This window comes from Schistocerca piceifrons, chromosome 3, assembly GCF_021461385.2.
Source record: "Schistocerca piceifrons isolate TAMUIC-IGC-003096 chromosome 3, iqSchPice1.1, whole genome shotgun sequence".
Lineage (NCBI taxonomy): Eukaryota > Metazoa > Arthropoda > Insecta > Orthoptera > Acrididae > Schistocerca > Schistocerca piceifrons.
The window spans coordinates 40,301,471-40,373,559 of NC_060140.1; the positions used below are offsets into that span (position 1 = coordinate 40,301,471).

At 45.5% G+C, this 72,089-nt stretch overlaps 1 protein-coding gene across 1 annotated transcript; it reads right to left on the minus strand.

Moving 5' to 3' along the window:
• Positions 1–4,944: 4,944 nt before the first annotated feature.
• LOC124788375 (ribosome-binding protein 1-like) lies at positions 4,945–53,550 on the minus strand. The gene is made up of 2 exons (XM_047255640.1): positions 53,375–53,550; positions 4,945–6,220 (listed from the first exon to the last, which is right to left on the minus strand). The coding sequence occupies exons 1-2, from the start codon at positions 53,548–53,550 to the stop codon at positions 4,945–4,947; spliced, it is 1,452 nt and encodes a 483-aa protein (XP_047111596.1).
• Positions 53,551–72,089: the final 18,539 nt, after the last annotated feature.

Genomic DNA, 72,089 nt, shown 5'->3' on the forward strand with positions numbered 1-72,089 from the left:
ACAGATCAATGGAGAAAACAGGAAGTAGTTGTGTGGAACTAGGAAAAAATAGGCATAATATACAAACTGAGTAGTCCGTGTGTAACATAGGCAGCATCACGGATAGTGTGAGCTCAGGAGCGCCGTGGTCTCGTGGTTAGCGTGAGCAGCTGCGAAACGACAGGGCCTTGGTTGAAGACTTGCCTAGAGTGAATATTTTAATTTTTTATTTTCAGTTCAGGCACTCACACAAAATCAACTTCGATCTACAAAATTCCAGGACATGTTCAGATTTGCTTGGACATATGCAGGATTTGACTGTCTACACACGGAAAAATTTGAAAACGTTAAAAACATATGTTTTGACAGAGCACAGGGAAAACTGAGCGACTGTGAAACTGTTGCATTCATTTGTTGCAGTTTGTGACAAACTCTTATGTTTTCATCACTTTTTTTGGGAGTGATTATCACATCCACAAGAAAACCTAAATCGGGCAAGGTAGAAGAATCTTTTTACCCATTCGCCAAGTGTAAAAGTTAGGTGGGTCGACAACATATTCCTGTCATGTGACGCACATGCCGTCACCAGTGTCGTATAGAATATATCAGACGTGTTTTCCTGTGGAGGAATCGGTTGACCTATGACCTTGCGATCAAATGTTTTCAGTTCCCATTGGAGGGGCACACTAAACTTATTGCAGTGAACAGAAACGTCAATGAACGAACGGACAGATCATAACTTTGTGAAAATAAAGTAAAATTTTCCCTCAAGGGAAGACTTGAACCAAGAACCTTTTGTGCCGCAGCAGCACATGCTAACAACTGGAACACAACGATCCTGAGCGTACACTATCATTTATGTTGCCTATTTTGCGGATGGACTAGTCAGTTTGTATATTTCGCTTATTTTTTTCATAGTTCCATACAACTTCTTCCTGTTTCTCGAGTGATCTGTGTTGAGTGTTTCAAGGCCTATCCACTGTGCCAACTTATAACTAAATCTGAGGGGGGTGCGATGGGGAGGTTCCCTTCTAAGCGGTATCGCGTAGAACAGAACGTCATAACCAGCTCTAGGAGCAGGGCGGCGCTGAAATCATGAAGTGGGTCGGGACGTGCGTTGTGTAGACTGTTACGAAATTTGTCGGTCGGTCAATAAACTGTGTAGAAGAGCAGTTGATGTTCGGGCGGGCTAGTTTTGCATGACGGAGTAATCGAGCACAGACTGCCTGGACAGACTGCCCGAACCAGTCAACAGTGACCGAGCGTAGAGGCCATGGCCAAGTCATACGTAATGTTAGTTCCAAAAACGTTAAACGTACCTTCATCCCTGCGCAACTACATCCAGCACAGGATTCTCATTCGTGGTGTATTTGTAATCATGCAGAGTGAGGAAGTATTTGCAGTAACAAGTAAAACTGAAACCAATGCGTAAACGTAGAGGAAACGGGAGTGTCCAAAAAGAGAAGTAAGGAATAAATATTTGTTGTAAACTAAAGAAATTCTACAGCATATGTGTCACGCGTAAGCTGACCAACGTTTCTGTTTTTCCAGTCGCGAGCAACTCATTTAAAGAAATACAGTTGTATGAAATTCCACACTGACATCTTCAGGAATGTAGGTTGTAATAAAAAAAACAACGAAGTTTGTTGCAATGTGTGCTAAAGAGGTGACACGTTTTAGAGGTGAGGTGTTTCTGATGACAGTTCCAAAGAAATAGGCTAAGAATTAATTCATCAAGTTGCAAATTATCGAGAACTCAGCGTTTCAGATGTTACGTCAAATATTTCTACTGTAAGTGTGCATGTCAAAGAAGAGGCTTCTTGCAGTGTGAAACCGTACAAGATCTGTTATTAAGTTATTAATAAAAAATTGTCTACGACAGTTGATATGCGTGGACTGATTGGTATAAAACAGGGCCGGCCATAAATTCTGCACGCGTGCGGTGCTCCTGCACATGTGCAACTTCCGGGTCACAGCGTGCACGCCGCAGCAGTCAGCGTTCATGTAGTGCATGTTTCTACGCACAGATGTCGCTTTATCCACTTGCTGGGATACTCTGTACCGGCGCATTCTAGTGCTCTTTCCACAGCTATCAGGCCAACGATGGGAAGGTATTTAGCGTATTAAACATTTAAAATACTGTCACAATCTACTCATTGAGACGTCTACTTTTGTTAAGTCTAACTCAGTAAGACAAGTAATACAGTTAACAACCGTGGATTTTTATTAAGGCACCTTGACTGACGGCACGTAAATACGCGTAATGCTTTTGATCTAGTATTTAAGAAAGAGAGTAATTAGACTCCCAAGAACCTTATTCATGATTTAAAATAACATTAAACTAATGCAAGGTTTCCTATAACTAATTCTCGGTGCCCTCAGTTACACCCACATAATTTGTCTCACTGACCTCTGAACAGAATAACAGCAGACCTCTCGATGATCACCTGTTATTTCAATACCATTATTGCTATATCTTTCATCAGTCACGTCTGAAATCTGCATAATAACCGACAATTAGATGAATGTTATGTTTTATCGACTTCAGCTGAGCGTAGCCCTTCACGCATTAAAAAAAACCTAAATGTAAGTATACATTGGAAGAATCGCTTTAATGACCAACTTTCCTGACAAGAATGTAACATGGAGCAGAAAGAGGCAATGATGCACAGTTAGTAAACAATAATTTTTAATTATGAAAGGAATAAATCCAAACACGTTTATCACTGGTCATGAGAAATGATAACCGAGTTGTGTGTCTCATCCATTTTCTTAAGCACATTTAATTTTGCTTGCCGTTCTTCACTGTTGAGTACACTACACTCGTCTTTGTGATATGTATTGTAGTGTCTTTCAATTGAAAACTTACACTAGCCGCTTATTATTCGGCGGCACAGCATACACTGTGAATTTTCACCAACGGCTACAAAAAAGAATTGCAGTTCCCAGTCATTTTTAAACGACTGAGAACATAGATCTCCCGTCATTTAATTTTTCACAGTATTTGCCATTTCTCAGTACTTCTCTGTTAAGGTTAAGGTTACGGTTACCAGGGGTAAACGAGACTGGGAATGTTGCGCTCTTGCTTGTACCACATAAACAGGGAAGTGGAGCCCCCTCCGTTCATTTAGGACACATGTCTAATAACAGATGCCGCTGTCGCACATGTGCAGCACTTCCGCACGTCTGCACACTGTGCAGCGTTTGGCCGGCCCTGGTATAAAAAGTGCATTATTTGACACAGCACATTACGTAAGCACAGATTGGTCTCTTGTGAATAACGTTCTATTTATAACCGAATTCCCGGACGTTAAGCTGACAGGAGTAAATACAGGGTGTATAAGAGGACAAGAAAAAAATTCCCGGATTTCTTAGTTAAAATTACACTTTCTCCCGGGTGAAAATACACTTTTTCCTTGTTAAGTGACAGGGTACTTTTCCTCGAAACTGTAAAATTTATCAATCCCTTGAATGGTTCTGGTTTTATACATCAGTGTAGTACTTCTCGGCTCTTTAGAAAACCACATTCAGTAAAAAAAAAAAAATTGGAAACGTGTATGCTGCATATTTTCGTGTTACGAAAGTGTAAACTTAAATTCCGCATGTCACTTTCTGAAGCATTGAAATCAAGCTTGCAATGCGCTTTTGTAGCCAGTCATAGCTCATGTCACGTGATCTCGCCAGCCGATGACATCGAATATTCGAGCATAGGACACGTGATAGCAATACCACCGTTAAGTAGTGCGTGCACACAGATAGGAAACGTTAATGGTTTAAATTAATATACATATTGTTACTACAAGAAAAGCAGAGTTTTCACATATAATCTTTGTCTCTATGATTAATAAGCTGCAAGAGAAGCTAAGCTTTCACATATCATGTTGATTTTTTTTGCGCACATTACACTTAGACACATCCCACAAATGTGCCAGTAAATTTTTTTAACAAGGACATGACTGATCTTCTGAGCTCGAAATTTTTCTAAATGTTCGTACCAGACTTGATTTTTAAATGAGTCAAACGCTCTGTGATTTAAGGAATTCATCGTAAATTCTCGCACATAGTTCATCTTACATAAAAGAAAATTTACTTTGAAACTAACGCTTTTCAAATAACCATTCGCAATATTTTCCCGCGACCTGTTAGAAATAGGTTAGTCTCAGTAGCCAGCGCCAGATAACAGGCGCCAGATAACAGGCGTCACCGCGCTTGCGCAGCTACTAGGATTCTGGAAGCTCGTATGTTCGTAGGTGTAAGACATTAAAAGATCTTACATTGTCATAAAAGAAAGAAATCAGAGGATACGCAAAGAGCATCGGAATTTCGTGAACCACACTAAAACGCGGAATTCGCCTTGAAGTGCACATTCGTATGTCCAGATTCGAATGTAAATTTTCTTGGCGTACCAGTAATGTATTATTTCATCTTTGGTTCTTCATTATAACATAATTTCATACGTGCTAGAAGGTGAAAACATGCACTTTTGAAATGCAGCAAACAGTTGAAACCAGCCAGTAGTGTGGAATTAAACAGTTCGTTTCAAATAAATTGACTGCCTCAGCGGAAAAGATTAATAAAAGCCAAATCTCCTTAAAAAAACGACAAGAATAACTTGATTGTTCTGTAAGGCTATTGATGCTTGACTGTCTGAAAGGTGGAAATAAAATAAAATCTGAAACTAATAACATATTTTAGCCTTCCGTACTCATGTCAATGTATTTTAATTTAATTCGCTTGATAGCTCCCAACCACGGAAATCCTACCCCTGTGGGTCCGGGGGTTAGAATAGGCCCGAGGTGTTCCTGCCTGTCGTACGAGGCGACTAAAAGGAGTCCAGTTAGCGCCTCCGTCCGGAGACGGACGGTTCCACGACCTATAATTGTGGTCTTTTTGGATTTTCACTTCTCGTTTCTCCCTTCCTTTTGTTGGTTCCTTTCTTTGCTCTTCTCCACCTCACTGTCTTCCTTACTCTTTCCCTTGCCTTCTCCTTGCCTTCTTCTCCTTGCCTCCTTCTCCTTGCCTCCTTCTCCTTGCCTCCTTCTCCTTGCCTCCTTCTCCTTGCCTCCTTCTCCTTGCCTCCTTCTCCTTGCCTCCTTCTCCTTGCCTCCTTCTCCTTGCCTCCTTCTCCTTGCCTCCTTCTCCTTGCCTCCTTCTCCTTGCCTCCTTCTCCTTGCCTCCTTCTCCTTGCCTCCTTCTCCTTGCCTCCTTCTCCTTGCCTCCTTCTCCTTGCCTCCTTCTCCTTGCCTCCTTCTCCTTGCCTCCTTCTCCTTGCCTCCTTCTCCTTGCCTCCTTCTCCTTGCCTCCTTCTCCTTGCCTCCTTCTCCTTGCCTCCTTCTCCTTGCCTCCTTCTCCTTGCCTCCTTCTCCTTGCCTCCTTCTCCTTGCCTCCTTCTCCTTGCCTCCTTCTCCTTGCCTCCTTCTCCTTGCCTCCTTCTCCTTGCCTCCTTCTCCTTGCCTCCTTCTCCTTGCCTCCTTCTCCTTGCCTCCTTCTCCTTGCCTCCTTCTCCTTGCCTCCTTCTCCTTGCCTCCTTCTCCTTGCCTCCTTCTCCTTGCCTCCTTCTCCTTGCCTCCTTCTCCTTGCCTCCTTCTCCTTGCCTCCTTCTCCTTGCCTCCTTCTCCTTGCCTCCTTCTCCTTGCCTCCTTCTCCTTGCCTCCTTCTCCTTGCCTCCTTCTCCTTGCCTCCTTCTCCTTGCCTCCTTCTCCTTGCCTCCTTCTCCTTGCCTCCTTCTCCTTGCCTCCTTCTCCTTGCCTCCTTCTCCTTGCCTCCTTCTCCTTGCCTCCTTCTCCTTGCCTCCTTCTCCTTGCCTCCTTCTCCTTGCCTCCTTCTCCTTGCCTCCTTCTCCTTGCCTCCTCCTCCTTGCCTCCTCCTCCTTGCCTCCTCCTCCTTGCCTCCTCCTCCTTGCCTCCTCCTCCTTGCCTCCTCCTCCTTGCCTCCTCCTCCTTGCCTCCTCCTCCTTGCCTCCTCCTCCTTGCCTCCTCCTCCTTGCCTCCTCCTCCTTGCCTCCTCCTCCTTGCCTCCTCCTCCTTGCCTCCTCCTCCTTGCCTCCTCCTCCTTGCCTCCTCCTCCTTGCCTCCTCCTCCTTGCCTCCTCCTCCTTGCCTCCTCCTCCTTGCCTCCTCCTCCTTGCCTCCTCCTCCTTGCCTCCTCCTCCTTGCCTCCTCCTCCTTGCCTCCTCCTCCTTGCCTCCTCCTCCTTGCCTCCTCCTCCTTGCCTCCTCCTCCTTGCCTCCTCCTCCTTGCCTCCTCCTCCTTGCCTCCTCCTCCTTGCCTCCTCCTCCTTGCCTCCTTCCCCTCGCCTCCTTCCCCTCGCCTCCTTATCCATGCCTCCTCTGGTCTGCGCCTCGGCGTTTGAGACAGTCGGTCCTCTTTCTCCCTCTCTTTCTTTTTCCTCTTCTTCCTTCCTCCCTGTGCGTGCCTGAAGGCCGACCCACGCGTTCGCACGCGTAGCCAGTGACGGGGTAACGCGTAATTCCCCGCCCTGGGTAGACATGTAAGGCACGCGCGTACCCCCTGGTAAAGGCCAGGCCCGGGGAGGGGTGATTGCCTGAGCTGATACCTTCTGACCATGCCGATTGGTCCCTCCGTCTGTTTCTCGGGAGGTGTGACCTGAGGTGTAAACATTCACCTAAGGCGGGAGTGCCCTCTGAGAGGGTCCCCACAAGGAAGGAGCGCGCCATCGGAGATGCTGGCAATCATGGGGGATTCCTCTGCAATGGATTCTACTCCATCGCTTTCGACTTCTGCCCAAAAACGGAAACGTGACCAGCCACCAGTGACAATAGTACTACCGCCTGCCCCACAGTTCCTCGTCATTTCTCGATCTGAGGACGGAAAGGATTTTTCTTCTATCAACCCTTTCGTTATCCAGAAGGGCGTAGATGCCATAGCCGGATCTGTCAAATCTTGTACCAGGTTGCGTAACGGTACCTTATTACTAGAAACTGAGAGTGCCTTTCAGGCACGAAAACTGCTTCGGGCCACACTCCTGTACACGTTCCCTGTCCGGGTGGAGGCCCACCGAACTTTGAATTCGTCTCGTGGTGTAGTCTATACTAGCTCCCTCGACGGATTGACTGACGAGGAGATTCAATCTTTCCTCGCTGAGCAGGGCGTGACGGCTGTCCATAGGGTCATGAACAAGGTCAACAATGACCTTGTACCGACCCGAACACTTTTCTTGAACTTCGATAGTGTTAAGCTGCCATCGCGCATCAAGGCGGGCTACGAGGTTACTTCTGTTTGCCCCTATGTCCCGACACCTACGCGCTGCTACCAGTGTCAGCGTTTCAATCACACTCGACAGTCTTGTTCCAATGCGGCTAAATGTGTCACTTGTGGCAGGGATGCCCATGAGGGTGACTGTCCACCTCCGTCTCCTCGTTCTGTGAACTGTCATGGTGACCATGCCGCATCCTCCCGCGACTGTCCTGTCTATAAGGAAGAACGCTGTATCCAAGAAATTCGGGTCAAATAGAAAGTGTCCACCTTGGCTGCTCGCAAGCTATTGGCTAGTAGGAAGCCCACGCTGCTCCCAGCAGGGAAATACAGTACTGTCCTCGCCTCTCCTCGGACTACCAGGGAGGTAACAACCCAGATATGCGATCTGACCTTCAGCACCGCGGTCGTCCGTTCGGCCGGTGCTAAGATCGCGCGGTCGACGTCTCCTCTTCCTCCCATCACCCCACAGACACCAGCCCCTTCATCAGCTTCTGCTAAGACGAAGACCCCAAAGTCAGATGCACGGGCCTTCAAGAAGGAACCATCCCGGGCAGACTTCCTACGTACCTCGACCTCCCAGCCTTCGACCGGTACTTCCACCAAACGTCCTTCCAAAAAGGCTCATAGGAAGCACAGTTCTCCTTCTCCGCCACGGCGCATTTCTTCTCCTGCGCCACTCAGCGGTTGCCGCCCCAGGCCGTCATCTGTTTCGCCTGGCCGCACCGCTGGTAGCCCTACATCTGGCCGTTCACCGGCGGAGGAAGCTTCCCCTCCCGGCCATCCTCCCGAGATGGCCGATGAACCTATAGACCCAATGGACGATGACTGTCCGCCTATTGATAGCGGCGGCAGTGCTCGCTCGAAGCCAGGCCCTCAGCGGCCTTCGAGGTGACCCCTTCTTTCATCTTCCTTTTCTTACAATGGCACTTATTCACTGGAATATTCGCAGCATTCGCTCCAACCGAGAGGACTTGAAGTTGCTGCTCCGCTTGCACCATCCGCTCGTCGTAGCCCTCCAGGAAACGAAGCTACGCCCATGCGATCAAATTGCCTTGGCACACTACACCTCTGTGCGTTTTGACCTACCCCCTGCGGTAGGTATCCCAGCTCATGGAGGGGTTATGTTGCTGGTCCAGGATATTTACTACGATCCCATCACGTTGCACACCGGCCTGCAGGCAGTTGCCATCCGCATTATTCTCCCCACTTTTACGTTTTCCTTTTGTACCGTCTACACTCCATCGTCATCTGCCGTTACCAGGGCAGACATGATGCAACTTACTGCTCAGCTACCTGCACCATTTTTGTTAACTGGAGACTTCAATGCCCACCATCCCCTTTGGGGCTCTCCAGCATCCTGCCCGAGGGGCTCCTTGTTAGCAGACCTTTTCAACCAGCTCAATCTTGTCTGCCTCAATACTGGCGCCCCTACTTTTCTTTCAGACACATCTCACACATATTCCCATTTAGACCTCTCTATATGTACTCCCCAACTTGCACGCCGGTTTGAGTGGTATGCACTTTCTGATACATAGTCGAGCGACCACTTCCCGTGTGTTATCCATCTCCTGCAGCATACCCCCTCTCCGTGCTCCTCTAGTTGGACCATCTCCAAGGCAGACTGGGGGCTCTTCTCTTCCAGGGCGACCTTTCAGGATCAAACCTTCACAAGCTGCGATCGTCAGGTCGCACACCTCACGGAAGTCATTCTCGCTGCTGCTGAATATTCCATCCCTCGCCCTACTTCTTCTCCACGTCGCGTACCAGTCCCCTGGTGGACCGCAGCATGTAGAGACGCTTTACGTGCTCGTCGACGTGCTTTACGCACATTTAAACGCCACCCTACAGTGGCGAATTGTATCAATTATAAACGATTACGTGCTCAGTGTAGTCGTATTATCAAAGAAAGCAAGAAAGCCAGCTGGGCTGCTTTCACAAGCACCTTCAACAGGTTTACTCCTTCTTCTGTTGTCTGGGGTAGCCTGCGCCGGCTATCTGGCACTAAGGTCCACTCACCAGTTTCTGGCTTGAAGGTCGCAAATGACGTCCTTGCGGCCCCTCAGGCTGTCTCCAATGCCTTCGGCCGCTTTTTCGCAGAGGTTTCGAGCTCCGCTCATTACCACCCTGCCTTCCTCCCCCGCAAACAGGCAGAGGAGACTAGGCCACCTAACTTCCGCTCCTCGAATTGTGCAAGTTATAATGCCCCATTCACCATGCAGGAACTCGAAAACGCACTTGGCCGATCACGGTCCTCCGCTCCAAGGCCTGATTCTATTCATATTCAGATGCTGAAGAACCTTTCTCCTGCGGGTAAAAGTTTTCATCTTCGTACATACAATCGCATCTGGATTGAGGGACATGTTCCCGCATGCTGGCGCGAGTCTATTGTTGTCCCGATTCCTAAGCCAGGGAAGGACAAGCACTTGCCTTCCAGTTATCGACCTATCTCGCTTACCAGCTGTGTCTGTAAAGTGATGGAGCGAATGGTTAACTCTCGATTGGTTTGGCTGCTCGAGTTTCGACACCTACTTACCAATGTACAATGTGGATTTCGTAGGCGCCGCTCTGCTGTTGACCATCTGGTTACCTTGTCGACCTTCATTATGAATAACTTCTTGCGGAAGCGCCCGACCGCGGCTGTGTTCTTTGATTTGGAGAAGGCTTACGACACCTGTTGGAGGGCGGGCATTCTCCGCACCATGCATACATGGGGCCTTCGCGGACGCCTCCCTCTATTTATTCATTCCTTTTTTAATGGATCGACAGTTCAGGGTACGTGTGGGTCCTGTCCTGTCTGACACATTTCGCCAGGAGAATGTGGTGCCACAGGGCTCAGTTTTGAGCGTCGCTCTCTTCGCCATCGCGATCAATCCAATAATGGATTGCCTCCCAGCAGATGTATCAGGCTCCCTTTTCGTGGACGATTTTACCATCTATTGCAGCGCGCAGTGTCCATGTGTCCTGGAGCGCTGTCTTCAGCGTTCTCTTGACCGCCTTTACTCCTGGAGTGTCGCCAATGGCTTCCGTTTTTCTGCCGAGAAGACGGTCTGTATTAACTTCTGGCGCTACAAAGTTTCTCCCACCGTCCTTACGACTCGGTCCCGTTGCTCTCCCAATCGTGGAGACAACAAAATTTTTAGGCCTTACATTTGACAGGAAACTTAGCTGGTCTCCACATGTGTCATATTTGGCCGCCCGTTGTATCCGTTCTTTAAATGTCCTCCGTGTTCTCAGTGGTATGTCGTGGGGAGCGGATCGAATCGTCCTACTTCATCTATATCGGTCGATCGTCCGCTCCAAGCTGGATTATGGGAGCTTCGTATACTCCTCTGCACGGCCATCCATCTTACGCCGCCTCAACTCCATACAACATCGGGGCTTACGACTTGCGATCGGAGCATTTTATACTAGTCGCGTAGAGAGTCTTCATGCTGACGCTGGCGAATTGCCACTCACCTACCGGAGCGATATACTGCTTTGTCGGTATGCCTGTCGGCTACTGTCAATGCCCGACCATCCGTCTTATCGTTCCTTTTTTGACGACTCTCTTGACCGTCAATACGGGTTGTATGTCTCTGCCCTCCTACCCCCTGGAGTTCGCTTTCGTCGCCTCCTTCAACACCTTAATTTTTCACTCCCTGCAATCTTTCGAGTGGGCGAGAGCCACACGCCACCTTGGCTCCAGGCTCAGGTCCGCATTCACCTTGACCTCAGCTCGCTCCCAATAGAGGTTACCCCCGGTTCGGTCTAACACTCCCGTTTTTTGGAACTTCGTTCGAAGTTCATCGACATGACTTTCATTTATACAGATGGCTCTAAGACCAATGATGGGGTCGGGTGTTCCTTTATTGTCGGTGCACAAAGTTTCGAATACCGGCTCCATGGCCATTGTTAGGTCTTCACAGCTGAGCTCTTTGCCCTCTACCAGGCAGTTCTTTACATCTGACGCCACCGACATTCTGCTTATGTCATCTGCTCCGATTCCCTGAGCCCCATCCAGAGCCTCAGTGATCCGTACCCGCTTCACCCTTTCGTACACCGGATCCAACGATCTCTTCAGCAGCTGGTGGACGTCGGTTCTCCGGTTAGCTTTATGTGGGTTCCTGGCCATGTCGGTATCCCTGGGAACGAAGCTGCAGATGCCGTGGCCAAGGCTGCGGTCCTCCAGCCTCAGACAGCTTCTTGTTGTGTCCCTTCGTCCGATTTTAGCAGGGTCATTTGTCAGCGCATTTTATCGCTGTGGCATGCCGATTGGGCTGCACTTACAGACAACAAGCTTCGGGCCTTAAAACCTCTTCCCGTGGCTTGGACGTCCTCCTCACGCCCTTCTCGGCGGGAGGAGGTAGTTTTGGCCTGGTTAAGAATTGGACACTGCCGGTTCAGCCATCGCCATCTGCTGACGGCTGCGCCGGCGCCGTTCTGCCCGTGTGGGCACTTGCTGACGGTTAGACACATTTTAATGTCCTGTCCAGATTTTAATACACTGCGCCTAGATCTTAATCTGCCAAGTACTTTCGATGCCATTTTAGCAGATGACACACGAGCAGCTGCTCGTGTTCTTCGTTTTATCAATTTGACAAACCTCACTAAGGACATTTGATGATGCTGTTTTTTAATCCTATGCCTGTCAATCTGTCTTTTATCATGTTTTCCATTTTAGTTGCTGTTTTAAACTTGTGCCTCGCGGTGCATTCCTAACATAGTCTGGGCGCTAATGACCATTGAAGTTGTGCGCCCTAAAACCACAAAAAAAAAACAAAAAAAGAGCCGTCTACCCCATCTAACATTATCTGCAGTAACTGGTACTTGGGTTTAAGCAGTGTTTCAGAGTAGACGAAAAGGTGCTTGAAGCGGACTCAGTCTGTGTGTGTTAACAGAGCCATCAAGACATTTGTCTAACCACAGTTGGAAGGACCTACAATTATAGCTCGTATGCTGTTGTGAAGGAGTGCTCCATTCTTCTTCTTCTTCTTCTACTACTACTACTACTACTACTACTACTACTTGGTCTTCTGGTCTTGATCATCACAGGACCAGTCACCAACAACAAAGTCTATGCAGCAAGTGTGCATCACCCAGCCTGCCATGATACCTATTGTGCTATGTACTGGCGTGCAATAGGCTTTTATATGATAGTGTGTGTGTGTGTGTGTGTGTGTGTGTGTGTGTGTGTGTGTGTGTGTGTAGCCACTATAGTGCAATCACCTTACCAACTGAACTAAAACGGCTACACGACAGAATGAATTCCACACGGTGTATTTAAAGGGAAGTGTGTCACATACATTAACGTACATAAAGGTGTACTAACGTGCATTAACAATTGTGACATTTTTGTCTAGAGAAATGAAAAAGACAAAGAGAAATTTAATATTATAAATATATTTATTTACTCGAGACATAAAATTATGATCAGCATGGAAAACAATAAGTTCATTCTTTTTCAAATGGTGCAACAGAAGTACAGTATTTCGAAAAGAGTTGTTTCTTATATCCCTCAAATTCAGCAAATGTATCTCATAATGTTATAGACCCATTGAAATAGTTGGGTATGCCATCAGTAAATTTGAGTTCAACATTCACAACACTTATTTGAGGAATAGCACAAGACTTCGGCGCTGCCTTATACAGGTGCTAAGACAATGGTCTATATCTTCTATGTGAATGCTACATGTCTGAAGCCAGTTAATGATGTTACTGTATACACCTTGAACACATGGGGGCCATCTATTTAGTACTAGTTACTGCCATGTCTAGATTGAATAAGTTATCAACAGTCGAGTGCTGCATGAAAATACTATGACCCCCAGCACATTTGATATCCTCTCTACTTCGACGATCATCAGTTATTTTGCTCCCCAAATAGCAAAACTCCTTTACTACTTTAAATGTCTCATTTCCTAATCTAATTCCCTCAGCATCACCTGACTTAATTCGACTACATTCCGTTATCCTCGTTTTGCTTTTGTTGATGTTCATCTTGTACCCTCCTTTCATGACACTGTCCATTCCGTTCAACTGACCTTCCAAGTCCTTTGCTGTCTCTGACAGAATTACAATGTCATCGGCAAACCTCAAAGTTTTTTTTCTTCTCCATGGATTTTAATACCTACTCCGAAATTTTCTTTTGTTTCCTTCACAGCTTGCTCAATATACAGATTGAATAACATCGGGGATAGGCTACAACCCTGTCTTACTCCCTTCCCAACCACTGCTTCCCTTTCATGCCCCTCGATTCTTATAACTGCCATCTGCATTATCATACTCTTCTATAAATGATGTAGTGAAATGTGGCTAGTCCTCCCTCAAATGTCTACATCCTTCACATTCATCTCGATGATCGAACATGTGACGATGCTTTGACGATGACAACACAGCAAAGACTGAATGTGCACCGCCAATCAGGTCATCTGAGTGGTGAAACAAAATAAGTAGCCGTCCTTGATGACAGTAGTTGAGTGGACGTGACGCAGTTGGCCTTCTTTCCAACAAAATTCAAACTTCCCGCCAAAATCCGACATCTTGAATGACGCCCTCTGCTGGTGGCTATGTGACTTAGCCAGTTGGACCTCGTGGCGAACACACCTGCATGATATTGTTGAAGTAATAATAAAGACAAGTCAAGTTTTACTGCCATTATTGTGCTGGAATTTGAGCTTGCCGCCATTTTCTACGGGGTTGTGGTTTAGGTTAGTGGACATACCCCAAGTGGTCTATTTTCCCGCCATTTTCGTGGTGTGATGCATTATCCTGCTGGAATTTGATTTTCCAACCAATTTTTTTCTGGAGGGTTAGGTTAGTGGAGGTAGCGCAATTGAGCTATCTTCCAGCCAAAATTCAAACTTCTCACCAAATTCCGCCAACTTGGATGACGTCAGGCGCTGTTGCTAAGTCTAGAGCCGCCATCTTGGATGACGTCATCGCCGTCACTTTGAACAAATTTGCAACAATGGAATGTCGGATAGAACATACCTTGTCCCCCTACTGTTGGTATCCATGTAAATGAGGCAGCCGACATAGCAGGCAATGCTACAGTCTCCCTTCCTCGGCCCACTGTTCGCGTGGTGCCCTTCACCGATCTGCATTGTCTTATTTCGTCGTGTTGCTCTTTTATGGCACGCTCATTGGTCTACACTTCCCGCTAATAAATTGCGGGATGTGAAACCTCTTCTCAGTGCTCAGACATCTTCCTCCCGAACTTGTCATCTGGAGGATGTAATTTTAACTAGACGCTGGATAGGGCACTGACTTTTTCGCCATTGACATCTTTTAAGTGGCGATGCTCCCCCACTTTATCCCCACTGCTCTCAACTGTGGATAGTGAGACATCTTTTTCTTGAGTGCCCCTATTTTACTCCACTACGAGCCCATCTACAGCTGTCGCCTGATATGCCTTCCATTTCAGATGATGACACGCGCTCAGCTGATCGTGCCTTCGAGTTTATCAGTGTCAATGAGATCACGTCTGTTATTTGAAGCTCTTTTTGGGAAAAACAACCCCCTCTCCTACAGTGGTTTCCTAAGTTTCCCTTTGGTTTTTTAGTTTCCCCTCTTGTTGAGTTTAGCTTTCATTGCTGCAGATTTCCCATTTGGTTTTTGTACCCTTCCCTAAGTCGCAGAATGGGCGCTAATGACCGTAGCAATTTTGCGCCCTAAAACTGTAACAAGATAAACTGTGAAATGAAAAAAACTACTTCCTTAAGACATCGATTCCCTGTGATACATGCACAATATAGTTTCGCAGAGGTGTATGGCATCCTCTGTTCATATCCGATCACGGTTTAGAAATTATACTATGCCTGCATCAGTCCCATACAAAATGATCTTTAGTAACGGAGAATACCTCTCACAAGGAAACTGACCAACGCATAGCAACGATGTTCGACATGTGAAATTACAAGACATGCCGTCACTAAATCTGTAAACAGAACATCTGTCAAGCAGATGTATCCATGGGAATTCAGTATCTCACAAACTGTCACTAACATAGAATCAATGTAATTATGAAACTGAAGACTCGATTTTATGCCAAAGATGCGGCAGGTTGATGGAGTACCTTGCAAATATCTTCGTTCATCTAGAGGAAAGTGCCGAAACAAGATGGGCGTGTTTCGTCGTCGTCGTCGTCATAACCACACACATGAGATGTAACTCCTCTGATGGCAGATCTGCTGTTGAAGATCGCGAGTAGATACTTCTCTAAGCCTCAGACATAACATACAGTTGAATACGAGTCGAACACAGGTTATGCCACACAACTGATGCACTCCAACAGAAGGGAAAATTTTATAAAATGATCTGACGCAACATCTTCCTCTCTCTAGAATGCATCTACCATTCAATCATCTACCATTAGAGCATACTTCGTTACAAACTCATCTCAACCGGTCATTCCATCCACTTTCTGTCATCCTGCACAGATGCAAGTAAGTTTAGGCGCAGATAGAAAACTACCAACACAAACAAATCTTCACAAGCATCCCATACTTAGGCATAGTATCACAAAAAGTAGCTAACTTATTAAAAAAAATATTAAAATATTTTTCTCCATAAACGGCAAACTTGGATACCACTTACCTCACGCAGGGAACACAAACAAGCCAATAACATAACACAGTGGAATATATAAATTACAATGTAACAGTTGCCCTGCATTTTACATAGGAAAAACTGGAAGAACCTTCCACACACGGTATAAAGAACACACCGACACCTTTCGACTACACCATTTTGAAAAATCTACAATAACTAACAACATGTATATTAATAAACAGACTTGACGACATCCACAACAGCCTAACTGTACTTCACACAGAACCCAACAGTAAAAAATTTAATCTACTAGAACAGTTAGAAATAATGCTACACAAAGAAAAATGTTCCGAAAACTTGTTGAATGAACAGAGTTTAACAGTCACAATTTTTTTTACACCTTCAAAAGTATTTTTCCTGAGAAATCAAATCCATAATAGTACGAACAGCTGACAACCTACAACATGGTGCCAAATAATTATTTTAATAATACCTGTGTACTAATACTATCACGTTATCTTCTGTGAAACAAGAAAATCGATTATATTTATAAGTAGAACATCTGTATGAACGAGAATCTGTGGCAGGTTTACGTTCTGCTACTACAATGTGCGAGAAAGTGTGTGACTATGTATATATCTCAGTATGTACTGCAAAATTAAAGACGTATATTGTGTATACCAACTGCACAACAGAAGCAGACATCATACAATGTTAAACTGTAAGTTATTTTCATATTATTAACGCTGTTAAACTTACATCTAGAATATACCATGTTGTAACAGAAAAATGTAATATCAACAGGCAAACAACTAAAAAACCTTATGTAAATCACTAAAAAGCACCTGAAGATAGCCTCCAGTGCTCGAAATGCATAGTGCAGTAAATAAACGCAACTTGTGACTGAAGGCGGTTTGTTCTTCATTTTATTAAAGAATTCTTCCAATATGAGATGGCACCCTTGTCATCGATGGATTTCTTCTCCAGTGCGTTGTATGGAAGAATGGTGAAACACTTAAGTTAATGCTAACCAAATACGTTGAATACTTAAGAAGACACTACAGCGGAAGTGCGACAAGTGTGGTGGTCGATGGCTACCCAGAAGACTTGCCCACCAAGAGAATCAAATATGCTAAGCACCTCTGCCGAAGCAAAAGACACACTACTGCTGAGGTCATATTTGCCGAGCTAATGATGGTGACTATGACTCAGGAGCAGTTCCTTTCCAGAAATAAAGTACATCTCATCAGCTTGCTTATTTCGAGGCTCAAAGATGAAGGCTTCTCAGTAAGGCAAGCTACTGAAGATGCAGACCACCTAATTGTTGCCACAGTGCTTGAGGTTTCACAGGAGCATGAGAAGGTTGTGGTTGTTGGTGAGGATATGGACCTTCTCATCATGCTCAATGCCCTAGCCACACCATCAGCAAATATATATTTCTTGAAACCTGGAAGAGGAAAGACCTCATCAAAAGTATTTGATTCTAACAGTTTCAAACTGGCAAAGATCAGGTCACTCATATTTCTTTACCCCATAAGTGGATGTGACACAACTTCAGCACCCTTCGGTCAGGGCAAGAAGAAGGTGGTCAATCTACTGGTCAAAAATGTCTTCTGGAAGATATCAAACCTTTCTTAGAGCATGACACTCAAGCTGAAGCTATTGTCGAAGCTGACCTCTGATTTACGGAGGTATGGCAGGAGAGACTTCAGACAACTTGCGATTCGACCTGTTTTCCAAAGCGATTATGAAATTCAGATTCACCCTAGCATCCCTACCACCAACGTCGGAAGCAGATCGCCAGCATTACTTGTGGACCTACTTACAAGTACAAATGTGGATAGGACACCAGATGGATCCGCTCCTCTGGGGATGGCAGGCTTCAGAGTTTGTCTTGGCCTCATTCCTACCTCCAAAGAACCAGCTCCAAAGAACCAGCTCCACATTCTCTTCTCTCAACAAGACAGTCAAACGTTGACGTATGTGAAATTTGTGTACATACCTACTTTTACCTTCTCATCTCATACATTCACGTAAAATTCTGTAATTACGAAATATAATAATCACTACTTAATTTCAAGGAGTGTCTCTCTCTTCCTGTGTCCTTCATATCAGTTGAATGGGTATCACTATATTATATTGAGGGTTATGAACGGATACCACGTACCTGACAAGACAAATTTCACAGGGGAGCTAAAAAAATAACCTTTAATAAAAATTTTGATTGTTTTGATTTTTTATTTAGAGATAATCACTTATTACTCACAGGTTGTGCATTGTATTTTTTGCATCATTTTGTTCTAACATGTATTTTTTCCACTTGCAAGTTTTTTTGAGTCAGAACTTTCTCTGACATCTGTCAGATACGAGGTCTCAGTTCTTAACCCTCGACATATGAAAAACTTTAATATTTTTCAAATTTTACAAAATTTTAGTATTTTATTCTATTACTATATTACATAAGTACAAGAAAATTGGTTGCTATAGTTCTGTGTTTAAAAGACTGTACATAAGAATTACTGGAGAACTACATTTGAAATTGATGAGAAACGGTCCAAATTTAATGAGGAGCAGTACACAAATGGGTGGTTCAATAAATTCACTTTTGGTTTCATCGAATGCCAAATTTCTCTCTCCATATCTTTTTTCTGAACGACACTATTGATAGGTGGGTTAGTTTCTACGATAATACCAAAAAACAGATGTTAAAACGAAAAATTTTTATGAATATGTGAAATTGGTCCAATTTTGAAGAACACTAGTATGGAAACGGGTGGTCCAAGAAATATACGGATGGTCTCGTTCAATGCAGAATTTCATGCCCTACAATTTTTAATTGCACTATGTTTTCGATTTGTGAGTCATTTACGATATATAATCACGAAACCGAAAAATACCACTTTCTCGGGTACATTTTTGCCCCCCCCCCCCCCCCCCCCCCACCCCGCACTTTTCCACAACTCGGCTGTGGGGGAAAACCTAGGATAGTCATACTGGGACACAAACGAAGCCATTAAAACAATAAAATTTTTGTAGCAATTATTTCCGATTGGAATGCTAATTCTACTGGACTAATTGTAAATACTGTTTGTTACAGTGTGTGTGGCAACGGCGCAGTGCCGTATCACGCGAATGAACGCCACAATAGATAATAACATATGCACTAACCGTCGCATGCAGACGGCCGACATAGTAACCAAAATATTGGACATTGATTTACTCCAGGGTATAACTGCTCTCGGAACACAATTCATAGGTTGCAATCACATTCTAGGAAACTGTCGATGAATAACAATGACAGAAATAATGGACGCAGTATATCGGGACAAAACACGGGGCCTGCGCCTAACTGGACGCCACCCACGCAAAATCATACCGTGAGCACTTTAGAGGTGTCCCAGGAATGGTCCTCAAGCAACGCTGGTGGGTCATACTAAAACCGCCCCCATCGTACTCACTACGACCGTCAGAAAACCGCCCCCATCGTACTCACTACGACCGTCAGAAAGGGGGGCGAGTGGTAGACGGCATGAAGAGCAGTGGCAGCTGTTGGGTAAGAGCACAAGAGCACATGAACACCGTACCATTTGGCACCTTGCTGATTTATTGGTTATTTTTCTTTGAACGCTTTAAACATAATGTAGATGGGGTAACCCGAAATAAATGACACCTACCGCGCTACGCTACATTGTTCCCCTGACTCAGTGAAACTGAAACTTTGTATCACGATAACGGGCGCACATTCACGGGCCAAATACATACGGATTTGATAAGCAATGTGCACGGTTCACAGCACTCATCTACAAGTTTACATCAGTGCCACCAGGTGACAGCGCACTGCAGCAGTCGTTTGCTTGGCATAAATCCCACTAGGCAGTTGGCACACTGCACAGATACGCCAATTCACCCGCTATATGGTAACATTAGATCGGACATTGGTGTATTTTATAGATATACTGGCAAAAAACACCTACTTTGTGAGATTCTGAATGAGATACAGTACATTAAGTTCTGGATTTTATCCTACAGTAATCCATTTGAGGCACTCAGAACCATAAAGCACATCATTGACAATTGTGAGTGTAGAGCATTTATTCAATGCTTCTGAAATCTGTTGACCTTTCGGTGGGTCAGGTTTATCGGCACTGTAGGCCCACATTACATGTATATCAGAACATTCAAGAAAAGCTGTCTCACTGGTTTCTCTGATATTCACTTAAATTTGGGGGTCAAGGACAGTGTGCTTTTGGCCCTCGTGGCTCTCAGCTCCTTATTCGTGTTCTGGTCAAGTGACCTCATTGGTAGATGGCACTAGTTGAATTTAATAATTTCCGTTAAAGGCAGTGTGTGTTTGGAGTTGGCTGTTTACTGCGCAGGAATCGGCTTTCTTGTGCAGTGTCAACATCAGTTCTGTTGAACCTGTCGTAATGAGCGTACAGCATTGTGAGCCAGGAGTCCCCCATTTGGGGAAGTTCGGCAGCCGAGGGCAAGTACTTACTGCATTCGACGCCCACATTGGGCTAAATGATGGTGACACAAAACCCAGTCCCCAAATGGAGAAAAATCTTCTGCTCCAGCTGGGAATCCAACCTGGGCCCCTTGAACCTGTATTAAACGCTAACAGAAAACAGAATCACCAGGAAAAGGAAGCAGGGCCTCTTAGACGACATTCGTTGTTTGAGAAAGTGAGGAAATCAAATAAGCGTGACTAGAAGCGAACATTCAACAAAGAAGTGTATAATACGCGTAAGCTGTGTGCGTGCATCGTAATAATTCCCGATTATCGGCCTGGAAATCTATTCATTAACTAATACATGAATTGTACATACGTGAATTGTACATACGTGAATTGTACATACGTGAATTGTACATACGTGAATTGTACATACGTGAATTGTACATACGTGAATTGTACATACGTGAATTGTACATACGTGAATTGTACATACGTGAATTGTACATACGTGAATTGTACATACGTGAATTGTACATACGTGAATTGTACATACGTGAATTGTACATACGTGAATTGTACATACGTGAATTGTACATACGTGAATTGTACATACGTGAATTGTACATACGTGAATTGTACATACGTGAATTGTACATACGTGAATTGTACATACGTGAATTGTACATACGTGAATTGTACATACGTGAATTGTACATACGTGAATTGTACATACGTGAATTGTACATACGTGAATTGTACATACGTGAATTGTACATACGTGAATTGTACATGCGTGAATTGTACATTTTTCAGAAAAACTAAAAAAGGCGCGAAAACTGCCACTTACACAAATATATGAAATGGAGAGTAGTGAAAGACTAAACATTGTTTCATTCTTGCCATTAACTGCACTAAATAATATACAAAATAACAAAATTCCATATACATAAATTTTTTCAGACAAGTTGAAAATTATTATTATTATAGACAGCGGCGGAAGTTGTACAAATATCTTGATAAACGTAACTGTTTGACAGTAGATGCTATTAATTTCACACTTACGTATTTAACTGACTTTAAAAATTTGTGAACACCCAGAACATACACCTACGAGGAAACCTGATGAAAAGTTTCGTATGCTACGATATAAAGAGGATACAGATATTCGAGAAGAACTGTGAGGAGATTTTAAATCGTGCATGAAACTTAAAGAACTAGTTCAGGCAGCCGTGAATGCTGTAGTGGAGAGCATACCCACGACAGTTGTACTGGACAGAGGAGCAGATATTAACGTCCGTGACGTGAAATTTTCAAAAGTGTAACTAGTAAAACTAGTGTACGGATAATGCCATTCCAAAACTGTGTAGTCTCCGGTGCTAATGGTGCCAAGGGACAATTAGTTAGGTGACTGTGGAACGTGAGGTCCGAACAGTAGTATCATCTACATGATAATGTGTGCACATAATTTCCTTAATAGTCATAGTTGAATATTTGCATGGAAGTAAGGCGCTGCACGAATTTCAAAAAAGTTTGCATTCAAAAACAAGAGTCGCTATGATCTTAACGTTCGGTGCATACTACATTATATTATAGCGGTGTATTAAATTTAGCTAACATACTGAATTTTTGTTTAGACTTGGGACTTGGTGTCTGTCATCGATCTCGAAAAAACTGCTCTGACGTATCAATGAAGCCACAGTGTAATATCAACATCATCTCTTATATTTCCTCAACTGTTTGAGATATCGAAATGAGATTTTGGCAAATGATAAAACGCAAAGAGACTATTTTTCCTTATGCAGAACTTCATTTACCGTGTTATTCCACGAACTAGACTTTCTCGAAGAAAGCACATGCTATAGGTTTCGGAACAATATTAGACAGTACACGTTTATATTTATACCGCGGGTGTGGTTTTTCATAAGCTACCGATCTTACTTTTTCTCAGTTCCTTACTTAAACTTCATGAGCCACTGTTTCGGAATTCTCTCTGCACAACATGTATGTGAGGTGAAACTGTAAACTCTGCTGTGCTCTGGCAAAAGAAGCAAGTTTTAACAGGGCAACAAGTTAAAAGTACAGGTATTATTAAAATTCGGCACTCATGATGCTTCTCTGAAAATTACAAATGGTTAATAAACCAGGCGAAAACCAATTCAGCGGAATTCTTTTTTGATATTAACGAAAGCAGAGGTGGCAGAGCTTTTCGAATGGTCACCATACAAGTGAGGGCTCCACTTAATACTAAACGAAAATTTTGAGCGTACGCTTCAGTTTAGAACGCACTCCCTCTCCAGCGCTCTGAAGTTCCTCTACAGGGCGTGCCCGTAACCCCCACCACCACCACCACCCCCACCACCACCACCACCACCACCACTCTCCACAAACGTGCCCAGCCGTTCGCGCAGCGTTATTCGGCGCGGGCTCAACGTTTATCATTGTCAAGAATTTGTCTGTTTCCTGTCTGGTAGGCATGGGATTTCTGCGAAGAGGGGACGCAAAGATCGACCATCTGAACGGAACAAGTTGTAAGTTTCTTAAGGAAAACATCATGTCATGGTAGGTATTGCGAAAAAGTGAAGGCCAAAGTCTCAAACTGATAAAAACTAAGGCTTTGTCCACTAGTGGTGGGCAGTACTGTGTTCATAATGCACTAGAATGTCAGAATACAGGAGATGCCATGGATATTTTATCCCATATTCAAACGAAAATAGGCGAATCAGGGTATTTAACAGAACAACAAAAGGCTGAACTAGCTGATTTGCTGAATAAATATTCAAATGTCTTACCGCATAAGCCTGGTATCAAGGGGTACGAATATCATGCGCAGGTAGTCCCTTATCAGATGTATCATAGGCGCAAACTAAGTTGACACTGCGCGCAGTGGCAACTGTAATTGCGAAATGCCTTCAGGTCATTCACATCAGTCATGCGCCGACTACCAACTTCGTCTGCACATACAGTACTGTCATGTGACGTATTGCTTTCCCTGGGCCTAAGGAAAGGTGGTGCAATTTCTATTGAATTTAGCTTCATATATAGTATTAATAGTTAGGATGGTATTTTGTAGTCATTCCGGCGAATTTCTCTTCTAAAAATGAAAAAAAAACTTTTCTAATTTTAAAGCATGATTCTTCAAAGTTAAGTGAACCTCTTGTAATTATAGATAGTAAATATTTCTGTTTAATTCATGACAGTCTCGGACAGATGATCGGCTGTACTAATCTCATGGACTAATGTATATATGCAAATATATTTGTATAACAACTGATCAAGATTTGGACACAAGCTTTGAAGCAGTAGAAGTACGCTTTGTTTCATGGACTAACCACAGTGGCGTGTAAAGCTAGGAATTTTAAATATGTTCTGAACAGTACAATAGTTAAGTCAAAATAATTTGGGAAAGTACTAATTTATGACAGATACATGGTATGGGAGTGAATATTAAAATGTACACCATAAAATCACACTTTTACTGTAAGCACAACCAGTATGGGTAGGATATACCAGCAAGCAAGAGAAATAAAAATCTTTAGCTATGCAAGCAAGGCACAAATCTGTAATTGTGTATGGCTTATGTTTAGCTTATTTTTACAAACGTAGTTGCTAAGTTTTGGCAGGAGCCAGTAATTATTTTTCTTGTGAATTTTTCTACATAAATAAAGCAAGCACATAGTACTAATAGAAAAATCTAGGAAATGAGTTGCTTATTGAATCTTGTCAATCTCGTAGTTACACAAAATTTCTCTTTGTGTGTGTCTGGATGCCCATGTTTGATTCGCGCACGCGGCGGACGGTTTATTTACCCATTTTTTCCTGTGGTAATTTTCGCTTATTGCATAGACACCGTAATTTCTATGGAAGTAAAGGTCGTATGGCGATGCCATGTACGAAAAGAAAAAAGTTTTTCTTTTATGAAATATATTTCACATGTAAACATCAGGCCACTAAACCAAGTAACTAAGTACATGAGCGAATACTATGAGAACATATAAATCTTGTTACATAGCTCCACCGCTAAAATCACAAAAGGGAGATATTAATATACAAATAATTCTAGTGTTGTATTAAGCTTCACCTTGCACGAGAACAAAATACTTGCACAGCAACTATTTGTCAACGTACACAGAAGCTCCTGAGAAAAGAGACACAATGATTCTGTAGATAGTGCAGTTTAAAACCCACTGTGGAACTCAGCACATACTGAAAGGCTACGCAAGCATAAGCAAATACAACATGTGAAAGCCCATAGTAGTACGTGAATCTGTACTCACCTCTGCTGCGTCGGATTATGGAGGTAATCGGATGAAGTATGCACGAACGCTTTTAACCAAGTGTATCTTCATAAGTGTTCTCGCACCGAACCACAAATAAACGCGTCTGATAAACGTGGTACTAACAAAGCGAACTGATGTCAGCCGTTGTGGTATTCAGTAACAGTGCTTAACAAGTCCACAATTGTCACGTATGGTTGCGCGCGTTTAAAGTACAAAAACTTTAAGGACTGAATAAATAACCTGTGCCCTACAAGAACGCTAAACTACCGTTTGTCGTAGACAGTTTTATAATATGATTCGCTGAGAGCTGAACTATGTGCAACAGGCTAACAGTAATTCTGTAGTGTAGTGGATGTCATGCAGCGCTCTGACCGCTGACAGTGTTGCCAACAAGGAAACGTGTTCTTACTTTGAAATGAACGAACAGTAGTAACTGCGTATAAACTACATTAAACAACTGACTAGACAAATATGCTGAGCAAAACTCTTTTCAGTGCCGTATAGTGGATAACAAATGTTTTGTCTCTGTGATGCTGCACTTAATTTGTTTCGTATAAACGATGCTGAGGTGAAAAGCAGAAGTGCAGCCCGCGACACATCGTGCTAACCTTGGTACCAGCAGCAGGCATTTGTTCCTATGAAGCAGTTGGTGTAGCGGCAGAGCTGCAACAGAACAGATGATTGGAGCCGCCGATCGTGTGATGTGAGCTCCGTATCAATTACATAGAGAGTCGTATCAAATGAAATTTACAATTAAGACTTCAACGCTGACTTGTATCACACTTAAGTTTAAGAACTTTACTGCAGTTTGTAAACTGTTGAGCCAAAAATAGCTCGGACTTGAAAACAAACAGTACAATAATATTGATAACATAATTAAAGCAAAACAATTTTGTGTGTAATTCTATTACGTAGCGGTTGTAAATATGAAGCAAACTTTATGTTAAACAAAACTGGATGGAAATTTTATCCCTCGCTGAGTTTTTTCCCGTTGGGAGGAATGGAAACAAAGTGTAATGCCACGTAAACACAACTATTCACTTTTGCCTCAGTCAAATGTAAATATTGAAAAAAAGTTCTCATCCAATCCTGAAAACTAAGCCTTATAATAATGACAGTTTATTGATCAGTGCGCAAGTAAACTTTATTTGGTTATTATACAACTCAAGCAAATGAGAATATTTCTGAAAATAATTTGCCAGCAGAAAATCATACATAACCAATACATTAAAAAAAGAGTAAAATTATTTTGAAAAATATTTAAACGAACAATTAAGTACTAGCTGGTAACTGATTGAATGCATAAAGTATGTTCTGTTCATCATATAACTTCATTCATTCATTTATTGGGCTTACAACACATAATATATCCTCATTATCTGTGAAAGACGTTTATGCCTTGCCCCCAAAGTGATTTCAAAAACGTATTTATAGAAGTCTATTAATACTGTAATTTATAGAACCGAAAAATGTCTTCTGTTTTTTTTATACAAAGAAATGTTTTGTAATTAAAATCGTTTGGATAGACACTTGGTAAGTGAGCGAAGCGGCAAATGCAAAATACATAGTGACGGTGAAGAAATAAGCGATCGTTACGTACTTCATCTATCCTCGCCTGATGGTGGCGTTTTCTCTGTCGGATTCTACAGAGGGTAAGCATCTGCTCCTGTGGTCCTTTGTATTTAGTTAAACATACGATATTAAGGGAAATGTATGAATAGCGTTTATTTAGAAAAAGCACACCTCTTGAGTCCTGTGATAACAACTAGGATTATGTACGAATATTTCTGTCACAGTTCACAGCCAGTAAATAAAATATAACTGAAGAATTGTTCGAGGGTAGAACCACCGGATATATTAGGTGTCTTTCGTTACTTACTTGAATATCTCCAGGTCGAACCACTCAGAGATCAAATTGCCGATCATTTCTTTTCATTTGTTGCGTATATCCTTACATAAGAATAGTATTAAGCTGATCGGTCCATTAATGTGGGACAATGACACAGGTTGTCGTTTCAGTGGACTGGTGGTGTTCTGCTTCATGATGTTATTGGACGGTGATGTAAACAGATGCTTAATTTGCATCGGTTATCAGAAATACACTACTGGCCATTAAAATTGCTACACCAAGAAGAAATGCAGATGATAAACGGGTATTCATTGGACAAATATATTATACTAGATCTGACATGTGATTACATTTTCACGCAATTTGGGTGCATAGATCCTGAGAAATCAGTACCCAGAACAACCACCTCTGGCCGTAACAACGGCCTTGATACGCCTGGGCATTGACTCAAACAGAGCTTGGATGGCGTGTACAGGTACAGCTGCCCATGTAGCTTCAACACGATACCACAGTTCATCAAGAGCAGTGACTGGCGTATTGTGGGGAGCCTGTTGCTCGGCCACCATTGACCAGACGTTTTCAATCGGTGAGAGATCTGGAGAATGTTCTGGCCAGGCAGCAGTCGAACATTTTCTGTACCCAGAAACGCCCGTACAGGACCTGCAACAAGCTGTCGTGCATTATAATGCTGAAATGTAGGGTTTCGTAGGGATCGAATGAAGGGTAGAGCCACGGGTGGTAACACATCTGAAATCTAACGTCCACTGTTCAAAGTGCCATCAATGCGAACAATAGGTGATCGAGGCGTGTAACCAATGGCACCCCATACCATCATGCCGGGTGATACACCAGTATGGCGACGACGAATACACGCTTGCAATGTGCGTTCACTGCGATGTCGCCAAACACGGATGCGGCCATCATGATGCTGTAAACAGAACCTGGATCCACCCGAAAAATGACTTTCTGCCATTCGTGCACCCAGGTTCGTCGTTGAGCACACCATCGCAGGCGCTTCTGTCTGTGATGATGCAGGGTCAGGGATAACGGCAGCCATGGTCTCCGAGCTGATAGTCCATGCTGCTGCAAACGTCGTCGAACTGTTCGTGCAGATGGTTGTTGTCTTGCAAACGTCCCCATCTATTGACTCAGGGATCGAGACGTGGCTGCACCATCCGTTACAGTCATGTGGGTAAGCTGCCTGTCATCTCGACTGCTAGTGATGCGAGGCCGTAGGGATCCAGCACGGCGTTCTATATTACCCTCCTGAACCCACCGATTCCATATTCTGCTAACAGCCATTGAATCTCGACCAAAGCGAGCAGCAATGTCGCGATACGATAAACCGCAATCGCTACAGGCTACAGTCTGATCTTTATCAAAGTCGGAAATGTGATGGTACGCATTTCTCCTCCTGAGACGAGGCATCACAACGTCTGACCAGGCAACGCTGGTTGACTGTTGTTTGTGTATGAGAAATCGGTTGGAAACTTTCCTCATGTCAGCTCGTTGTAGGTATCGCCACCGGCGCCAGCTTTGTGTGAATGCTCTGAAAAGCTAATCATTTGCATATCACAGCATCTGTCGGTTAAATTTCGCGTCTGTAGCACGTCATTTTTGTGGTGTAGCAATTTTAATGGCCAGTAGTGTAATTAATTTCATTTTCTCATATTTTTTGCTTACGTTTGTCGTCTATGGTTTCCTCGCGCCCGACGCGGACGAGTACAACAGCCAATAAGTTTCTTACCGTGACATACTGGGAAAACTATGCTTACCAGTTTTCTCCCAGGATATTCTCATTCACTAAAAATTCAGAGAGAGGTGTGGGCTTCGTCACTACTCGGAGGTCGCAAAAGTCAAGGGATACCTCCTAAAATAGTGGATCTCCTTCCGCCTGACGTAATGCAGCTATTGGATGTGACATGGACTGAACACGATGTTCGAAGTCCCGTGCAGAAATAATTAGCCATGCTGCCTCTATAGACGCCCATAATTGCGGGAGTGTTGCCAGTGCAGGATTTCGTGCACGAACTGATCTGTCTATATGTCCCCTAAATGGGATTCGTGTCAGGCGATCTGGGCAATCGAATCATTCGATCGAATTGTCCAGAATGTTCTTCAAACGAGTCACGAATAGTTGTGGCCCAATAACGTGGCGCATTGTAATCCATAGAAATTTGACCGTTATTTGGGACCTCGAAGTCCGTCAGTGGCTGCTGATGATATGCAAGTAGCCAAACATGTCCATTTCCAGCCACTGATAGGTTCAATTGGTCCTGAGGACCCAGTCCGTCCCATGTAAACATAGCCTGCACCGTTACACCAGCTTGCACAACGCGTTGTTGACAACTCGGGTCTGTGGGGCCCGTGCCTTAGTCGAATCCCACCATCGGCTCTTATCAACTGAAACTGGGACTCATCCGACCACGACACAGTTGTCCAGTCATTTAGAATCCAACTCAAATGGTCACTAGTCCAGGAGAGGCGCTGCAGGCGATGTTGTGCTGTCAGAAAAGGCACCCGCATCGGTCGTCTGCTGCTGTAAACAATTAACTACAAATTTCTCCGCTCTGTGTCTAGCGGATACATTCGTCGTACGTCCCACATTGATTTCTGCGCTTATTTCACGCAATGTTGGTTGTCTGTTAGCACTGACAACTGTAAGCAAATAGTGCTGCTCTCTGTCGTTATGTGAAGGCTGTCGCCCATTGCATTGTGCGTGATAAGAGGTAATGCCTGAAATGTGGTATTCTCGGCACACTCTTGACACTGTGGATCGCGGAATATTGAATTTCCTAACGCTTTCCGGAATGGATTTCCCAAGCGCCTAGCTCAAATTACGCTTCAGTGTCAGTTAATTCCCGTCGTGTGAGCATTATGATATTGGAAACATTTTCACATGAATCACATGGCTACAAGTGACAGCTCCATCGATGCACTGTCTTTTTATACTTCATGTACGCGGTACTACATCCACCTCTATATGTTCGTATTGCTATCCATGACTTTTTTTACCTCAATGTACCTTATCAATGGAAATGCATTACTATGCTTTTCACAGTAGTGTACCCGCATTCCTATTTTCTTATTCGTTACCCCACAGGGGGTCCACAACTCTTTTGTGGATACGTACGTGGCGAGCACGGGGCCCCGAGCCATTGCAGCCTTCTTTCTCTCCAGGGCTGCATTTCCCATCCCTTCCCCCATCCCTTCCCCCATCCCTTCCCCCATCCCTTCCCCCATCCCTTCCCCCATCCCTTCCCCCATCCCTTCCCCCATCCCTTCCCCCATCCCTTCCCCCATCCCTTCCCCCATCCCTTCCCCCACCCCCCCCATCCCTTCCCCCATCCCTTCCCCCATCCCTTCCCCCATCCCTTCCCCCATCCCTTCCCCCATCCCTTCCCCCATCCCTTCCCCCATCCCTTCCCCCATCCCTTCCCCCATCCCTTCCCCCATCCCTACCCTCATCGCTTCCCCTCCCCTCCCTCCCTCCCTTCCCCTCCCCTCCCTCCCTTCCCCTACCATCACCTCCCTGACCCTCCCTGACCCTCATTTCCCCCTTCCCCTCGCCCTCTCTTCTCCCTCTGTTGGTGTCCTTGCTTATGTTGGCCCCCGCTATCCTCCTGGTTCTTTTGGTTTTCCAATTCGGCTTTGTTGCATAATCATCTCCTCCTTTTGGCATTCCTAGGTCTCCTCTGGGGTTTGACCTCCATTACAAAATTTCTCCTCCATAGTGTGAGCCATTTGGGAAGAGCACCTTACCTAGTGTCTCCGACGTGCGCCCTCCTAGTACATTCCACCTTTTCTTTCACGTCGTTGTCTGATACTAGGGTGCATAGCCAGCACGGTAGCCAGCCCGTGTGGTGGGGTCGCTATGTACCCTTTTGGTTGAGCCCCCTGAACACACAGGGATCACACTTCTGATACCTGAGCTGTGACCTCCTCATGCATGCCTTGGAGTGGTTGCTCGTCATCCTGGTGCATCGGAACCCCCAGCAATGGCCGGTGTGCCAGACGGCCCTTGCTGTGGCTGGGTGCTCCCCGTGAGGAGAGCCCCTGATCAGAGTGGGTGGTATCAGGGCGGACGCTATGCAGATGAAACGCATACGGGTCCAAAACTCTGGCCGCTCTTCTGCGGCCGTCTCTCTGCGTGGTACTGATTCCTCAAGTGCTGCTTCTCTTGCCCCTTCGGCCTTCTCTTCCATGGCTACCCCCTGGGAAGAGGGTCAGTCCCGTCGGCTAGGGGCAAAACCTTTCCCCCGTTATCTAGTTTGCACCAGGACTGATGGAGATACTTTCACCAGTGTCAAACCTTTATTCTTTGTGGAACACATTGAAGACAAGTTCGGCGAAGTGGACTCCCTGAGCAAGATGCGGTCGGGTTCGTTGCCGATAAAAACTGCTTCAGCTGCCGAATCTGCGGCCCTTCGTGCCTGTACCCATCTTGGCACAATTACTGTGTCCATTACCCCCCACCAGTCTCTGTATATGGTACAAGGTGTGTTTTTTCACAGGGACCTCATCCTTCAAACTGATGAACTTCGGGACAATCTCGGACGGCGTGGTGTTCACTTTGTTTGGCGTGTTCAGAAGGGTCCTAAAGACAATCGTATTGATACTGGTGCCTTTATCCTGGCTTTTGAAGGGGAGAAAGTTAAGATTATGGTCTATCGCTGTGATATGAAGCTGTGCATCCCACCTCCTATGAGGTGTTTTAAGTGCTTGCGTTTTGGACACATGTCTTCCCACTGTTCACAGGCCCCTCTGTGGTGACTGTGGACGTTCACTCCATGAGGTGAGTCCCTGTGTTCCCCCTCCTATGTGTGTAAATGGTCATGGTAGTCATTCTCCACGTTCACCAGATTGCCCAGTATATAAGAAGGAAAAGAAGATACAGGAGTATAAGTCCCTCGATCGTTTAACCTACACAGAGGCCTGAAAGAAATATACACGACTTCACCTTGTGTCCATGACATCTAGTTACGCCTTGGTTACATCTACAACCCTTCCTCCCCCTTCCTTACCCCCATCGCGGACCCCTCTCCTCCCCCCCTCCCCTGCGGCTCCCACACCTCCTCCTATGGGCGCTGCTCCCCCTCCCCAGCCGGAGAAGTGTCCCACTCCTTCGGCGTCTGCCGGTCAAGGGCGCCTCTCCCGGGATGCCCCTTCCCGGCACCTTCCAAGCCAAAGGTCTGCTGCCGCGCGACGACCGCGAGAGCCGCGGTCTGTCGGCCCCCAGGTCGCCCGGTCTCTTTCTGTTCCTGATCTTGCTGCAGCTGGCTCCTTTATGCCACACAGCCCTCCTCGATTTCAGCCTGAAAAGAAGAAGAAACCTAAGTCCCGGGACAAAGAGCCTCTGGTGTCACCGGAGGTCCCTTCCCCGACTTCACAACCGGATTCTGACCTGTCGTTCATGGATGTCACCCCCTCCTTGTCGGTGACGGGTGGGGACCCGGCGGTATGACTAGATTTAGCGTGTTCAGCCCCCATTTAAACCATCGTTCTGTGGTTCTCCAATGGAATTGTAATGGATACTATCGTCACCTTCTGGAATTGAAATCCCTTCTTTCGTCCTACTCTGCAGCTTGTGTGGTTCTCCAGGAATCTCATTTTACTGATGCTCGCTCACCAACCCTCCGTGTGTTCTGTGTTTTCTGTCGAAATCGGGTTGGACCCCTGTGGGCTTCTGGTGGCGTTTGTACGTTGGTCTGCACAGACATTGCTAGCACGTGGATTCCTCTTCAAACTATATTGGAAGCGGTTGCTGTTACGGTCCACTTAGACTCTGCGGTCACAGTTTGCAATCTTTATCTCCCTCCTGACAGCACTCTTACACCTGCTGCCTTAACTGCCCTTCTTCAGCAACTTCCTCCTCCCTTCCTCCTCCTTGGGGATTTTAATGCTCATCATCCCTTGTGGGGCAGTACCTTTCCATCTAGACGAGGTCATCTTATAGACCAATTTATTGCAGACCACGAACTGTGCCTTCTTAATGATGGCTCCCCTACTCACTTCAGTGCCGGTCATGGTACCTTTTCTGCCACTGATCTTTGTCTTTCTTCTCCCTCTCTCCTCCCTTCATTACGCTGGTCGCCACACGACGACCTTTGGATAGTGACCATTTCCCGTTGATTATCCCTTCCCGCTCCCCGATGGACAGGTTACCTCGTTGGTCTTTCCGACGCGCCGATTGGCCTCTATACACTGCAAAGGTCGTGTTTTCTCCCTCTCTTTCGGGTCGTATTGATGACGTCCAACGTGACGTGTCTGAGGCGATTGTTCGCGTTGCTAGCCTTGCTGTCCCGCGCTCATCTGGACCATTTCGTCGCTGGCAAGTCCCATGGTGGAGTACGGCCATTGCCATTGCCATCCATGATAGCCGTCGAGCTTTGCAACACCTTACGAGGCACCCATCCATAGCCAGCCTTACTAACTTTAAACGCCTCCGCGCTAAAGCCTGTTATTTAATCAAACAGAGCAAGCGCATATGTTGGAAACGATTCGTTTCTTCCCTTGGTTCTACTGTTCCTCTGTCATGGGTATGGGCTACACTTCGCTCTCTCCAAGGTTGCCATCGGCCGTCCACCCTCCCAGGCCTTCACCTCCCAGATGGCATTTGTACGGACCCATTAGTTCTTGCAGAACATCTTGCGACCCATTTTGCTGTGGCATCAGCGTCAGCCTCCTATCCAGCTGCTTTCCTTCACCAAAACAGCGAGCTGAAGCTTCCACCTTACGTTTCACCCCTTGTGAGTCAGAATCTTCTTCTAATGATACGGCCACTGGCCCAGATTCCATTTATAACCAACTGCTTCAACATCTCTGTGCTCCACAACGGCAACATCTTCTTCGGGTGTTTAACCATATCTGGCTCCAGGATGACTTCCTTCTCAGTGGAGGGATAGCATTGTGGTTCCTGTCCTTAAGCCTGGTAAGAACCCCCTATCTGTTGACAGCTATCGGCCAATTAGTTTGACCAGTGTTGTTTGTAAGTTACTTGAACGGATGGTAGCCTGTCGGCTCAATTGGGTCCTCGAATCTCGGGATCTCTTGTCCCATTACCAGTGTGGCTTTCGAGAGGGACGGCCTCCAATCCATCATTTACTTCGCTCGGAATCCGCAGTTCGGCAGGCTTTTTCCCAGCGCCGCCATTTGGTTGCAGTGTTTTTGACCTTCGCAAGGCCTATGACACGGCTTGACGCCATCACATCTTACTTCCCTTCATCAGTGGGGTCTTTGGGGCCCACTCCCGATTTTTATCCGCCAGTTCCTGATCCATTGGTCATTCAGAGTTCCGGTTGGTACTGCTTTCAGTTCTCCACGGACCCAGGGGATGGGCATCCCACAGGGTTCTGTCTTGAGTGTCCTTCTTTTCCTCATTGCTATCGATGGACTTGTGGCCTCTGTCGGTCCCTTGGTCGCCCCTGCCCTGAATGTGGATGATTTCTGCGTTTGGGTTAGTTCCTTCTCGATGGCATCTGCAGAACGGCAGCTCCAGGTGAATATACGGCGTGTCTCTGCATGGACCCTCTCACACGGGTTTCAATTCTCTCCTTTAAAATCGCGGGTGTGCCACTTCTGTCGCCGTACTACGGTCCACCCTGATCCAGAGCTCTATGTCGCTGCACAGCGATTGCCTGTGGTCCCACAGTTTCGTTTCCTGGGTCTTCTTTTCGACAACAAGCTCACTTGGCTGCCCCATATGAGACTCCTGAAGGTAGGATGTTTTCGTAAACTCACTGTCCTTCGCTCCCTTGCCCACTCCTCTTGGGGTGCGGCCTGTTCCCTCCTTCTCAGTCTTTATCATGCTCTAGTTCTGTCTCGCTTGGACTGTGGTTGTCAAGTTTATGGTTCAGCTGCTCCTTCCACACTGCACGTGCTGGATCCAGTCCACCATCGTGGTATCCGTTTGGCCACCGGTGCCTTCCCTACTAGCCCTGTTGATAGTCTCCTGGTTGAAGCTGGGATCTCCCCCCCCCCCCCCCCCCCCCCCCACACCTTTCTGTTCGGCGGTCCCAGTTTTTGGTGTCTTATGCACTCACTATCCGTTCCTCTCCAATCATCCTCCCTATTCTATCCTGTCCCCAGACCATGGACGTCGCACACCCGACTCCCGCCCTTGGGCGGGTTTACCGGTTGGACTCCGCCTTGCGTCTCTTTGCCGTGATTTTCAGCTTCCTTCTTTTTCCTGTCTTCCTCGCTCCCTCCCCTCCGCCCCTCCTTGGTTAGTTCCTCGGCCTCGAATTCGGATGGATCTCCACGGAGGTGCGAAGGATTCCATCCCCCCGGTGGTGTTGCGTTCCTTTTTCCGCCAAATTTTATGGGAGTTTCGTGATCCTGTTGTTCTTTACACTGATGGCTCTAAATCTGCTGATCATGTTGGGTATGCCTTAAAGTCCTCTGTTGGAACGGAAAATCATCTGCTGCCACCCACATGTGGGGTGTTTACTGCGGAATTGATGGCAATTTCCCAGGCCCTTAGCTTTGTTGAACAGTCCCAACACAACCGCGTTTTGTTATGTATGGACTCGATGAGTGGCCTTCTTGCTATTGACCGGTGTTTTTCGCGCCATCCCTTGGTCTCTGCCATCCATGAACATCTCGCTGATATTCACCATGTTGCTTGTTCTATTGACTTCCTTTGGGTCCCTGGCCATGTGGGTATCCCGGGTAATGAGCTCGCTGATCGTTTGGCTGGGGGAGCAGTTACTTACCCCCGTTTTCTGTAGCCCCTCCTGCAGCGGATTTATGGCTTCACGTAAAATCCCACTTCGCACAGTCATGGGCCAATTCTTGGGAGGCTACTCCCCTGTCTAATAAACTTCGTGCGATTAAGGTGACACCAGGCCCGTGGCGTTCTTCCTTTCGCCTCTCCCGAAAGGACTCAACCATACTGTGTCGTCTCCGCATTGGCCATACCAGGCTGATCCATGGTTTTCTTTTGCGTGATGAGCCACCCCCAGTTTGTGGTTGTGGAGCCCTCCAGTCAGTAGCCCACATTTTGGTTGAATGCCCCCTTCTTTTGGCTCTGCGTGCTAAGTACAGACTCCCCCGCACTTTACCTTTGATGTTGGCTGACGATTCCCGGATGGTCTCTCTGGTTCTCGGTTTCCTCCGGGAAAGTGGTTCTTATTCTCAGTTTTAAGGTTTTTAATCTCTCTCTGGTGTTGGGGCAGGGCGGTGAGTGAGTGTTTGGGTGTCTCCCACTGTAAGCCGTGTTGGGAGATTCCCGATTCACCTCCCTGACCGAGATCCTCTTTTCTTCCCCTTTTACTGTGTTTTTACCTCTTTGTTTTTTAAGGATTGGTTAGTCTCCTTTTCCCATACGGATTTCTACATTCTAGCGGTTGCACCTTTTAAGTCACAGGTGGTCTTGCCTATGCTGCTTCAGCATAGCGTTGGGTTCGTTCTCTTGCCGACTTCCCTCATTTTGTTTTTACCAATGACAACATGTCTGCCCTATTACGTATTTACCTTTTTCCGTTTTATTGTTCTGACTTTCCTGAGATGTCGCATTAGCGGAATGGAGCATATTTGAAACAAGGGACTGATGACCTTGCTGTTTGGTCCCTTAAACCTCAAACAACCACCCATCTTATTCGTTATTAAACCATTCCTGCATTACCCATATTTGACTTTGTATTTATAACCCTTTTATTCGCCGGACCAGAAGCCCTCATCCTCCTGCCGCCAAACCTCTCTAATTTCTGCTATATCTTCATCCTGTCCATTTCCTTTTTTAAATTTTCTAACCTACCTGCCAGATGAAGGGATCTGTTTCCACACTCCGATCCACAAAGAGCTATACAAACCGAAATATACATCATGGACATTTAATTGAAACTATCTGAACAGCATTACCCGCAATTACCTTAATTTTTATTGCACTCCCATCACTACGACTATTATATTTACTTGATGAGTCAGCAGACGCAATAATCACAATCAAAACAATTGGACGACAATGATACTGAAGATATGAATATTCTTGTTTCTCTTGATGACGTGAAGTAACAGCTTCGCTAATGTGATGCTCGAGCAACAATAGCTGGCTGCTAAGCGGTAACTGATCAGGATCATAGCCTGGCATCTTGTAACAGCGATAGTGGCGCCTCGTTTTCTTATTGTGTTCACTGGCGCCGCTACGTTTGCTCGCGTTATCTGTCCGTGAGTGGCAGCAGCAGCAGCGCTTATAGATAGCGCTTACTGTGGTACCATCTTTGGAGCAGCCTGTAGTATTTCCGGGCCGTCGTGTGTCGAACAAGAGGATTTGGGAGAGAGCAGCAGTGAGGTCCGGACAGCCAGTGCTCGCCCGACTGCTGGCGACACACATCCACTGTCCGGCGGAAGGGTGTGGTCGCGAGAGTGCACGACCACGTCAAGGACCGGATTCAGCGAGTTTTAGTTGAATGGGTCGTGATATTTGAGTGTAGTGCAACTTTCACGTGTGTGTGTGTGTGTGTGTGTGTGTGTGTGTGTGTGTGTGTGTGGCCGTCGAAGTGATCTCATGGAAATAAGTTGTCAGTCGAAGATTTATACTGGAATCTTTCCTGTGCCTGACTTGAGTGGAGACGACTGTTGGTTGGTCGTTCGGTCGGTCGTCGCAGCGGACGACGTACATTTGGTCTTCCGATCGCTTCTGGCTTCTCTGTGTTCGTGCCGACTTCTAATTCGTCCATGTTGTTTCATAGTGACTCGTTTTAGTATTGTGAATTGTTGTCGTAATTGTTTTCCGGGCTCCGTGCGTATCTCGTGGTTTTGAATGAGCAGTTATTTTAATGCTGTCTGCGTACTGGATTTGGTGTGAGTGGGAGGGTGAACGGACATGAGGTCGTTTGGGGGCGCAGCAGCGAGCAGGTCCATGCAGCGCGAGGGGCAAGCCGGTGTTGCTGGCGGCGTGCTGCCACTGCCGGATCGAGGAGGGGTAGCTGCGAGAGCGACGACTTCGTTGCACACCGAACCCTGGACGTTTGAGTGAAGAGTTAACTGCTAATGCAACCTTGACTATTCTGAGATCTCGACTTTTGCAGGCGGGTTGTTGCTTCCAGGGCCGCTGACCCTGGCGCCAACGAAGTGTTCAGAGGCGGTGAAATATTGCAGCCGTCTTTCTCTATTTGTTATTCATCACTGAATTTGGTATTATTCTTGTTAGTGAAGTACAACCAGTGGTATTTTCTGCCTTGTGGCCGCTAACGCCCCAGTTACCTGCCCTGGAGGTGGTGTGCCTTTCCTCGTCGTGTTGATGCTGTCCGACACGGCGTGTAGTTTGACAACTTCTTGTATTGTACTGTGCATATTTTTGTGTGTGTGTGTGGGGGGGGGGGGGGGGGGCGCGGAGGTCTACTACGTCGGTCCTGGTGTTTCCTTCGGCCTTGGGTGTTTTCTGAAGACGTAGTGCTGTCTGTCTCTTCGCCCTTGCCTAAAAATATTCCATCGTTGTACCGGTGATTGGACGTTAGGCAGACTGGTTAGTCGGTCGGTCGGAGCGTTTGTGCCCTTAGTTTCAGTAGTTTTGTCATCCTGTTACGTGAATACAACTCTTGGCTGCCTGTCTCACCGTACCTTACGTTTGATTTACCTTCCAAGGCCCTTGGAACACTTGCTGAGAACCGCTTGTCTTGATTCCTTAGATTGTGATGTTTGTTTTAAAGATATTTGTAATTCTCTTATTATTCATATGCCCTTCAGCCGAGCAATAATTTCACTTCTTTGGTGATAAGGCCTTCAGACGTGTTACAGTAAGGTTTTTAAGCAAATCTGTTTTAAAAGCAAGCTATTTATTTTAAAAGCAAGCTATTTATTTTAAAAGCAAGCTATTTGTTTTAAAAGCAAGCTATTTGTTTTAAAAGCAAGCTATTTGTTTTAAAAGCAAGCTATTTGTTTTAAAAGCAAGCTATTTGTTTTAAAAGCAAGCTATTTGTTTTAAAAGCAAGCTATTTGTTTTAAAAGCAAGCTATTTGTTTTAAAAGCAAGCTATTTGTTTTAAAAGCAAGCTATTTGTTTTAAAAGCAAGCTATTTGTTTTAAAAGCAAGCTATTTGTTTTAAAAGCAAGCTATTTGTTTTAAAAGCAAGCTATTTGTTTTAAAAGCAAGCTATTTGTTTTAAAAGCAAGCTATTTGTTTTAAAAGCAAGCTATTTGTTTTAAAAGCAAGCTATTTGTTTTAAAAGCAAGCTATTTGTTTTAAAAGCAAGCTATTTGTTTTAAAAGCAAGCTATTTGTTTTAAAAGCAAGCTATTTGTTTTAAAAGCAAGCTATTTGTTTTAAAAGCAAGCTATTTGTTTTAAAAGCAAGCTATTTGTTTTAAAAGCAAGCTATTTGTTTTAAAAGCAAGCTATTTGTTTTAAAAGCAAGCTATTTGTTTTAAAAGTGCTATTTAGAATTGTTCTTCAGACTTTTATTTCAGGCCTTCCGCCGTTTGTTGTTAGAGGTTATTATTGCTGGCCTTCAGCGCTAAAATTGTGGAATTTTTTTTCTGTGCTGTCATAGTCAATTGTGACTTTAAGAGATTGTTTTAAAATTATAATTTCTTTAAATAAAGTTAACGTATTTGTTGCGCAACCGAGAGTAACTGATTACGGCCCCATCCACAATCGTAACCTTATCCTGCCCCATCCAGAGAAACGAGCTCTCAAAATCCGCTGAATTTCGATTGCGCCAAAAGTCGCACAAATCTGAAGGCTGTAACTTCAACTAAATACTTAGAGATTGCAATTTCAAATAAAATACATTGGAACGATCACATAGAAAATGTGGATAGAGGCAATCAAAGACTGCGATTTATTGGCTCAAATGGTTCTGAACACTGTGGGGCTTAAATTCTGAGGTCATCAGTCCCCTAGTACTTAGAACTAATTAAACCTAACTAACCGAAGGACATCACACACATCCATGCCCGAGGCAGGATTCGAACCAGCGACCGTAGCGGTCGCACGGTTCCAGACTGTAGCGCCAAGAACCGCTCGGCCACTCCGGCAGGCTGCGATTTATTGGCAGAACACTTAGAAGGTGTAGCAGGTCTACTTCTCCGCCCTATCCTGGAGTACTGCTATGCGGTGTGGTATCCGCATCAGGTGGAACCGACGGATGACATCGAAAAAGTTCAAACAAGGGCAGCTCATTTTGTATTATCGCGAAATAGAGAAGATAGTACCACAGACATTGGAGTGGCAATCATTAAAACATAGGCGTTTTTCGTTGCGCGGGATCTTCTCATGAAATTTTAATCACAAGTTTTTGTTGTGGGTTGGCAGGAGAGCCAACACCGTATTATTAGTGGAAGCCGAAAGGCACGCGTTTTAGCTCACGCAGGCTGGCGTGAGGTCTGGAACAGGCCAAGGAAATTAGACTTCAGAAAAACGGACGTTGCTGGTGGAATACTTAACTTTAATCCATTAATGAGGAGCGGCGCTCTTGACTGTACATGATTCAGTATCAATAGTAACTGGTAATGGCGCCTTCCTAGGTCGTAGCAAATGACGCGGCTGAAGGCTATGCTAACTATCGTCTCGGCAAATGAGAGCGTATTTTGTCAGTGAACCATCGCTAGCAAAGTCGGTTGTACAACTGGCGCGAGTGCTAGGAAGTCTCTCTAGACCTGTCGTGTGGCGGCGCTCGGTCTGCAATCACTGATAGTGGCGACACGCGGGTCCGACGTATACTAACGGACCGCGGCCGATTTAAAGGCTACCACCTAGCAAGTGTGGTGTCTGGCGGTGACACCACAGTTTTCTCCTCCAATTGCGAAAAGATTCTGTTGGCACCCACCTACATAGGGAGACATGATCATCATGATATAATAAGAGAAATCAGGGCTCGCACAGAAAAAATTGTGTTCGTTTTTCCCGCTCGCCGTTCGAGAGTGGACCGGTAAAGAGACAGCTTGAAGGAGGTTCATTGAACCCTCTGCCAGGCCCTTTATTATGAATAGCAGAGTAATCCTGTAGATGTGGATGAATATGGCAACAAAATTTAGAAAATAATTCTGATACCGCAACGATAATTCGTGGCTGCATTACTGGTTACGATATAGACCAAACTATACCTTCCTGATAGGTTACGTTGGAATTGTTTGTCGAGGAGACTTAGGCCGTTACCTATTAAAGCTTTCATATAAAGACATGTAGCCCAAAGATCGTCTTGCACTTTGTCTACTGGGGCAGTAATACTCGATTAGATGTTGTTGACCGTGACGTCTTTTTATTGTTATGATTCATGAGACTGGAATACATCTGATACTTTGAGATGGATGTGTAGATGTTGTAAAAGGGTGTAGTTTTAACGCATCATTAATTTCAGTGCGTTTTTATTGATAAAGAATTCTCTGTACTTTCGGCAGGTGCCACGTTGTTAGCCTTATCGAAACATCCTCCTGCGATTGGAGCGCGTCGCTAGTGTGTGTGGGTGTTGTTCAGATATGGCTCCTTAACGGCCGCCTTGGAGCCATAGTCTTCTGACACACAGGTGGAGATGAAAGAAATTTCTTGTCCGTTACTCCTAATGACGCACACAGGTCGCTGAGTCCCCCCAATTTTCCAGCTTTGCGTAGGCCGCTTCAACACTTTCTCTCAACCAGCTTAGAGGTAGCGGCAACACATTCGGAGATGAGACGAATGGCTGCCGCCTTCTGTATTCCCACGGCTGACCACAGGCTCGCAAGGCAACGTGAAACCTCATGGTTCACTGCTGCAGCAGTAGCACCTGCAGAGAGGAACAGCATTTCATCACAAATATGGTGCCGATTGCAGTGTTATCGGGTATGTGCAGCCTGTTTCTACAGAGCTCATTGTGCGTTTGTTGTGCGCTGTTTGAATCCACACAGTCTTTGGAGAATAGTGTTATCGACAAACGGTCCTCAATCTCTGCAACTCTCTAAGCTCGCGATTTATTGTACTGTGACTCTGTGAGTATATGACTTCGCGTACGTAAATAGTTTCTTTTTCCTACACTGTGGTCTTTACTCAGTTTCGTTTGTGTGTGGTGAGGACGCGTTTACTTCGGAGTAGTTCCGCATCTGTTCATGAGTCTTACTGTGACATAGCGATGTAATATTGTGAGAGCTACATGTTTTTACATTCTGTCTGGGAACACGGGAAGATACAGCACACCGTCAACGTAATTCCAGGACTATATTTTGTCGCTAAATTTTCTCCCGATATACCCGGTATGGTTGACGTGTAGTGGGGTAATACGTCAGCTGCACTGGTCCTGCTCACAACTGAAGGACACTCATGTACTGTCTGCCATTGGGTTCCCCTAAATGGCAGGCAGCACCGCATAACAGCCACGCTATGAGGGAAACAAACCAACAGCTGAAGACATCAGGTAAACACGCCGAAGATTCCAGTTGATTAATGGGAACCTTTCCTTGCAGAGGTCACCGCGACATATCCGGCCACGGATTCCTACGCCGCGTTTCTATTGGCTCCAGCTCTCTATATAGGCCCGACCGGTCAAAGGCAGACCAGTCTTCGTCCGCTGCTAATGGCAACCGTTGTAGCAGAGTCTCCGAGAAGATATCACTGAAGCCGCGGTACTGTACTGCCGATCGAAGTACCAGTCGACCGAGAGGAACCACATCTCCGGCTAGATCGACGGAAGTCTACATCTATTGTACAGCCAGTTATTGTATTGTAGAAGAAGTTACGTTCAATAAACTGTTGGAGAATACAACAGTGGCGATGAGTAAGGATTCGACAACCCAAAGAAGATGGAACCACAACAACAACAAGCACAATCACAACTGCAGCAGCAGAATCTATCAGTGCAGCAGATACTGAATCAACTTTTTCAACATTTCGCAATACTGCAGCAGCAACTGATTGCTGTAATTGAAAGTCTTCACCACCGACACCGCCAGCGTTCCCAGCATTCGATGAAGACGCTGAAGATTGGGAAACATATGATAAGAGGATTCGTCAACATTTCCGGATTCATCAGGTATCCCAGGAAAATGATCAGAGAGCCTATTTTCTTTCTTGGAATGTCTCCCGTATGTACGAGCTCCTGACGAAACTCAAGCCATGTGATCCTGACAGTCTCACCTTCACCGCCATATGTGAGTGTCTCATCTCCTATTATCGCCGCAGATATCACGTCATGGCAGCAAGAGTGGAATTTTACCAGAGTCGAAAGGAACCCGACAATGGACTGCTGAACTCAAAGGTATCTCTCGGAAGTGTAACTTTGTCGCCCGCATATCCCGGGAATCTTACGCAGATGACGTGGTCTGGGATCACCTGATCCAAGCTGCCCCAGACGCGGCTTTCTGCCACGACGCCTTAAAGTTGGAGGACCCGTCGCTAGATCAAATCATAGACCTTGCATTCAAGTTTGAAGTTCCCACTGCAGCTGACCATAGATTGGAAACGTGGACCGACGTCGCAGTCGTCCGAGAAGAGACTTCCGACGTCCAGGAGGACACTGCGGCCGTATACGCACCTTCACACCGCACTCCCCAGCGCACCGCCCCGGCATCTTCTCGGCGTACGGAAAACAAAAAAAGACGGTCGTTCAAGGAAGACAACCGGCAGCTCTCACGGGGCCAGCAACGCCGCCGCAGAGAACCCCTGGGCCTTCCATCATGTCCAGGATGCTATTCCCAGCATGAACAGGAGGATTGTCCTGACCGCTGGGCGACGTGTCGCCGTTGCAATCGGGACGGGCACCTTGCCTCTGTCTGTCGCTCTGCCACGGCGCCAATCTCCAGGTACTCTGACACCAAGGCGTCCGTGGACATCAACCAAGTTGTGTCTTTGGCGTCCCCCAAACTGTATATTGATGTCACCCTATTGGGTAAGCCAGTTCGACTGCAGGTCGATACAGGGGCTGCGGTATCCCTGCTCAATTACACTACCTGGACCGTTTTAGGAGCGCCAAGCCTTCATCCGGCCCCTCGACGCCTACTTACATACAACAGACAGGAAATCGCCTTGTTGGGGCAGTTCACGACGGTGGTTTCTTACAAATCTGTCAGTCATACGATTTCTTTTCTGGCAGTCAACAGTTCCAATGCTACCGATCTGTTTGGGTTGGATGCTTTCCAAATGTTCGGGTTCAGGATCGATGATCATGTACATCTGGTTTCTTCAGAGCTGCCGTTTCCCAAAGTTGACTCCCTCTGCACCGAATTCCAGGATAGCTTCTCCCCCGGCATCGGGTGCGCCAAGGGGTTTGCAGCAACGCTCCACCTCTGGCCGTCAGCCTGCCCTCGATACTTCCAGGTTAGGCAGGTCCCCGTTGCTCTCCAGCAGCCACTGCACGACGAATTGGACCGTCTGCAAAAGGAAAGGGTGCTACAGCCTGTTCAGTTCAGCCCCTGGGCAACACCTCTCGTCATCGTCCAAAAGCCAGGCAGGTGTCTCCGTCTCTTTGGGGACTTTTCGGCGACCCTCAACACCCAGCTTCAGGTGGACGACTTTCCACTCCCTCGGTCTGATCATCTCTTACATCGATTGGCTGGTGGTCGTTACTTTACCAAAATTGACTCGCTGATAGGTACCTCCAGGTTCTTTCGGATAAAGCTTCTCAAGCCCTCACTGTTCTGAATATGCCCGCTGGCCTCACGTACGGCCTGGCTAGCGTCCTGGCCATTTTCCAATGCTTCTTGGAACAACTTCTGCAGGACATTCCCAGTTGCATTAATTACCTCGACAACATTGTCGTTACAGGCCCTACTGCTGCAGCCCATTTTACCAATTTGCTTCAGCTGTTTCTTTGCCTCTGCCAGGCTGGGCTAAAATGCAATAAGGTGAAGTGCTCCTTCTTTCAACCTTCTATTTCCTATTTAGGACAGGTTATTTCACATAAAGGCATCTCTCCGTCATTTTCCTATATGGACGCCATACGCCGCCTGCCTCCCCCACGGGACATCCATCAGCTGAAAACCTTCCTTGGAAAAATATCGTATTACCGGAAGTTCCTTCCATCGGCCGCTCAGGTGGCGGCCCCCTTATCACTTATGCCGCAAAAATGTCCCCTTGAGTTGGACCCCTGCTTGTGAGACGGCCTTTTCCACCCTCAAACTCCAGTTGCAATCAGCCTCCCACCTGATGCCGTATGATCCGTCTCTGCCATTACTCCTGGCCATGGACACGTCTGGTTATGTGCTCAGGGCTGTCCTCTCCCACAAGCTTCTGAATGGGACAGAACGTCCAGTGGCTTTTCTATCCAAGGCCCACTTCGGAAGCGACCCTCGCTGCTCTCCAGAAAGTTTTTCCTCGGATGAGTTGCCGCTAACAATTGTTACCGATAACGGCCCTAAATTCCGGAGCCAGGAATTCGCGACGTTTTGTTCTGCCAATGGCATCCAACAGGTCCTCACTGCGCCCTTTCACCCGCAATCGAACGGCGAGGCCGAGCGCCTCGTCCGGACATTTAAGACCCAAGTGACAAATTATGCCTCCGCCCACACTTTGGACGAGTCGCGCACGTTCTTCCTCAGTTCCTATCGGTCGACGCCCATCGGCCTCCGTAGTCCAGCGGAACTTTTGCACGGCCGGCAACCTCATACCCTTTGGCACCTCCTCCGGCCTGGACCCAAACGACAGGTTCCGACTGCAGAGGCTCCCTTTGTTCCTGGATCCCTTATCTGGACGCGAGGTTTCGCCTGATGTAGTGGGACGAAATTAAACGTCACCCATCCACCAAGTCAGCCCAGTTTGCAGGTGACTATAAGTTTAATTTAGTTTTGCTTATGTGTTTTCTTATTATTTATAATAGATGTGAATTATCTAAAAGTTTTGTATTTTTTTTATGTGTTTCATGTACGGAGAGATCGGCGCAACGAACGGGGACAGCATCTTCGTTGCCGCGACCAGAGAGGAAATTGCTGGCCGCTATACGTCGCGGGTCGACAGCCAAGGAGCAACAGAAGACCCTGGAACCGAGTTGTTGCGTCGTGTTTCTAAAAAATTAAAAATGAATTTTTATACTCTTTTTGTACAACAATGACATCAAATAGATCTTAATCTTATTGAGATGTTAGTCACTGTCTGTCAACGCTCAAGTTCACATCTGTATGTGTAGGAAGCTAATAAAATAGTGTATGCTACTAAAGTTGAAACACGTGTCTTGAAGATTTATTTATGAAGAGTTATGTGAACGGATTAATAATATATTTGACAAGATTATTGATTCAGACAGCGTTGGCTGAAACTTTGAATCTAAAAAGTTTATTTAATGTGTGATTCTGATATCGATTAGATCAAGATAACGTGTGTCGATATAATTTTCTGAGGAGAAACAAACGAGCTTTAAATTCGAAAAAATTACGAAAACCAATTGGCCCAAGTGATGTAATTCTCTGCACACGACTCAACTGATGTTTTACAGTTTCGTTCAAGAACCATTCTATGAAAATTTAAAAGGCATATAAATCATTTTTGAAGTGGGTTGTAACTGACGTAGGTGACGAAGTCTGCACATGGTCATACATATACCAAACGCAAACCTAAATACGTCGTAACACCACACCGTGGCGACCTTAGAAACAGGACTTGTGTGCAACTAAGGCACACAGGTACGAAACGAAACATCAAGAGTCCTTCGGAAGTCAACGCGAGTTTTCGTGGAGCCTTCACCAGCCAGCGGCGACTTCGCGGGTGTGGGCATCTGACGGAGTGCAGCCAAGCAGTACGGTCACGCAGTTGTTCCACGAGAAGGCGCATCTGTTGGGCAGCAGCTGAACGCTGCAAACCCCGACAACCTTTTTTCTCCCTAAACTAATAGGCCCAGTACGTCAGCTGCGGGGCATTCCTCCGGCTGGTATTAGAGGTGTTGCTGAGGGCTTCGCCTGTCTACGGCGGTGCCGCGCGTGGTTGCAGCTAGCGACGTTTCCGGTGTTCGACTCAGCGTCCTGCCGGTTGCGGAAGCGGGGTCGCAGCATCTCAGCGGCTGCATCGACGGCTGTTACATCTGCAGCCCATAGCAGCACACTGATCATCGAGAACTACAAATTACAATATTAGTGTCCGGTGAGTTTGTTTCAAGTTGGAAGTGGAGTGTTGTACATAGGAAGTGTGCTTTTATAGGGTTGTTGATTCCAAGTCTGCGTGTGTAAATAGTTAATATTTTACAATAATGTCGGGAAGTGAAATGTCAGACGAAGAGCAATCTATGTCCAATAGGAGCATGAGAGCCCTTTTTAGGGCGATCGCTAAATTAAAACAATCTAACGAAGAATCTGCTGCTAGATTAAAAGAGGAACTTAAAGGGGAGCTAACAAAATCGACAGACAGGTTACAGGAATATCTTAATGAAACCAGTCGAGAATTAAGTGGTAAAATAGAGTCTTCTAAAGTTGAAATGCAGGAAAAACTAGTAGGACTTAGTAATAAGATTGCTGATAATTGTAAAAGGTTAGAAGAACATATCCAGGAATCGCGCGAGGAAAAAGCTCGCATGCGACACGATATTACTGACTTATCCGAGAGACTAGATAGTGTCAATATCTTAGTTGTAAATGAAATACAGAAAAGTAACGATATGTTACGAGATGAATTTTCTATGCAAACAGAAACTGTTCGCAGAGAATTATTGAAATCTATTAAAGAGGTCTCTACCAAACCTGTAGAGATTTCTTCAATAGATAATGTAGAATTAGAGACATTAACTCATCAAGTAGAAAAGGACCATACCGAAATCGAAAACATGAAATTTTTAATTACTGAGATATGCAGTAATCTTGAGACTGCCAAAGATAATAATATTGACGAAGGTACAGAGCGTTCACATCGTGAACACAGTGAAGAATCGATATTAGCTAATCGCGTATCCAATACAGAAATGCGGATACAGGAAATTACTAAACGGTTATCGGAATTAGATAATAACGAGAACATTTCAGGTAGCAGAGGTAATAACGTAAACAGAGACAACAGTCGCATCAAATTTGCTAGCTCGGACGACAACAATATGAATAAAGCAGTCACGGCAAGCCAATCCGATGCAACTCCGTCTCTGCAATCTAAACAAAATCCGACTATTTCTCTCGCAGAATGTCTGGATGACATAACAACAAATTCAAATGTAGCAAGTCGATTTCCTGTATTCAAACCAGGAGGCGAACTGCACCCTATAATCTTTATAAAAGCTTTTGAAACATCACTATCTCCTAAATGGAGTAATGAAAAACGCATTCAATTTGTAATAGGACATTTAGAAGCAGAAGCTGCGGAGTGGGCAGTACTGCATAGAACTGAATTCAGGGATTGGGATGATTTTGTTAAGCAGTTTAAACAAAATTATTGGTCAAGAGGAAAACAACAACACTTAACTTTAGAGTTGTTAGACCCTCCTCCATATTCTAAACGGTGGGGAGGTTATAGGAATTATTTTGAATGGCATTTAAACCGTGCTAAATTAATTGAAGAACCAATTATTGAAAGTCATTTAATACGAGTACTAATTAGTAGGTTACCGTATTACGTAAAGGAAAGAATGATAGAAAGAGAATGGTCACAGCCGTGCGAATTGTTAGGATATTTAGAGCAGTTAGATATACTTAATAGAGAAAGGGAAGACGAGAAGTTTAGATTTGGTAGAAATGACAATCCTCGAAATAATAATAATAATTCAGAACCACGAAAAGCTAATAACAACAATCATAGCCGGTTCTGTTATATAAAACGTCAATCTAAAGATAAAGAGAGCCAACAAAATCGTGGTAATAACTCTAAAATGCGGAAACTACACAATAACGATCATGAGATAAATCATCCTCAAGTAATTAATGAAGGTCAAGTGGTAGGTGACGTCATCATAGAACGTTCGGAAAACTAGTAAAGTCCTTTAGTACGGGTCAACTAAAGGGAACTATTGGTCAAGATTATACAAGACCCAATTGCAATTTATCATTAAGCTGCCAAAAGGACGGTGACTGGCAACAAGATTTACTTCAGGAAGACAATCAGATAAGGGAGAATGTAACATATAAACCCGTTATTAAAGGTTATATTAAAGATACCGAAGTAAATATTATAGTTGATTCGGGTAGTGAAGTAAGTATTTTATCCAAAGAATTATTTCAGCTTAAAAGGAAATATTGGAATTTCCCGACTTTACCTGTAACTGGGGTGAAAATTATAGGAGTTACTGGTAAAAGAAGTCAAAATATTACTGAAGAAGTTTATGTAACTTTTGAAATTGCTAAACAATTAATTGCTCACTCTGTACTCGTCGTAGCCAACTTAAATGTGGCCATAATTTTAGGTATAGATTGGCTGTGTAAATATAAAGCTATATTAGATTTTAAAGATTCTTCCTTAACCATCCATAAGGAGGCATGTACTTTTAAAGTGAGGTTCCCTAATAGTCAAGTACCTGAAAATTGCTACGAATCCTTACAGATTAGGTACGCACCGACCATGAATCTATTAACAGATTTTAGTGATCTTGGGTATGCAGTATACCAATGTCAGGCTAGTAATAGTATCGAAACCGAAGTGAAAGAAAAATGTTTATCTACGAATTGTCTATCCGAGCAAGAAAAGGAAGAGTTGGAATCTTTGATGTTAGAATTTAGAGCCGTCTTCTCAGATGAACCGGGGAGAATTAAAGATTACGTTTGTAAACTTAAGATTAAAGATAAGAAACCATTCTTTAAGAAACCTTATCCTATTCCAGTACAATTCAAAGAAGCGGCTAGTAGAGAAATAAATAAGATGCTAGAACAAAACATTATCGAACGATCAGGTAGCGCTTTTAACAGTCCGTTGTGGGTAGTTAAGAAAGCTACTGGTGGGGTACGACTGGTTCTGGATGCCCGTGAATTAAATAAAATTATAGAGATGGAAAGAGACAGACCTATTCCTATGGAGGACGTACTTCTTAAGATCGCTGGTTCTCGTTATATGAGTACAATGGATCTAACCTCTGGCTACCATCAAGTAACATTACACCCGGATTCACGGCAATATACGGCTTTTCTTTTTGAAGGCAGATCATATCAGTTCCAAGTTTTACCTTTTGGACTTAATATATCAGTGTCAACTTTCATTAGGGCATTAGATTCTGCTTTGGGTCAGCAATTGTTACAAAAGATTATTTTATATGTAGATGATATTTTGGTAGCTACTAAAACGTGGGAAGAACACGTAACGATATTACGGGAATTGTTTAACCGTTTAATTGACAGAGGAATTACTTTAAAATTATCTAAGTCTTACTTCGGAAAGGAGGAAGTGAGATTTTTGGGGCATATAGTGGACAGTAAAGGTATTAGGCCAGACCCAGCACGTATTGAAGCTATTGCTCGATGCCCGAGTCCTAGAAATCGGAAACAATTGAAATCATTCTTAGGAATGGTAGGATTTCTGAGAAGATTTCTTCCAGGGCAGGATATTGTTAATCCTACATTACTAGATTTATTGAAAGAGAAGTCAGTATGGCTCTGGGGACAAAAGGAAGAGGAAGTTTTTAATAAGGTAAAAGGAGCGTTAACCAAAGCCAAAATGCTATAGCACCCAGATTTCGATCAGGACTTTGGTATGTGTACGGATGCCTCTGATTATGGTGTGTCTTGTGTAATATTCCAAGGTGATCTGACCAATGAAGAGGGATTATATCGGCCTATTGGATTCGCTAGTCGAACTTTAAATAAACATGAAAGAAATTATTTTGTATCCGAGAAGGAAGCTCTCGCAGTGGTATGGGGTTTTCAACGATTTAGAGGATTATTAATGGGAAGAAAAACAATTGTATATACTGATCATCAGGCTTTAATCTTTTTGAACAATTGCCGGTTACTGCACCGTAGGCTATTACGTTGGGTATTATACTTGCAAGAATTTCAGTACGAAATTAGGTATATAAAAGGATCTCAGAATGTAATTTCAGATGCTTTGTCAAGGCTTCCCGTAGGAATGGAGAATATTAATATTGCAGAAGAACCAGGAACAAATTATCATGTTTATTTCCTTTTAACTAAGGAGAACGAACGTAAGGTTAAACGGATAGTAACTGCTGTTAGATGCAATCAAAGAAATGACGATCAATATAGGGACCTTATACAAAACCTTAATAATGGGGACGAAACAGTTAACACCCGGGGTGTGTGGTTATATTTTAACGACTTGTTGTATTGGAAAGCACAGAGGGAACACCAGAGATGGAAAATCTGCATTCCGGAAACTGTTGTGGACGAGTTAATTACTTATATTCATGAAGGTTACGGGCATTTTGGAATTCATAAATGTATTAAACATCTAATGAAGTATTATTATTTCAAAAATATGTCACGTATTGTGAGAAGTATTATTAGGGCTTGTGAAACCTGTCAAAAGGTTAAAGTTAATAACAAATCCAAGCGTTATAAATTATATGCTGTAATTCCTCGAGGTTTGTGGGATCTACTATCATTAGATTTTTTCGGCCCTCTGCCTCGTAGTTCAGGAGGATTAACATATGTGTTTGTTGTAATGGAATGTTGGTCCAAACATGTGAAACTGTATACTTTGAAACGAGCGAATACAGCAAACGTTATACGCTGCCTCACCCGAAATTACTTTGTTAACTGGGGCATTCCTAAACGACTTATGTCTGACAACGGTAGTGCCTTTATTAGTCAAAGATTTCAAGATATGATAAGACAATATGGAATCAAACATATCTTAATTTCGAAATATCACCCTCAAAGTAATTTAGTAGAAAGAGTCATGAAAGAATTAGGACGATTATGTAGAACTTATTGTGCACATAAACATACTCGGTGGGCCAAACTAATGCCTGAATTCGAAAAGATATTAAATGAATTGCCTCACCTAGCGACGGGATTATCACCTATAGAAATTTTAGGCAAACGAATTATAGGTGAGCCTTTACTAGCTGCTTTACCTTGGCCACCAGTAAATGAGATCCAACAATGTATCCCAGACGAAAAAGTTTGCGAACAGATTGTAAAAAATGCCGAACGGAGAATTAAAAGCTATAATCAACAGGCTATAGAACCCTCATTTCAGGTAGGAGATCTTGTGTTAGTACGATCTCATCCTAAAAGTTCTAAGATCGATAAGGAATGTAGAAAATTCTTCTTTATCTTTGAAGGTCCATATGTTGTACATAAGATTGTACATCCCAAAGCATTACTCCTTATGGAACCTTCATCAGGTGTAATTAAAGGATTATATAGTGTTGATCAAATGAAACTCTTCATTCCTAAATAAGTTAATATTTAGTATATGTTACATACGGAAGAGCGTTCATAGTTTATTCATGTGAAGTTTTTCGTGATAGTTACGTATTATTTTAAAGAATAGAACAGAAAGCTTAAACAAGTGTTCTGCAATAATCTACTGGTACTTCAAAAAGAGAAAGATAACCAAAAAGGGGGATTTATATGGAGGAAACTTTGCTCTTAGGTCAAAAGGAATTTTGCATATTTTAAATTTACTCGGATAGTAGGAACCAAAGGGGATGGTTAATAGTTTTAGGGACCATGGGCGTCCAGAGCTATATGGCTCACGAGAACATAGCAGAGTGCCTTTAATAGAGGTTTGCAATAGTGTTAATATAGAACACACCAAACGGGGCTCTCTCGCTTGTTTCTCCTAAATAAATGGCCATTACCCAACAAGGTGTCCGAAGGTAAAGAAAGCCGTGCCGAGATTCTAAAGAAAGTTTTGCTTGATTTCTTCTTGACCTCAGGCATAAATAAGGCATTAGGGAAGAGAATGACGTAAAGTAAATAGTACTATTAGTTATTGTGAGAAACTTATTAGTAATATACATTCTTGAAAAGAATAACTCTAGTAAATAAATGAAACTGAAACTAATCTATCACAATTTGAACGCTCTGTCCTAATGTACAACGTTAAAGAACGTACTAAATTAGTATTTATTAGCAACTACTAACTGAAGAGGAGCAATCTCCCTATATTCGGTTACGAATTACCATAAGAGCACAATTAAGAGTAAATGACAAATAGTCACAACGATATCGTATTAAAAGGATTAAATCTCTCTAATAGCAAGGACTCTAGGTTACGTAAAATGTGAGGAAAAATGTATTAACAGTTAAATATTGTATATTGAAAAGTTTTAATTTCGGTTAAAACCTGACAAACTGAGCTTGTGGGTGGGGTATGTAGTGGGACGAAATTAAACGTCACCCATCCACCAAGTCAGCCCAGTTTGCAGGTGACTATAAGTTTAATTTAGTTTTGCTTATGTGTTTTCTTATTATTTATAATAGATGTGAATTATCTAAAAGTTTTGTATTTTTTTTATGTGTTTCATGTACGGAGAGATCGGCGCAACGAACGGGGACAGCATCTTCGTTGCCGCGACCAGAGAGGAAATTGCTGGCCGCTATACGTCGCGGGTCGACAGCCAAGGAGCAACAGAAGATCCTGGAACCGAGTTGTTGCGTCGTTTCTAAAAAATTAAAAATGAATTTTTATACTCTTTTTGTACAACAATGACATCAAATAGATCTTAATCTTATTGAGATGTTAGTCACTGTCTGTCAACGCTCAAGTTCACATCTGTATGTGTAGGAAGCTAATAAAATAGTGTATGCTACTAAAGTTGAAACACGTGTCTTGAAGATTTATTTATGAAGAGTTATGTGAACGGATTAATAATATATTTGACAAGATTATTGATTCAGACAGCGTTGGCTGAAACTTTGAGTCTAAAAAGTTTATTTAATGTGTGATTCTGATATCGATTAGATCAAGATAACGTGTGTCGATATAATTTTCTGAGGAGAAACAAACGAGCTTTAAATTCGAAAAAATTACGAAAACCAATTGGCCCAAGTGATGTAATTCTCTGCACACGACTCAACTGATGTTTTACAGTTTCGTTCAAGAACCATTCTATGAAAATTTAAAAGGCATATAAATCATTTTTGAAGTGGGTTGTAACTGACGTAGGTGACGAAGTCTGCACATGGTCATACATATACCAAACGCAAACCTAAATACGTCGTAACACCACACCGAGAGCTGGATGGATTCAGGGGGTGATCGTCTCGCCGCAAGGCCATCAGCTTTTTGATGTCTGCATCGCTGACAAAGTGGTCCGCCGCCACCGCAACCAACTCAGGCGCTGGTATCACGGTTTCCCGACCGCCTCTTCTTTCCAGCAAACAGCTCCGCCGCCTTTTTCCAGCCGCCCGGATGCGCTCCCTTCCACCCGTGGTCGGCGTGCAGGGCCGCCAGACCCCGTCCAGCAGCAACAGCCGTCGTCTCCACAGCGGCTGCTGGCTCCACCGGCTCCTGCACCGGCCCGACCGGCTGCGCCATCCACCATCGTTGACGATGCCCCCGTGCCCTTGGCACCACCGCCGCCGGTGTCGCAGCCTAGCTAGCGACGCCCTCGCAGTCCATTTTCCGGGAAGCATCCCGCGGACGTCGACGAACCTATGCCCGTGGCGCCGTCGCGGCCGGCTTCCCCGTATCTTCCGCAACGCAGCTCCGCCCGTCTGGCCCACCGCGCCGCGCCCTACTCTGCAGGGGCGAGTTTTCACCGCCTCCTCCACGAGGCCGCCAAGGCCAAGCAGGACGATGTCGCCCTCCTCTCCCTCCCCCCCCACCCCCCAGGAAGAGTGGTGTGTCCTGTCTGCCATCGGGTTCCTCTAAATGGCAGGCAGCACCGCATAACAGCCACGCTATGAGGGAAACAAACCAACAGCCGAAGACATCAGGTAAACACGCCAAAGATTCCAGTCGATTAATAGGAACCTTTCCTTGCAGAGGTCACCGCGAGATAGCCAGCCACGGATTCCTGCACAGGGTTTCTATTGGCTCCAGCTCACTATATAGGCCCGGCCAGTCGAAGGAAGACCAGTCTTCGTCCACTGATAATGGCAACCGCTGTAGCAGAGTCTCCGAGAAGGTATCACCGAAGTCGCTGTACTGCACCGCCGATCGAAGTACCAGTCGCCTGAGAGGAACCACATCTGACTCGATCGATGTACATCTATTGTACAGCCAGCTATTGTATTGTAGAAGAAGTTAAGTTCAATAAACTGTTGGAGAATACAACTCATTATATTCATGCACAGATAAATTTTTGTAGAAATGTTTAAATACCACAATGTACTAGCTGTCCAGCGTGTGTCTTTGTATTTCTATGGATCAGTCAAATAATGTTAGTAGCAAGGATCAAACTCTGGTTTTCCGCCGCATATACAAACAATATTGCAGGGTTTACTTTGTTTAGACAGCGTAATCACATATCTTCACTCAACATGGGGGCCCACCTGGCTGAAAATGGAGTCACCCATGCAATTTCAGCATAACAACAAACTGGAATGCGAAATTATTTAACATCGACGATGCATTTCACCCTTTTGTAGCATCACCAGATTGTGTAAAAGAACCTGTATATGTAATCCATCTGTCATAAAGCCATATAAAATGGAAAATGGACACAACAATGGCAGTAGCCCACAGAGGTTTTAAAAGAATGATGGTAGGCGGTAGCAGAGCAAGCCTGTTTCTGACTGGTCTAGAGAAAAGGGGTTGGGAAAGGGAGTACTCGGCGCTAAATTTGTTAGCAATATTTATCTGCAAGGGCGTCGGTACATTACGACAGGTTTTCTGTGGCGGACTGTCCTCTCCCCCAGTGACTGAGTGCTATTTGTGGCAGCCACTAGGTCTCTTGCGTGTGCACAGATACGTATTGTTTAAATAGCGCAAATTTCTCCACCACATTTGGGGAGACGGTCTGGTGTAGTGTTAGGCAGACATGCAGTGCTCTCCCATTCGCGACTCTGTGGCCGTGACCGCACAGGGAGTTCGGTACCCTGCTGGCATTATCCAGTGAACACAGGGGAGGAGATCCTCGTCATCCAGGTGTGTATTTGTAGCGTTCTTTGAATTTACACCGACGTGTTGGAATCTGTTTGCTTTTGTATTACAGCGGGCAGGAGACTTTTCGGCCAAAACTGATACGGCAGCAGTGTGAGCCACCAGACTGGGGATGACTGCACCCCAACGTTCTCAGCAGTTGCTCCGCATGTCCGTGGTCATATTCCAAGCAGCAGTTTCCGCGGCTATCCATCCACAGTTTGCAGTCAAAGGGGTAGGCTACCGTCAGCGAACTGATGTTCGCTGAGGTGGTTTCAGTAATTGGACGGTTGTATCTCTAGGTGCGTATTTGATAGCGCTGTACAGCGTCTCAAACAGTATCTTCCGTTGGTGGCGTCGGTATTTTATTATGTCGTCACACAATATAGTAATGTAGTGGTGGTTTGGAAGGGGTTTGTTTATTGGAGTGTGGTATTTCTTATGTTACATATTTGGTTAGACATCTGTATCACTTATACAAATTGCTATGACATAATTTCTACCAATACATTAGTTTCTAACACATACACCATGACATCCCAAAAACGAGCACGCGCGCGCACACACACGTTAGTGATGGAGTGGTGACTTAGCAATGATAAATAAATAAGACCTATGCTTCGTTGTGATCGCCTGAGGGCATGAAGACATTGACCCGACGTCGGAACAGTGGGGTGGATCTTGTGTGATTCGACACAATAATTATAATTTTGGGAAGCCCGAAAAAAATTACGAAAATTGGCCAAAAGTGCGTAAAATTGGGGAAGATACCAAAAATATGGGAAATTAAGAAAAATTGCGGAAGAATGTTATAAATTAGAAACCCTTTCACTACAGAGTACAACTGACTGGGCTCATCCAGTTCAGCTGTACCTATAGAAAAAGAATTACTATTGATAATCTGATATTGCTTATACCAAATCTGCACCTCTATCACGTGATGCTCAGACCTCGAATGAAAAGGGCTATGGGCAGTTGAGCTAGTTATGACAGATGATAATGGGGAAAGGTACTTGATCCACATTGGTCGATTGGGGCTCCCATTGGCTGAGAGAGGGTCCCTGCCATTTTTTTCACGTGATGACTATGGAGTTACGCCGTCTACAGACAAGCTAATAATTACAAATTCAGAAAAATTCCGTAATTTATTGGAGAGAAAGAGTTTCGCAAACTGAGCAAGTCAGTAACGCGTTAGTACACCTCTGGCGTTATGCGAAGTTATTCAGCGTGGCATGGGACGATAGAGTCCTCCTGAGGAATATCGAGCCAAATTCTTTCCAATTATGCGTTAGATCGTCAAAATACCGAGCTGCTAGGAAGGCGCTGCCCATAATACTCCTAACTTTCTCCACTGGAGAGAGATCCCCCTGCGGGTTCGGGGTAAGAATAGGCCCTCGGTATTCCTGCCTGTCGTAAGAGGCGACTAAAAGGAGTCTCAACCGTTTCGGCCTTCTGTGATGGTCCCCTCTTGGGTTTGACCTCCTTTTTTTTTCCAAATTTCTGTTGTTAGTGCGTGCCATTTGGGGAAGGACACCTTACGTGGTGTTTTTTCTATTGGCCCATCATGCTCCACCACCTTGCATGTTACCTATTGTCGTGTGGGGGGGACTACGCCCAACATCTTCTGGGTTGTCTCCTTCTCACCTTGTGCGCACTCTTCTTCTCAGCGCCTACGACAACTGTGGACCCTTTGAGCGCCTAAAATCCAGCACGGTAGCCAGTCCGTTGTGGTGGGGTCGTCATGTACCCTCTTGGTGGTAGCCCCCTGACCACACAGGGATCGCACTACAGATGCCAGAGCTGTTTCCTCCCCATGCATGCCAAGGAGTATGTGCCCATCTTGTCTGGGGCACGGGGACTCCGGGCAATGGGATATCGGCCAGGTACCCGTTGCTTTGGCTGGCTGGCGCCCTTGGGGAGAGCCCTCGTTCGGAGTAGGCGGCATCTGGGCGGATGTGGTGCAATGAAGCGAAATAAATCACACCAAGCTGGTGGTCGCACGGCCACCAGCGTCTCTAAGCGAGGTAGAGTCGACTTTGATGCTGCGCAATATGACCCTCAGACGTTCCCCTCATTGGCTGCGCCATGGGAGGGTCGCCGATCTAGTGCCAAGCGGGAGCCTTACGTACCACAATACCTTGTCTGCAGCAGGACTGATGTTGACTCCTTTCTTCCGACGAAGCCTATGTTTTTTGTGGAACACCTGGAGGATAAGTTTGGGGAAGTGGCGGGGTTGTCAAAAATGAGGAATGGGTCCATCCTCCTCAAGACGTCCTCCCCACCCCCAGTCACGAACGTTGCTCTTGTGTGATAAGCTGGGTGACGTCCCTGTTACCGTCACTCCCCACAGTAGCTTAAATATGGTCCAGGGGATTATTTACCATCGTGACCTCTTGTTGCAATCCGATGACGAGCTGAGAGCGGACTTGGAACGACGTGGTGTGCATTTTGTCCGTCGTGTACATAGAGGACCCAAGACAAACAGGGTGGCCACCGGGTGGCCTTCGAGGGTGATGTCCTGCCCGAGAAGGTCAAGGTGATGGTTTACCGTTGAGACGTCAAGCCATACGTGCCTCCCCCGATGCGGTGCTTCCAGTGCTGGAAGTTTGGGCATATGTCCTCCGGTTGCCCATCCAGCGCTACATGTCGAGATTGCGGACGCCCCTCTCGTCCTGATTCTCCATGTGCGCCTCCGCCTGTCTGTGTCAACTGTGGGGAGCACCACTCTCCATGCTCGCCAGATTGCCCCGTTCTTCATAAGGAGCGGAAGATAATGGAATTTAAGACCCTGGACCGGCTTACTTATCGAGAGGCTAAACAGAAATATGAACGGTTGTATCCTGCTTCCATTCGAACATCTTATGCTGCAGCCACGTTATCGTCACCCACGCGAGTGCATCCTGACCTCTGTGGTAGTGACTATTTTCCCATCTATTTGTCACTGCCCCAGTGTCATTCTTCTGGGCGCCTGCCCCGCTGGGCTCTCCACAGGGCTGACTGGCCGGCTTTTACTTCTGCTGCAACCATTGAGTCTCCCCCCAAGGTGACATTGACGGGGTGGTCCGTGTCTTAACCACATCCATCATTTCAGCGGCCGAGGCTGCCATCCCCCGCTCTTCTGGATTCCCTCGGAGGAAGGCTGTATCCTGGTGGTCGCCGGAGATTGCTGAGGCTATTCGCGACCGTCGGCGGGCTCTCCAGCGTCATAGGCGGCAACCGTCTCTCGAGACCCTCATCGCCTTTGAGAGGCTCCGTGCCTTGGCCCGCCGTCTTATTGCACGGCGTAAGCAGGAGTGCTGGGAGCGGTATGTCTCCTCCTTGGGCTCCCGTGTCTCCCCCTCGCTCGTGTGGTCCCGGATCCGGCGGATTTATGGATACCAGACCCCTATGGGTGTACCTGGGCTCTCCTTGGACGGCGCTGTCTGCACGGACGCTGCCGCCATTGCTGAACACCTTGCCGCGCACTTTGCGACGAGCTCGGCTACTGCAATTTATCCCCCCGCCGTTCGCTCTCTCAAGGAGCGAGCCGAGCGGACGCAGTTCTCATTTCACACGCGTCGTTCTGAAAAATACAATGCTCCTTTCAGCGAGAGGGAATTCCTCGCTGCCCTCGCCGATTGCCCTGATACAGCACCAGGACCGGACTGCATCCACGCGCAGATGCTGAAGCATCTCTCCCGGGACTGCCAGAAACACATTCTCGCGGTATTTAACCGCATTTGGAGCGAAGGCGTGTTCCCGTCGCAATGGCGAGAGGGTGTTATTGTCCCCATCTTGAAGCCCAGTGCGGACCCACTGGCGGTGGACAGCTATCGTCCCATTACCCTCACCAACGTTTTGTGCAAATTGCTCGAACGTATGGTGGGGCGGCGTTTGTGTTGGGTCCTTGAGTCGCGCGGTCTCCTCGCTCCATCCCAGGGTGGCTTCCGTCGGGGCCGGTCTGCAGTGGACAATTTGGTGCGGCTGGAATCTGCTGTCCGTACGGCCTTTGCCCGACGTCAGCATCTCGTTGCTGTATTTTTCGATCTGCGGAAGGTGTATGACACGGCATGGAGGCATCACATCCTCGCCATGTTGTATGAGTGGGGTCTTCGTGGTCGGCTTTCGGCTTTTCTTCAAACCTTTCTATTGCACCGCTCTTTCCGGGTGCAAGTCGGTGCCGCCTCTAGTTCTTCTTATACACAGGTAAATGGGGTCCCGCAGGGCTCGGTGTTGAGTGTGTCCTTATTTCTAGTGGCCATTAATGGTCTGGCTTCAGCCGTGGGGTCGTCGGTGTCTCCGTCTTTGTATGCCGACGACTTCTGCATCTCATTTAGCTCCACGACTACGGGAGTCGCCGAACGCAGGCTGCAGGTAGCCGTTCGGAAGGCAGCATCATGGGCTCAGACTCATGGCTTCTCAGTTCTCTGCAGCCAAGACTCGAGTTATGCACTTCTGCAGGCGTCGGACGGTCCACCCTCATCCTGAACTTTACCTCGACGGCCACCTGCTTGAAGTGGTGGACACCTGCCGCTTCGTGGGACTCGTATTTGATGCCCGGCTCACATGGGTTCCTCATATTACTCAGCTGAAGCGAAAATGCTGGCGGCACCTCAACGCCCTCCGCTGCCTTAGCCACACGTCTTGGGGTGCGGATCGCTGCACGCCGCTGCGATTGTACAGAGCCCTTGTGCAGTCTCGGCTTGATTATGGGAGCCTGGCCTATGGGTCTGCATCACCCTCAGTGTTGAAGTTGTTAGACCCCATACACCACTGTGGGGTTCGGCTTGCGCTTTTCGTACGAGCCCCATGGATAGTCTACTGGTGGAGGCCGGGGTTCCCCCGCTGCGGATTCGCCGCCATCGTCTGCTCGCCGACTATGCTGTCCACGTGCATTGCTCGCCAGGCCATCCCAATCGTTGCCTGCTTTTCCCTGCCATGGTCCTCCATCTGCTCGAACGGCGACCTAGGTCTGGGCTTTCCGTCGCTGTCCGCGTTCAGTCCCTGCTGTCGGAATTGGGTTCATTCCCTCTTCCGCCTCCCTTCCGGGTCCGTGCACCTACGCCTCCCTGGTGTTTGTCCCGGCCGTCTGTCCGTCTGGACTTGGCACAGGGACCCAAGGACTCGGTTCCGCCTGTGGCCCTCCGTCGCCGTTTTCTTGCGCTCCTCGCCTCATTTCCGGGCTGTGAGCCTGTCTACACTGATGGTTCCCTGGTTGATGGTCGCACTGCCTACGCTTTTGCTCACGCTGCCCATGTTGAACAGCGCTCCTTGCCAGCTGGCTGTAGTGTTTTTACTGCAGAGCTGGTGGCCATCTTGCGCGCTCTTGAGCATATGCGTTCCTGCTCAGGTGCGTCCATCGCCATCTGCAGTGACTCCCTGAGCAGCCTCCAGGCCATCGACCGCTCCTCTGGTGTCCTCTATTCGGGAGTCTGTTTCCACCATTACCCACTCTGGCCATTCGGTGGTTTTTGTTTGGACGCCAGGTCACGTTGGCATCCCAGGGAACGAACGTGTTGACAGGCTGGCCAAAGGGGCGATCGACGCCCCAGCTTTGGAGATCGGCCTTACGGCTCGCGACCAGCAGCTGGTGTTGCGCCGTAAGGTGCTTGGGATGTGGGCTGTTGAGTGGCGTGGCATGACAGCCCCAAATAAACTGCGGGCTGTCAAGGAGACGACCGCTGTGTGGCGTTCCTCCCTGCGGGCTTCTCACAGGGACTCGGTGGTCCTGTGTCGGCTGCGCATCGGCCATACGTACCTGACGCATGGCCATCTGTTGCATCAGGAGGATCCCCCCCTGTGTCCGTGTGGGTCCCGGCTGACGGTCGGCCACATTTTGCTGGAGTGTCCTCGACTGCGCACACTCCGGCAATCTTTTAATCTCCCGGGCACTTTGGCTTTGGTTTTATCCGACGATGCCTCCATGGCTGATGAAGTTTTAAATTTTATCCGTGGTAGTCCCTTTCTGTGTCTTTTGTCCTTGTGTCTGTTGCTGTTCTGGTAGGCCGTGAGATGGTTGCCTCTTTCCCTTTTTTGATCTCGTGGTCAGTCAACCAGTCTCCGGCCCTCTTCCTTTCTTCTGTTTCTTTCTGTCTGGTGTTCCTCCGTCCTTTTCTTGTCTGTAGTGTTTGTTGCTGCATTTGTGTTCTTTTAGCGCCTGGGGGGACGTCTCCTCCCCCTTTGGTTTTTACCTGCTCCGTAGATTTTCGGCTCGGCCTGATTTTGGACTGGGGGACTGATGACCTTCGCTGTTTAGTCCCCCTTAAACATCCCAACAACCACCACCACCACCACCACCACTGGGGAGAGATCTGGTGACCTTGCTGACCCAGGTAGGGTTTGGAAAACACGATACAAGTAACAGAGACTCTACCTGCATGCAGGTCATTTTGCTGAATTGCAAGTACAGAATAGCTTGCCACGAAGGTCAGGAGGGGAATAGAATACAGGGTTATTACAAATGATTGAAGCGATTTCATAGCTCTACAATAACTTTATCATTTGAGATTTTCACAATACTTTGCACACACATACAAAAACTCAGTTTTTTTAGGCATTCACAAATGTTCGATATGTGCCCCTTTAGTGATTCGGCAGACATATAGCCGATAATCAAGTTCCTCCCACACTCGGCGCAGCATGTCCCCATCAATGAGTTCGAAAGCATCGTTGATGCTAGCTCGCAGTTCTGGCACGTTTCTTGGTAGAGGAGGTTTAAACACTGAATCTTTCACATAACCCCACAGAAAGAAATCGCATGGGGTTAAGTCGGGAGAGCGTGGAGGCCATGACATGAATTGCTGATCATGATTTCCACCACGACCGATCCATCGGTTTTCCAATCTCCTGTTTAAGAAATGCCGAACATCATGATGGAAGTGCGGTGGAGCACCATCCTGTTGAAAGATGAAGTCGGCGCTGTCGGTCTCCAGTTGTGGCATGAGCCAATTTTCCAACATGTCCAGATACACGTCTCCTGTAACGTTTTTTTCGCAGAAGAAAAAGGGGCCGTAAACATTAAACCGTGAGATTGCACAAAACACGTTAACTTTTGGTGAATTGCGAATTTGCTGCACGAATGCGTGAGAATTCTATACCGCCCAGATTCGCACATTGTCTGTTCACTTCACCATTAAGAAAAAATGTTGCTTCATCACTGAAAACAAGTTTTGCACTGAACGCATCCTCTTCCATGAGCTGTTGCAACCGCGCCGAAAATTCAAAGCGTTTGACTTTGTCATCGGGTGTCAAGGCTTGTAGCAATTGTAAACGGTAAGGCTTCTGCTTTAGCCTTGTCCGTAAGATTTTACAAACCGTCGGCTGTGGTACGTTTAGCTCCCTGCTTGCTTTATTCGTCGACTTCCGCGGGCTACGCGTGAAACTTGCCCGCACGCGTTCAACCGTTTCTTCGCTCACTGCAGGCCGACCCGTTGATTTCCCCTTACAGAGGCATCCAGAAGCTTTAAACTGCGCATACCATCGCCGAATGGAGTTAGCAGTTGGTGGATCTTTGTTGAACTTCGTCTTGAAGTGTCGTTGCACTGTTATGACTGACTGATGTGAGTGCATTTCAAGCACGACATACGCTTTCTCGGCTCCTGTCGCCATTTAGTCTCAATGCGCTCTCGAGCGCTCTGGCGGCAGAAACCTGAAGTGCGGCTTCAGCCGAACAAAACTTTGAGTTTTTCTACGTATCTGTAGTGTGTCGTGACCATATGTCAATGAATGGAGCTACTGTGAATTTATGAAATCGCTTCAATCATTTGTAATAGCCCTGTATAGTCGACGTGCCATTGTGCTGTAAGGGTGTCACAGCTGACAACGAAAGGGCTCCTGCTACGAAAGTAAATGTCATCCCAGGCTATCACTGTGTCAGACTGTACGGAGTGTGGAAGACAGGTCGATATACCACTACACTCCAGGGTGTCTCAAGATGTGTACTCGCTGGCCATCGGGACTTAGTTCGAATTGGGACTCCTCACTGAAGACAATTCTACTCCGGTCAATGAGATTCCAGGCCCGAATGAACAGCGAAGACGTGTCTGGCGACGCCCTGGACAGTGATGGGATACCAACTTGACTGCCGCCCGCCACACAGCCTACCTACCAGAAGTGGTGGTCTGGGTGGCATTTCATTTCACTTCATAGCAAAACCCCTTCGGTTGTCAACCGTGACACCCTTACGGCACAGCGGTGCGCCGACCACACTGTGTGCTCTGTTTTGTTCCCCTTCCTGGCATGCCACTCTGGGTTTACATTTCAGCAAGATAATGCCCGCCCTCATAGGGCGAGAGTTTCTACGGCCTGTCTTCTCGCCTTCCGAACTGTACATTGGCCAGCAAGGTCGTCAGATGTCTCGTCAGCAGAGAACGTTCACAGCATTACACGCAGGGCCCTCCAACCAGCTCGGGATTTTGACGATCTAACGTGCCAGTGTGACAGAATTTGACACGATGTCCTTCAGGATGACATCTAGAAAGTCTGTCAATCAGTGGCAAGCCGAATAACTGCTTGCATAAGGGCCAGACGTAGACAACCGCATTACTGACTTCCTCAGTTCGTGAAGCTCTTTCTCTGGATTATATTATCCAAGTTTTCTGAAACAGTACTCATTTGTTTGTCTGTACTTGTACGACACATCTGCCGATTTCTGTCCTATTCCGATGACCACTTCGTGATGCGTCTTTTTCTGTCTTATACTATATATTTTGGATCATAATTAGCACCTTTTGGCTGGTAAAGAAGTACTTTTCCCGTCGATGCCATAAAGGAAAGTTTTCGCCAGTGAAAACCACTCGTCTCCAAAAGTGGAGGGTTGTGTCGCTATTAACAGGAGCAAAGGCTGGGCAGGCTTCTCTGTAGCAAGTAGACAATGTCTCTTAGAGAACAGTGTTTCTTGCTCTCAGTTCTGCTTTCCTTAGAAGACGAATGACTGTCCTGCTGATAACAGTGAAGCTTAAAACCTGCTGAATATGTCGTGCGTTGAAGAATGGAGGGCTAATCACTGAAAGAAAATATCCACCGGTCGTGAGCTGCTGCTCCAGAATGATGTCGCATTTTCAGGTTACCACTCCCTTCCTTTCTTCTAATGCACCTGGCAACCGTCAACCTGCGAATGCACATGGTCACGGTCGTGTTTAGGGGATGAGGTGGGTGGTGCAAACTAGGCAACTGCCCAGGGTGGCAGGGTTAATGGGTGCTGCTTTACAATATTTTGGTAATCACTGAAGAATCGATTAAATGGGGCTCAGTATTGATCTCCAGCAAAAGGAAAAGAAAGTAAGCATTGAAGATATTTTCTCGACGTTTTTATAAAATCCTCAAAGAATTCAGGTAGACAATAAACGCACTCTCCAAGTGAAATTGTAGAAGACCAGGAGGAAACACACTAAAGATGAACACACTACATTTTCACCATACGTAATTGGAAAATGGACCGCCCAGCACTGTCGAGGAACGTTTCACGGTGTTGATACTTTTCGTTCTTTCTTTTTTGTTTTTTAAAAATCTGAAAAATATGGAACTACATTGCTATGAACGGGATAAAACAAAATAAAGAGACTGATTCGTTAAAATAAAAACGTATGTTACAAGGAGTTACTACTGTTGTTAACAAACTTTGTACTCGAATTCTGCCTTTCCGTCGTGATGATGATGATGATGATGATGATGATGATGAACGTGAAAGTGTTCAGAAAGGCAGCTTCTTAATGGGCGTGGAACGTATTGCTGAATTTGGATTATTTCTTGCCAGGCATCTATCACAAAAGAAAGATTCTGGGAAGGAAAAAACGCCATACTTGACTTTCACTACATAAGAGGATTTAATAAGGATCATGGGGAAGAGTAGTTGAACAAATAGTGACAGTAATTTTTGCAGCTAAATATTACATTGTTATTGTTGACCCTAGTCTTCATATTGCGCACAATGATTAGTTAAGCTGTGGTGCTATATCAAATAACTATGGTTAGCAGTAGAACGTATTGCTGAATTTAAAGCCGATTCACGACATGGTGGCGAGGAGCTGGCTGATGCGGTACTCCACTTTCTTGACAGATAAGGATTGGACATAAGGAACTGTTGAGATCAATGCACTAAACTTGTCAGGTACTGTTTGGGTATAATTAAAGTGCAGCTGCTCACAGACGTCCAGTGTGGGCTGTAATTGTCATATGGCGGTGGAATTTGATAGATATTCCAATGCGTTAATGCGGAGCCGGTTTACAACGGAAAGGCATTAATTCCAGTTTTACCCATAGGTGCAAATCTGCAATAAATACGAATAGAAGTGTAGTGGATTAGGAACGGAATGTGGGCAGACGAGGTCAAACAAGTCAGGAAGCCATAACGTTGATCTTATTATTAACTGCTGCTTACACAATTTGTTCAATATGAGCACTGGAGAGGACGAAGAGAGGCTACATCCATAATATAACTTGATCATCAGGTGCTCGCAGCAGTCCTGGTGGAATCTAAGCCATGTGTTCCTGTGTAATGGCCTCCTTATTATGTAGAAACCCTATTTTCAACTCGTAAGGGCGTTCTTTTGGATAACCCCCAGAGCAGAAAGTCATACGGATTCAGATCAGGTGATCTTGCAGGCCATGTATCTGGAAAACCTGTGAAAATAACACGTTATTGCAATGTTGCATTAAGCAGATCTTTCACTGGGCGAGCGACATGAGGTTATTCCATCTTGCATGAAAACAGTGGTTTCCACATGGATGCGCTCTTCCACAGCAGGAATGACATGCTCTGTCTACCAGCAGGTTTCGATAACGTGCAGACTCCATAGTACACCGGACAGGCCCTCTTGGTGTACTCTCTTGAAAAGAAGAACGGGTCAAGAAACGACACCATCCAGTCACATACGACGAGTGCAGCGGCTCTACGTACACAACACACTTTTTAACATTGCCCCAAATTCAGCAGTTCTGTTTATTCATTGCTCCCTGTAAAGTAAAATGTGCTTCGTCATTCCACTGAATATTGTCTGGCCACATGTCATTTCAACTTCGATCTGTGCCAGAAAACCGAGAAAAAATTCAGAACGTTGCTGTGGATCGTGAGGGTTCAGATGATGCAACTTCTGAATCCTGTATGAGTGTTACTGTGGTTGCTGTCGTTGTGGTCTTCAGTTCAGAGACTGTTTTGATGCAGCTCTCCGTGCTACTCTATCCTGTGCAAGCCTCATCATCTCCGAATAACTTCAACCTCCATCCTTCTGAGTACGTTAAGCGTATTCATCTCTTGGTCTCCCTCTACGACTTTTTGCTCCACGCTTCCCTCCATTACTAAACTGGCGATACCTTGATGCCTCAGAACATGTCCTACCAACCAATCCCTTATTCTAGTCAAGGTGTGCCACAAATTTTTATTCTCCCTAATTCTATTTAATACCTCCTCATTAGTTATGTGATCTACCCATCTAATCTTCAGCATTCTTCTGTAGCATCACATTTCGAAAGGTTCTATTCTCTTCTTGTCTAAACTGTTTATCGTCCATGTTTCACTTGCATACATGGCTACACTCTATACAGATACTTTCAGAAACGACTTCCTGACACTTAAATATATACCCGATGTTAACAAATGTCCCTTCTTCAGAAACGCTTTCCTTGCCAAAGCCAGTCTAAATTTTCATCCTCTCTACCTCGACCATCATCAGTTATTTTGCCCCCCAAATAGCAAAACTCATCTACTGCTTTGTCTCATTTCCTAATCTAATTCTCTCAGCATCACGTGATTTAATTAGACTACATTCCAGTATCCTCTTTTTACTTCTGTTGAAGTTCATCTTATATCCTCTTTTTCAAGGCACTGTCCATTCCGTTCAGCTGCTCTTCCAAGTCCTTTGCTGTCCCTGACAGAATTACAATGTCGTTGGCAAATCTCAGAGTTTTTGTTTCTTCTCTATGGGTTTTAATTCTTACTTCAAATTTATCTTTTCTTTCCTTTACGCTTGCTGAATGTACAGATTCAATAACATCGGTGATAGGTATAACCCTGTGTTGCTTCAGACTTTCCCGACGGACATGTTGTATATATGGTTCTCAGGCGAGACGTCGGACGTCATAGTGAAAACTCCACAATATTTCGTCAGCGCAACTGACCGACATCTTCAGGTGCGACGAACACGCTTCTAAGGCAGGACCAGAGCTCCCTATTTATGCCAGTATTGGGCAGGAAGTGCGCAGGCGTGGAGGCACCAAATTCGATGGCCAATAGCGACGATATCAACCGATAGCTGGAAGGACAGCAACGCCACCTACAGGATGAAGAACCAAAGACTTCGACGCACGCGCGAAGGCTGCCGCCGCTACTCTGCGCTGCCATCGGCCGCCCCAGCGACCTCTGTCGGAAGCCGCAAGCAAAAATGCGCGTCCACGTAGGCGCCTTGATTATCCTCCCGTTGTCAACAGAAAAATTTATGTTGGTGGCGAATCGTCATTCGTCTTATGACCAATAGTACTCCTCTCTGCTCGAAGCGACTTCAATATGGCCAGTGCTGGATCCCAAGCTGTACTAAGCTGAAAGCCTGTGTTTCTGTTTACAAGATTCGTCGAGCTACGTATTTCCACTGCTTCCTTAATAACACTGTCCCAGTACGAACTCGTCGATGCGAGAATTTTTGTATGTTGATAATTCATAGAATGGCCTGTACTGAGACAATCCTCGGCCACTGCAGACTTTCCTGGTTGCTCCAGACGAATGTAGCGTCGGTGTTTACATCTATCTTCTACAGTACGACAAGTTTGTCCGATGTACGGCATGCCGCATCTACAAGGAATCTCGTAAACACCGGGTCTTCTTAGGCCAAGGCTGTCCTTACATGAGCGCAAGAGAGCTCTGAGTTTTGCCGGCGGACGAAAGACACATTTTGTGGTGTCACCGCCAGACACCACACTTGCTAGGTGGTAGCTTAAATCGGCCGCGGTCCATTTAGTACATGTCGGACCCGCGTGTCGCCACTGTGTGATCGCAGACCGAGCGCCACCACAAGGCAGGTCTCGATATACGGACAAGCACTCGGCCCAGTTGTACGGACGACATTGCTAGCGACAATACGGACGAAGCCTTCCTCTCATTTGCCGAGAGACAGAATAGCCTTCTGCTAAGTCCATGGCTACGACCTAGCAAGGCGCCATTAGCCTTACCTAGTTTGAGAGTTATCGTATAAATGTCTCAAGAAGAACGTGTAAACCAACAAAGAATGAAGTTAAGTATATTCCAAAGCTACGTATTTTCTTTATAGCAGTCATAACGTATCTTGTTCCAGACTTGACGCCAGTCGGCGCGTGTGTACGCGTGCCTTTCGGCTCCCTTCTCAGTGTGGCGTAACTAGCTTGTTACGCCACAACACATTTAACGTTATGCCTCTTCAATAATCTTCCTATTTTTGAAGAGAGACCGCCGATGTATGGCAAGATGACCATTCCTCTTTGTTCATCACCTTGTACCACTTCTTCACGTTGGGTAACCCGCTTCGGTTGTAAGGCACGGCGAATTTCCCGTTCGGAGTATCTATTTTGTTGGAAAGCGGTACGCAGATGGAGTAGCTCATTGGATAAGCTGTCCGAGTCTGATAAGGCTCGTGCTCTGTGGACCAACGTCCACAGCACGCCACTTCGTTGCGAAGGATGGTGACAGCTGGTGGCCTGTAAGTATAAGTCCGTGTGCGTTGTTTTACGGTACACTGCGTGACCTAATGTGCCATCTTCTTTTCTCCGTACCAACACGTCCAGGAATGGAAGTTCGCCGTTTTTCTCCATCTCCATCGTGAACTTGATGTGGGATGAAGCGAGTTATGATGCTCAAGAAAAACATTCAACGATACAAAGCCGTGAGGCCAGATAACAAAGGTGTCGTCCACATATCGCCAAAAACACGTAGGTTTCAAATCCGACGTCTGGAGGGCTCTCTCCTCGAAGTCTTCCATGAAAAGATTAGCCGCAATGGGTGACAGGGGACTACCCATTGCGACGCCGTCAGTCTGTTCAAAGTATTGTCCATTAAATAAAAAGTAAGTCGAGGTGAGCACATGTTGGAATAAGTCTGAAAGTTCCCCATCCAGCTTCTCGCTAATGAGCAACAACGATTCCTGCAATGGTACTCGAGTAAAAAGTTGTTAACCGGTGACACCTTCAGAACTTGAAAGAGAGTGTTCCAGTCAATATTGTCAAAAGCTTTCTCTAAGTCTACAAATGCTAGAAACGTAGGTTTCCCTTTCCTTAATCTTTGTTCTAAGAGAAGTCATAGGGTCAGTATTGCCCCACGTGTTCTAACATTTCTACAGAATCCAAACTGATGCACCCCGAGGTCGGCCTCTACCAGTTTTTCCATTCGTCTGTGAAGAATTCGTGTTAGTATTTTGCAACTGTGACTTATTAAACTGATAGATTGGTAATTTTCACACCTGTCAAAACCTGCTTTCTTTGTGATTGAAATTATTACATTCTTCTTGGAGTCTGAGGGTATTTCGCCTGTCTCTTACATCTTGTTCACTAAATACGAGGGTTGGAACTTTAATAGTGGTGGTGTGGTGGTGTGTTGGGGCTTATGGGCGCTCAACATCGAGGTCATCAGTGCCCTGACACACATTAAAAGGAACGAATGTGGACAGACCTAAGAAAACAAAAGCACACACTCAACTTTAATACAGGCAAATAGTTATTCGTAGTTCGTACAAAATAGATACGTGTTTCAAAGTTTAACTGACCTTGATAGTAGTCACCAGGATTGTGTATAACCCGTTGCCAGCGATGTGGAAGTCTTAGGATAGTCTTAGCAGTGCCAGTTGTGTTGACAGTTCGAGCGGCGCGGTCTGTTGCTGAACGAATTTGTAGCAGTTCTGAAGCGAATGCCGTGAAGTGTTTCCTTCAATTTAGAAATCGAGTTGAACTCACAAGGGCTTAAATCAGGGGAGTGCAGTAGGTGGTATAGCACTTAGCAGCCCCATCAGTCAAACAAATCAGTAACATCTTGCACTGTACATGATTGAGCATTGTCCTGCAGGCAGAAAGTGTCATCGCTTCTGTCTCTAAGCTGGTTGTAGGTTGTGTTCCAAATTGAACAGCATAGTGACAGAAGCGATGACCCTTTCTGCCTGCAGGACAATTCTCAAGCATGTACAGTGCAAGATGTTACTGATTTGTTTGACTGATGGGGCTGCTAAGTGCTATACCACCTACTGCACTCCCCTAATTCAAGCCCTTGTGAGTTCAATTCGATTTCTAAATTGAAGGAAACACTTCATGGCCTTCGCTTCAGAACTGCTACAAATTCGTCCAGCAATAGACCGCTCCGCTCTGTCAACCCAACTGGCACTGCTAAGAGTATCCTACGATTTCCACATCGCTGACAACGGGTTATACACAATGCTGGTGGCTACTTTGAAGGTCAGTAAAACTTAGATACATACTTCAATTTTCTACGAGCTGTAAATAAATACTTGCCACTATTAAAGTTCCAACCCTTCTAGATGAGTTCTTATCATGGCTGGTCCTCCCCAAGGGGCCTTGTTTCGATTTAGGTCTTTTAGTGCTCTGTCAAATTCTTCACGCAGTATCATATCTCTCATTTCATCTTCATCTACGTCCTCTTTTGTTTCCATAATACTGTCATAAAGTACACCTCCCCTTTGAAGACCCTCTATATACTCCTTCCTCGTTTATGTTCTCCCTTCTTTGCTTAGGATGGGTTTTCCATCTCAGGAATCATGATAATCATACAGGTGGTTCTCTTTCCTAAAAAGTCTCCTTAATTTTCCAGTTGGCAGTATCTATCTTACTCGTAGTGATGCATGCTTCTACATGCTTCTTACATTTGTCGTCTAGCCATCCTTGCTTAGCCATTTTGCACTTCCTGTCGATCTCACTTTTGAGACGTTTGTATTCCTTTTTGCCTGCTTCATTTACTGCATTTTTGTATTTTATCCTATCGTCAATTAATTTCAATATCTTTTGTTATCCAAGAATTTCTACTAGCCCTCGTCTTTTTACCTACTTAATCACCTGGTGCCTTCACTATTCCTTCTTTCAAAGCTACCCATTCTTCTTCCACTGTATTTCTTTTCCCTGTTCTTGTCAATCGCTCACTAATACTGTCTCTGAAACTCTCTATAACCTCTGTCTCGTTCAGTTTATGCTGGTTCCATCTCCGTAAATTCCTACCTTCTTGCAGTTTCTTCAATTTTAATCTACAGTTCAAAACCAATATATTGTGGTCATAGACCACATCTGCCCCTGGAATTGTCTTAAAATTAAAAATCTGGTTCCAGAATCACTGTTGTACCATTTTATAATCTATATGAAATCTTTCAGTGTCTCCAGGCCTCTTCCGTGTATACCACCTTCTTTCATGATTCTTGAACCAAGTGTTAGCTATGATCAAGTTATGCTTTGTGTAAAATTCTGCCAGGCGGCTTCCCCTTTCATTCCTGACCCCCAATCCACATTCACCGACTGCTTTTCCTTCCTTTTTCTACTAACGAATTCCTTTCCCAAATGACCATTAAATTTTCGTCTCCCTTGACTAGTTGAATAATTGCTTTTATCGCATTATACATTTCTTCAGGCTCTTAATCATCTACAATGGTAGTTGGCATATAAACGTGTAATGCGGTAGGTGTGGGCTTCATTTTCATCTCGGCTACAATAGTAGGTTCACTCTGCTCTTCGTAGTAGCTTATCCGCGTTCCTATTTTTTTTTATTCATTATTAAACCTACTGCATTACCCCGATTTGATTTTGTATTTATAACCATGTATTCCTCCCCCCCATGAACCATGGACCTTGTCGTTGGTGGGGAGGCTTGCGTGCCTCAACGATACAGATAGCCGTACCGTAGGTGCAACCACAGCTGAGGGGTATCTGTTGAGAGGCCAGACAAACATGTGGTTCCTGGAGACGGGCAGCAGCCTTTTCAGTAGTTGCAGGGGCAACAGTCTGGATGATTGACTGATCTGGCCTTGTAACACTAACCAAAATGGCCTTGCTGTTCTGGTACTGCG

Excerpts from the sequence above, each read along its gene's own strand:
- LOC124788375 (XM_047255640.1), bottom strand. The coding sequence starts at position 53,550 with ATGGCGCAGCCGGTCGGGCCGGTGCAGGAGCCGGTGGAGCCAGCAGCC. Across the intron at positions 6,221-53,374 it reads TTTGCTGGAAAGAAGAGGCG|GAGGCAAGGAGGAGGAGGCA; the intron begins GTCGGGAAACCG and ends GGCAAGGAGGAG.